We start from the raw sequence: 60,948 nt of genomic DNA on the forward strand, positions 1-60,948 counted from the left end.
CCTGGGGCTGGAGCGATAGCACAGATAGCACAGCGGGTAGGGCGTTTGCCTTGCACGCGGCCGACCCGGGTTCGATTCCCAGCATCCCATATGGTCACCTGAGCACCACCAGGAGTAATTCCTGAGTGCAGAGCCAGGAGTAACCCCTGTGCACCGCCGGGTGTGACCCAAAAAGCAAAATCGCTTCCTAACACTCTAGAGTGGGCACTGTGTCCCCAGGACCTGATTGGGTGAACATCTGCCTGCTGAATATGGAGAAAGACCCCCTCAGACATCAGGGGCTGGGCCCTGTCCCCAACCAGGATATTAAGCCCTACAATGGTGGTGGTGAGGTCACTGGGTCCCTCTGGCTGCTTGGTGCCAAGTTCCACCCGAACAGGTGTTGCTCCCCACTGTCCTTTTGCTCCTTTTGGCTACCTTTGCTTCCGCCAAGACCATTACTGCTTCTTTCTCTTTTCCTTCAGAGCCGCTTTCCTTCTCTACCCACCTCAGCCCATAGCTGACCCACGTCCTCCCTCTTCACAGCGGTCAGCCTTGGAGTGGACGCGGGAGATCACCAGACCCACAGGCCTTTCCCGAGGGGTCTCCTCATCCGTGAGCAGGACCGTTCTTGCCACCACTCCTCCCTCTTCTCTTACCTCTTTTTTTTGGGGGGGGGTCACACCCGGCTATGCACAGGGGTTACTCCTGGCTCATGCACTCAGGAATTACTCCTGGCGGTGCTCAGGTGACCATATGGGATGCTGGGAATCGAACCCGGGTCGGCCGCGTGCAAGGCAAACGCCCTACCCACTGTGCTATTGCTCCAGCCCCCTCTTCTCTTACCTCTTTCACTGCTTCTTCCCAGTCTTCTTCCGGAAGTCTTTTCTCATTCTGCTTGACTCTTAGCAGAGCATGTTCACCGAAGTTTCATCCCTTGCTGTCTTCCTGGAAGACTTTATCTGCCCCCTGGGCTTCACCAGCAGGTGCTATTTCCTTCTGAATCTGAATGTTAGGCCAAACTGCCCAATTGCCCTCTGGACCCGTTTTTCTTATTTTCAACTTGTCAAAAAATGGATTATATACTTTGCACCATTTTTCTTAGGGGGAGGGGGGGTCACATCTGATGGTGCTCAGGGCTTCCTCCTGGCACTGCACTTAGGGATCACCTCTGGTGGTGCTGGGTACTATATGTGGTGCCAGGGGCCGAATTCAGGTCAGTCGTGTGTAGGCAAGAGCCCAACCTGCCCAACACTGCTTCACCTTTTTTTTTCTTTCTTTTTGGGTCACACCTGGCAATGCACAGGGGTTACTCCTGGCTCATGAACTCAGGAATTACTCCTGGCAGTGCTCAGGGGACCATATGGGATGCTGGGAATCAAACCTGGGTCAGCCGAGTGCAAGGCAATAACCCTACCCGCTGTGCTATTGCTCCAGCCCCTGCTTCACTTTTTTTTTTTATAGCACATATCTCTGAGGCCAGAGAGAAACTACAGAAGGTGATGGGCAGGGGTGGGATATATCCACTGGTGCTCAGGAACTACTCCTATGCTTTGGGATCACTCTTGTCAGTGCTTGGGGGGCCATATGTGATCAAACTGGGGTCAGTAGCATGCTTAGTACTATCTTTCTGGCCCCTAGATTATAAGTCGTTTTTATGTTTTGGGGACACACTGAGTGTTGCTCAAGGGCTACTTTTGGCTCAATGCTCGGGGGCCATGTGATGTTGAGGAACAAACTGGGGTCAGCCGCATGCAAGATAAGTGCCTCAAGTCCTGTACTTCCTCTCCAGCCTCACAACCCCAGTTTAATCCCTGGCATCAGATGGTCCCCTGAGTACTGCTGGGAAGGACAACTGAGCCCTAACCTCCTATCTCTATAAAAAAATAAAAATGAAAAAAATGTTTCCATTCCAGCTTAAAACAGCTTCCACAGCATGGGCGGTTCAGTGTTAATTTCTCATCTCAATATTGACAGACCAGCAGACAGGTGATCTTTTACAGTTTTGTTTTGGGGTCAGACCAAACTGCTCAGGGCTTATTCCTGGCTTTGTACTCAGGATTCACTCATCACAGTGCTCAGGAGACTATCTGGGGTGCCAGGGATTCGAATCTGAGTTGGCTGCATATACAGCAAATGCCCTATCCACTACTATACTGTCTCTCTGGTCCCTACGTATCTATTTGGAGGGGGTCACACCAACTGTGCTCAGGATATTCTCCTGGCTGTGTGCTCAGGGGTCACTCCTGGCAGGGCTAGAGAACTTGTAGGTAGTCCTGGGATCTGAACTTGCATCAGCCACTTGCAAGGCAAGTGCCCTACCTGCTGTACTATCTCTCCAGCCCCATCGTCTTTACCTTTGATACAAAAAATACTAGTGACGCTTCCACACTCCAGCCTCCAGCATCTCCCAGGTTTTTTCCTGCGTGGTCTCACCTGAAGTGCTGGGTCGTCCCACTTCACACCATCAGCCCCAACTCAGCCTGCTCCAACTATCACTATGTCAAATGACTTTTCCCCGCTAATCTGTGGGGAACATTGAAGACTTAATGGGTGGTAACTCCACTCTTACATGACGAGGTCTAGGATAGGGTGTCCACAGTCATGGTCAGTTCAGCTGGAGAGGGGAAGAGGGGCTGAGACTGCCCTTGGTCCCCAGGCACAGGTCCTAATGTCATGGAGAATGAGAGCCGCAGCAAGGATATAATGGACTGCTCATTCACCGGCGCTTCTCCAGTGTTAAGCTTCCGGATATATTCTCAGGGCTGTTTCCAGAGTTTATGCAATTCTGGATCTATTCTGTGTGACTTTCAGAATTTTTCTGAGACAGCTCCAACTTGCTTAGAATGTCTGTAGAGGCCCGCTGGGAGTCACATCCTGCCAGATCTGGCAAGCCTTTTGCTTCCATCTGTGCTCAGCCAGAACAATTCCAGCCCCTCAGCTTCTGCTGTCCTTGAGTTACTAGACGCCACCTTTCCTTTCCTCTTGACACCCCTCAATTCCCCAACTCCCGCTCTGCTCCTCTCCAGTATGTTCTGAAGCCTTCGAGTCTTTAGTCGGCCTCTTTCCTCCCGTCTCTGCCCTCACTTCTAGGTTACTTTCCTGAGCTTCCTTCTTCCCTTTTCCCCACCACAGCTTTCTCTCCCCCAGTTCCTGTGTTTCTCCAAATTAAATTGCTTTGCAGACTGTCTGGTCTCCCTGGTGGAGGTGGGGGCTAAGGGAGGTGATCCAGTCTGCCTCTCGTTGTGCGGGAGGAGCTCTCAGTTGTGCTCCTGCCTTGCTGAGTTACAGGCACAAAAAATGGTAAAAGGGACTGGATTTGGGGACTGGAGCAATAGTGAAGTGGGTAGGGTGCTTGCCTTGGGCTCGATCCCCGGCAACCTGTATCATCTTTCAGCCAGGCCAGGAGTGATCCTTGAGCAGTCAATGTCCTGAGCACTGCCCTGTGTGCCCCCATTAAATAATAATAATCACGAAATCCCCGTTAATCGTCGATTTCTCGAGCGGGCTCAGTAACCTCTCCATTCATCCTTTCCCTGAGATCTTAGAAGTCTCTCTTGACTCAGCCCTCCCAAGATGTCGCACTGGAGGCTCTTTCAGGGTCAGGGGAATGAGATCCAGCTTGTTACTGGATTTAGCATATGAATACACCATGGGAAGCTTGCAAGGCTGTCCCACGTGGGCAGGAAACTCTCAGAAGCTTGCCAGTTTCTCCCAGAGGGAGAAGTAGGCTACAGATATCGCTTCTGGGAGCTTGCTTTTAAGTCTCTCTCTGGATGTTGGCCGTTGATGGGATCACACACACCTGGGTTCCTCTACCGGTACCTTCATGCGTGAGGCCTGTTCGAATGTGGGGAGAGGGGCCTCGAGTATGGCTGTAGCTAGGTTCCAGTGGTCTTTGGCCGGCGGGAGCTCTGCTCGGGGTGGGGAGGGAAGCTGGAACCCATCCTCTCCGAGGGGCCCTGGGGAAGACAGCCAGACGTGTGGGCAAGAGACTCTCTAATAATAATAATAATTAATAATAATAATAATAAATAAAGGAATTGGGAGCTTTCCTATGCAAAAGGCCAAAAGAACAGTAGACATCTTCAGATGCTATCAGCTCCATAGATGTGCGGAATTGGAGATGTGTGTGTGTGTGTGTGTGTGTGTGTTGGGGGGTATTCTGGGTGTGTGTGGAGTGACAGGGCTTCTCTATGAAAGGGAGAAGAAGGTTGGGACGAAGATTCTGTGGGGAAAATTACTAATCCTAGTGGAACCCAGGCCCGACAGAGTCAAGGAAAGGCAGACCCAGCAAGAAGGGGCCCAAGATAGTGCACAGGGCTGGAGCACTTGGTTTGCATGAAGGAGCCTCAGGTTCAATTCTCAGCACTGCATGGGTCCACCCAAGCAGCAAATTGGACGCAAGCTCCACTACAAGCTGGGAGTGGTCCCGGAGCACTGCTGCGAGTCCCTAAAACAACATTAAGGAGACCCATTGAAGGTAGATATGCTATTTATTCCTCGAGTGTACACGGTCTAGCAATCAACACGGATGGAAGCCTTCCACCAAAACACAGGCACAGAATGCTCACAGAAATGTGAACTGATATGCAAACGTTGTACAGGTAGGAGTATGTGCTGTGTGGTGCTGTCTATGCCAAACACACAAGGCAAAATTCGCCTAAGGGGCCAGGACAAATGCCTTACCTGTGCCCTACCTGCTTAGACGGCCAGCATCACACAGCCTCCTGAGCATAGCTGGGCGTAGCTCGGAGCCCACTGAGCACCACTGGGGTGGCCTGGTGGTCCCTGAGCAGCACTGTGTCCTCCGTGCCAGTTGACAAAGTGTTGTTGGAGTGGCTCTGGGATCCCCTGAGCTTGTGAGGCAGGGCCTCCCCCCAAATTCACCTCACTTGCTACAACTCAAGACAGCAGGAAACCTGGAAATTGTAAGTGCTTGGAAAGAGACATAAGGTAATTCTGAACGCTAAAGACTTTGGGGGCCACTCCAGTGTTACTCAGGGATCATCATTCCTGGTGGAACTTAGGGGCCCATATGCAGTGTTGGTGATCAAACCTGGGGTGCCCCAAAACAAGGCAAGTACTACTTACCTGCTGTTCTATCTCTCCAGCCCCTGAATTCTAAGGACTTTTATGGGAACTGGTAGTAACACAGGTGTGTCATTTATAAAATCCATCCTTGATTTTCTGGGGCCACAGCCAGCAACGGTCAGGACTTATTCCCAGCTCTGTTCGGAGTCACTCCTGGTGGTGCTCAAGGACCATGTGATAGTGGCAATCAAACCCAGGCCTCCTGCATGCAAAGCATGTGCTCTAGCCTGTTAAGCCATCTCTCTAACCCCTACAAACTCCTAACCTCTTCCCCACTCCCGCAATTCAGAAAATATTAAAGAGAACAGATTATAGGGGAAAAGGGCAGGAAGCTTCCCTTGGTGTGGAAGGAGGGTTTCCTAGGTAGGATTCCCTCCACAAAACCATCTTTGGCTACACACAGCTCTGCTCAGGGCTTACTCCTGGCTCTGCACTCAGGGATCATTCCTGGTGGGAGCTGGGGATTAAATCCAGGTCGGTTGCATGCAAAGCAAGCACCTTACCCACTGTACAACCTCTCTGGCCCTACAAAACCATCTTTGTGTGTGTGTGTGTGTCACACCTAGTGATGCTCGGGGGTTACTCCTGGGTCTGCACTCAGGACTTACTCCTGGCGGTGCTTGGGGGACCATATGGGATGCCGGGAATCGATCCCGGATTGGCTGCATGCAAGGTAAACGCCCTACCCGCTGTATCACTCCAGCCCCCCTACAAAATCATCTTATGTAAACTTATGTATGCTTCTCTTTTGCCAAAAAAAGGTTCAAATATAAATAGGCCCCACCTGCGTGTATGTTTCTAAGGAATGTGTCTCTTTTTGAGGTCTTACTCCCACCCACTTGCACTCTCTCCCATCCTCTCAGTCCTGCTGGGCACTCTACTTGACAGGCGGTCAGTGAGCAGTGAGACTGAGAGAAACCAACCGACCCAGGTGGCGGGGAGCTGGGATGAGGATTCCCAGTCACAAAGGTGCACAACTTTGCAGAAAAATGTTTTCAGAATTCTCACACCAGGTTGAGTCAGACAGGAATAGGACCCATGAGTTCTAGAGTCGAACAACAGGTCTGTTATACAGTAGTGTGGCTGGAACATACTGAACGTCTGGGAACATCGTCAGGATTCCTCTTTGCTGGTGTGCTTGCAACTTTTTTTTTCTTTTTGGGTCACACCCAGCGATGTTCAGGGGTTACTTCTTGCTCTGCACTCAGGAATTACTCCTGGCAGTGCTCGGGGGACCATATGGGATGCTGGGAATCCCGGGTTGGCCGTGTGCAAGGCAAACGCCCTACCCGTTGTGCTATTGCTCCAGCCCCACTTGCAACTTTTTGAATCATTAAAAGGAAAGGTCCAATCACTGCAGCCCACCAGTATACTCTCTGAGCTGCCCTCCTTTACCTAGGGTCCAAATAAAACTGAGGACAGGATGAACCCAGGGCTGTCAGTCCCAGGCGACCGTAAGATGCAGACCTCTGCAGTGGTTTGCTCCTAGTTTCTTCCTGGCTGTTATCTTTGGGTCACTTAACTTTCTAGGATTTGTGAAGTCTGGGAGTTCCAGCCCTCATGTGTTGATCTCTAGCTGGGCACAGGGTTGGCCAGGATTCTCCAAGGAGCAAGTGGAGTGGGCAGGGCTTTGCAATCCTGTTCGAATCCCACACCCTGACACCTGCCCACCGCTGACTCCAACGTGACACAGACTTGGTCCAGTCTGTTTATTCTAGCTGGAAATCAGGGAATGTGAAAGGGAGCACAAGATTCTTTTCCTGAGCATGATGAAAGCAGAGGGCCTTGGTGATGTGAAATAGGGCTCAGGAAGTGAAACAGGGTCACCAGGTTGTCAGGGAATCGGCACAGGCATGGACCTCTGTCCATCTAATTCCAAGTCCTGTCTAGCACCATGTCTTAGAGACGGGCCAGATCTGAATGAAGGCAACAAGTGACCAGATTGAGAGGGGGTTGGGGGAGGGGAAAAGCTGAAAAACCACTGGGTCTTTCCCAGTGCAGCCTGGGCAGACTATACTTGAGCTTCTTTTCTAGGAGGGAGAGCAATGCCCACTGGTTTGTGGGGAGGAAATTAAGTCAAAACCTGGACTGGAAGTACAAAGAAAACCTAAGAACTCAGAGATCCAAGAAATGAGAGCATGTGAATAGGACAGTGAGAGAAGATAGTGCGGGATGCTGGAACATTAAGAGGGGGAATGCTGGAGACTAGAATCTGGAAAGGAGAGTCAGGATCCACAGGGTTGGAGAGCTAGTATAATGGCTAGGGCGCTTACCTTGCATGCAACCAACCCGGGTTTAATCCCGGGCATCCCATATGGTCCCCTGAGCACTACTAGGAATAATTCCTGAGTGCAGAGCCAGAAGAGATTCAAGTATCACCAGGTATGCCCCCAAAACATCAAAAAGTCAGAATCAGGGACTGCAGAGATAGCACAGTGGGTAGGGAACTTGCCCTGTACACGGGTGACCCAGTGTTTGGTCCCCGAAATCCCATATGATCCCTCTGAGCACTGCAAGGAGTAAGCCCTACGCATCATGGGATGTGGCCCCAAAACAAAACAAAGTAAGGAGGCAGCCCGGGAAAGAACCAAAAGTTATGAAAACAAGTACCTGCAGAGGCAGGAAGATGAGGGGCTCGAGATCTCCAAGTTCCTACCCTAGCATGGAGCTGGGTCAGGGTAGAGAGGCAAGAAACTGTCGGGGAGCTCAGGCAGGGAGCTCTGGAGCTGGGAGCCGATCCAGGAGCTGCCGTGATCAGATGACTGCACTGGGCCTGCTACCAGGACCGAGATTAGAGTGCTGCATTGCTCTGTCCTTGACTGTTAAGATTAGTATTGTCCAGTTCTGGACCCAAGAAGCCAACTTTGGTATCTGGAGAAGGGACAACCACTAATCTCTGCTACTGCTCATGGCAAACTAGATATGCACCCCCCCCCCCCCCACACACACACCAACTCTCCACCCTTCCCCAGGCCCAAGTTCTGTACTAGATTCCTTCAGTCCACAAGAATGAACTCAGCCGGTTTCTCACAATCCCAGATCCCTCCTCCCCTTCCTTCCTATATCCCAGGCCCTAAGCAGCCTCATCTATGAGAGGCAGCAACCACGCTGCCCCACCAGCAGCTGCTTCCTGGCCCCTGACTCACAAGATGGTGATCACCATGTATGGGGATGTGGTGCTAACTAACAGTGGCCTCTGAGCCTGTCATGCAGCCTAAAAGGGGGTCTTCTCTAGACAGGTGGCACATCCGAACCTCAGGAACACAAGCTGAGAAGTTAGAAGATAGGAGGAACGGAGGCTGAGCCTGCATACCCATGGGTCCAGTCCGCCACCCGACCCCCTCCCACCCTCCCCAAGCCCTTCCCCTTCCCCATACCACGACCAGCACTTACAAGAACATAGGCCTTCATCGTGGAATTCTGGGAGGAGTCCCTAACAGGTGTCCAAATCCCACCTTCCTCTGACCTGGCTCCTCGGCCTGAACTACAGGGGTCTCTGAGTCTGAATCGAAGTTCCTACAGAAGAGAGCTCTCGCCCTGCCTGGGCAGGATCCTGGCTAGGGAAAGAAGTTTTACTTGCAGGAGGAACATCTTATTCTCACCCATGAGGTTGGCTCCTGAACATGGGCGTGGTGGTCCAGACAGGAGTAATATGTGGGCCTTTATCCAGCTGTCTACCTGGGTCCAGCATATCCCACCAAGGTCTGTTCTCAGGCTTCCAGGGGCCAAAGATTAACATGTGTATCTGGCACCATCTGCTATTCTCTCACACACAAAAGGGTCAGTCCCCACTGTGCAGAGAAAAAAAATATCAGGTCCTGAAGGGGGTATTCCCATCCTGCAGAGATGTCTCACTCTCCCCAGCAGGGGGCGCACACATGCTACTGAGTAGTAATTCCAGCCCTTGTCCCTCTTGGTTACACCCATTAAACCAGTTTCTGCTTTAAACCAGTTTCCCTGTAAAATCAAAGCAGAAAGTGTTACTGATTATATTCCTTATAGTATAAAGACAGCAAGAGGTGGCCTAAAAAGAACAAATGTTTTAGTATTTGAAATTTTTATTTTCTCTAGGTCTTTATCCAGGTAGCCCTGCACATCCCCACAGGAGTTCTCTCTGTGCTCCACTGACATCATCACCATATCCAACAGGCACAAATCTGTGCGGAGTTTTCACTTGGGAAGGTGGCTGGGCCGTGACAGTCCTTGGGATCCAGCACACCACTTGCCCGCCCGTCCCCAACCCCAAGCACCAGCAGACTAGCTCATTGCCTTTTCTTCCACTTTATTTCATTATTCCCACCACAATAATGACTCCTTTAATTTAAACTAAAAACCATAGAGGGCTCCTGAAAGGGTGGCAGCGAAGAAACAGAGGTGTCAAAGACCAAGGGAACGGTAGGGTAGGGAATCAGCGAATCGTCTTGACTGGACTCTTGAAGTTGCTGGCTGCTTGGAGCTGCAGCTGGTAGGCCATTGGATGGATCTTGAAACCGTAGAGCCTGGGGCCAGGGCAGAGGTCAGAGAGGCAAGCAGGGTGAGCCCCTTCTGGGCCCTACCGGAGCCTGCATTCCTCCCCACCCCCACCCAGCACCTCCATGGGCCTGCTCAGTGCTCAAGGGCAACGGTTCCCAATCTCCTTCCCTCAACAGTATTTGGAAGCGAATCTTCTATACCCGCTAAATCTCCAACTCCAAAATATATCATGTGCATGTATACAGATGTGTGTGGATTAGTACTTGGTTCAATAGGAAGCTCAACTTTTCTCCCCCACACCAGGGTAAAGATGACGCTTCAGGAAGATTAATCACACTTGCACTATGGCTCTGAGACTTCCTGGCCAAGTCTGAGTACCCGAGAGGGTGACAACAGCTATTGTTGAAAGGACACTTTCACATACCGACCTGTACGCTAAGCACCTCACATATTAAAAAAGCTTCAGGCAGAAACCATCACCCCCAGTTTATAGACAAGCAAACCAAGATACAGGCAATCAAAGAGCTTTCCCAAGGTCCCTAAGCAGGGCAAGGCCTGGCTTTGGGAGCAGCCGGGCCCAGGAAAGGGTCAGACCCTGTCCTCCCTTCGCTCTGGGGGTCCCGGGCATTTCCTTTGACCTTTGGTGACTCTGTCTCTGCTCCCCACCTGGGCACAAACTGGTTGGCGGGCCGCTTGGGCCGGTACTCAGGGTGCACCATGAAGAGCATGTGAGGGAAACCGGTGCCGAAGTAGGCGCCGTCCGTGTGGTGGTGCCTCGATGACTTGGGTGTGTACACGTCCATGCACTTGGGGCAGTAGAGCTTCACCATGGCCTCACCTGGGATGTCCGAAAGGCCTGGGAGACAGCCAGACTCAGCAGGCCAGGCTCCCCCAACCCTGCCCCACCTCCCGCCCGGACTCAGGGCCCGATCTGCTGAGCCCCAACTCCTTCCCAGAGGACCTGCCGTACGTGGCCCGTCCGTCCCTTCTCGGACACTCACCGATAGGAAGCATTGGCTGGTTCTCACAGTACACCCGGGGACAGTAGCCAAAGTCTCCCTGCTGGTACTTTTCCAACTGAGGTGAATAAGAAGGAAGGGGCTGGTGGGTGGACGTGCTGAGAAGAGGCAATAATCCCCTCTTCAGTCCAACCCGCACCACGGTCCCCGACTCCTCCCGCCTCTGTCCAGAGGCTCCTTCTCTGGTCCAGATGGGCTCTTAGGTGACTCCATTTAGGCAGGCTGCAGATGACCAGGACCATTCACTGCTTGTTCCCTGAGGAAGAGGCAGTCTAGGGCAACTTCCTGTCCCCGGTCACGTATCCCTCCCTGAACAACATCCCATTCCACGCAATCTCTAATCGCGATTTCACTCCCAGGCCTAGATTCGGGTGTTCTCTCCCTCAGATTACTTGATAGCGAAACACATGGCTTCGTTTTTGAAAGAACCTTTGTTTCCCTGACTACCTCAGAAGGAATCAAGTGGGAGCAGAGGCGCCTCACCATCTGGGCGATGCCACGGTTGGTGAGGATATAGCGGGCGTGGATCAATCCATAAAGCATCTCAGCCGCCTGCTCGATCAGGTCGCTCTGGTTGGGGTTGTCCTCCAGCTCTTCATCTGAAACATGGCCCCAGCTGAATGCAACACTTGTCTTACAGCTTTCTTGGGTGCCCAGCCTACCCCCGGGGCTGCTGGTTACTAAGTCTTTTCCCAACATCTTTGAGCCTCACCACACCCATCACTTGGATATCTGACCCAGAAACTTGGGTCTCTGACCCTCCCACCAACCCAAGGTCGTTCTCCCTTTTTGTCACAGCTCTGCAGTTTTCTTCTCTCCCTCTCAACTCCCTCCATAACATATAAGGGCAAAGACGGTGCAACTTTAGACCTGAAGGTACAAGTTAGAAGAGAGGGGCGAAAAATGAAACCCACAGGGAAACTGAGGTTATAGAATATGGCTGAATTATAGGTTAAAAATGAAAGAAGAAGCCCAAATTAGTAACTAGGCAAGGGTCGGATAGAGAATCCAGAACAAAGTTGGGAAGTCTGGAAACAAACCAAAAAGAAAATTCAAACAGAAGCAGGTGAACATGGATTTGGAAAATATAAATAAAAAGCATAAACACATAAAATGACCCTGAGGATGTCTTACCAGGTTCCAAGTCCAAGATCATGTCTAAAGCTTGTCGATAGTGAGGCACCTGCTCATTGAGTCCAGTGAGGTTGAATTTGTCCTGAATGTAGTCTTCATCCACCTGCAAGGATGCGGACGTCAAAAGGGAAGTCAGAGCAGAAGCCACGGCTCTTACCTACCTAAGTTGCTCCGACACATGTCTTATCCTCAACACAATTTCTTCCATTCCCCTTGTTCCCCACTTCCAACTCCGTAAGAAGTATTTGAGTTCATCTCCCCAATTGACAAGACACTTTCTTCCTCCAAAATTCTGGCTCTGGCGGAATCCTAGCACTGAAATACAGAGTCAGGTGAGGTCCCTGAGTACTGTCGGGTATGGATTCCTCCCCATCTCCTCAATTAAAAAATTACCAAGAGAGGGGCCGGAGCGATAGCACAGCGGGTAGGGCATTTGCCTTGCACGCGGCCGACCTGGGTTCGATCCCCGGCATCCCATATGGTCCCCCAAGCACTGCCAGGAGTAATTCCTGAGTGCAAAGCCAGGAGTAACCCCTGAGCATTGCTGGGTGTAACCCAAAAAGAAAAAAAAAATTACCAAGAGAATTTTGGCAGGAGAAAACATACAGAGGTTAGTTAAAGTGCTTGCCCTTTATGTGGCCAACCTTGGTTCAATCCTCAGCACATCATTACATATGGTCCCCAGGGCACTGCCAAGAGTGACCACTGAGCACAGAGTCAGAAGTAAGCTTGGCATACTACCAGGTATGGCTCCAAAATAAAAACCAACCAACCAAACAAAATCATTCTGGTTTGGGGTTAGAAAGATGGTTCAACAGGCCGAAGCACATGCTTTGCATGCGGAAGGCTTGGTGTAGTCCCCAGAATCGCATGTCCTCTTGAGAAACCCTGGAATGAGCCTTGAGCACTGTTGAATACGCTCATTCCCCAAAACCAACTGGCTTTTCTTTCCTAGGGACAAGCAAGGGATCACAGTCAATCATTCCAAGAACCGCATTCCGACCCCTGGACACCATATCAATGAACCAGTTGTTGGGCGCTCGCAGGAAGGTGGAGGCCAAGCAGCTTGTGCTCTGAAAGCAAAGACAATCCCTGACGTTACCACACACCCTGGCACATTACAAAATTTTTGGTGTTTGGGCCACACCCGGCAATACTCAAGGGCTACTCTTCTACTAGAGAGGTGCTGATGGTCCTACGGGTAGTGCTGGGGGACGATGCTGTGCTGGGAATTGAACTCAGGCCTGCTAGGTTCAATTAGAGCACGCACTTAAGCCCCTCTGAGCTTTCTCCCCAGATCCCGCAAAATATTCTATTTTTTTTTGAGTGGGGAGGTCTCACCCGGTGATGCACAGGGGTTACTCCTGGCTCATGCGCTCAGGAACCACTCCTGGCGGTGCTCGGGGGACCATATGGGATGCTGGGAATCGAACCCGGGTTGGCCGCGTGGAAGGCAAACACCCTCCCCGCTGTGCTATTGCTCCAGCCCCAAAATATTCTATTTTAAATTAATTTATTTTTGGTTTTTGGGTCACACCTAGCGATGCACAGGGGTCACTCCTGGCTCATGCACTCAGGAACCACTCCTGGCAGTGCTTGGGGGGGGGGGGGGACCATATGGGATGCTGGGAATCGAACCTGGGTCCTCCATGTGCAAGGCAAATGCCCTATCCGCTGCGCTATCGCTCTAGCCCCCCGCAAAATATTCTAACAAGCAATACTCTGCGTCTTCTGTTACTGAAAATAGTTACTTGCAGTACCTCTCTTATCTGGGGTGGGGAGGGGGGAAACAACCAAAAACCCAAACAGAGAGCGACTTGTCCGAGGTTATGCCGTGGCAAGGTGGTATGGGACATGGGCCTCAGTCTGATCAACTCACCACAGGGTAAGTGGGAGGCTACGTTACTGAGGGGCCTCTTCCTTGGCGGGAAAGCTTCTACGCAAGCCTGTGAAGGATGCGGGCTACGTGGGAGAAGAGCAGGCCCCAGAGCGTGTGAGTAGGCTTTGAGGGAGAGAACTCACTTCACAGAAGAATTCATTGCCACGGAGCCCACAGAACCAGGAAATCCAGGACACCTCCTCAGAGCTGCTCATCTTCACGTCAGCTGGAGAAACGGGAGCGTCAGCAGAGCCCAAGCCCGCCCGCCCTCGGGCTCCCCCCCTCCCCACGCCCCCCGCAGCGGCCACCCTGCCTACAGGGTCCCTGCGCTGCCCCGCTCCTCTCCTCTCCCCCCGACCGCCATCCCCGCCTTCTGCGGCGCCTCTCGCGACACCCACAGACGTCTGCACCTCAGCAGCGCCGGAGCCGGCCCTGGCGCCCCCCAACGCTCCGCTCATCTGCTAAGTCGGCTCGGGCCGGGCCGTGGGATCGGGCCCCCGACCCCCGCCGGGTGCTGAAGGTGCCCGCGCCTTCCCCAGGAGGCCCGGAGCTCGTCGTTTGGGAGCAAGAGCGGAGCGCCCCCCCCGCCCCCCGCCCTGGGCCCGGGGGCGGCCGTCTGGTCCGTTTCAGGGAGTCCCCGCCACATCCCGCCTCCTCCCTCTTTCGGTGCCAGACCCGGTCACTTCCTTCCCCGCCCCCACATCGGGGAGAGCAGAACCCCCCCATGTGCCGCACCCAGGGGGGGAGGACTCGCTGCGGCGGCGACCGCCAACTCACCGACGGAGGGCCGGGTCTAGGGTGGGGGAGGGGAGCTGCTACTTCCCAGGAACGGCGGCGACGCTTCAGCGCAGGCCGCGGACCGAACCGCGGCAGGCGAGGTGGGATGGGGGGGAGTGGAGATTGGGGAGGGTGACGAAAAGGGCAACGCGCAGGCGCCAAGGTCCGGGAGCCCCACGGCACGCCGGGAGGTGGAGTCTCCCGTCCAGGGAAACTGGCCGAACGAGGCAAAGGCGAACTACAAATCCCAGGATGACTCGCGCACGACCCTGGTGTCGCGAGGCCCCTGCGGCAGCTGCTTGGGGGCGGCACCTCCGAGGCCCCACCGGAAGCGGAAACTCGATACGGCTTGCGGGGCCCCGGGAGCTTGGGAAATCAAGTCGTGTGATTCCGAGACGCAGGGAGCGGGAGCGGGGCGGGGGATGGAGCGAGCCTAGCTTGTTTCTCGTTGCTCAACACAAAAAGTTCAGCTCGGATGTGCCCCTGCTTCCCAGGGCCTGGCCACATCCCCGGCCAACCCATTGGGACTTTACAAGCGCTGAACCCCTCGCCCCCCGTCAGGACCCCCCCCCACTGGAGGTCCCTGAGGGGGCCCTCGTTTCATCCCGGGCTCCGGCCTTTTGAGAAGGGAGGTGAGAGGCCTGGGTGGTGCTGCGGGAGCTGGGTGGGGGTCTGCTGAACAGAGCAATGTTGAGAACCGAAACGGCCCAACTCGCTAACCTGAAGAGGCGCCAGCTATTCGGCTGCTACTCGTCCCCTTGCACTTCTCCATTTCCTGAGAGCTTGCGTTAGACCGTCTGCTGCAGGCACTAAGTATGACCTTCGAGCCCTGATCAGAGTAATGGTGAAGGGCAGCGTGACGTTATTTCATTTCACAGCACTTGGGCATTCCACAGGTTTCTCTTATCCTTCTCAGGGGATTTCCTAGTGTAGAGAATGGTTTTCCGACTCCAAAAAAATGAGCGCGGAGCGGGGGCCACGTTGAGAGAGGCAAAAGGCATTATGGGGGCGTTATGTAAAAGCAGAACCCCAAACGACCGTTCCTCCTTGATCCTCGCGCTCTTTACGCACGCGGCACTTAGCGCTTATGCTATTGGAAAGCTTCCAGGGCGGGAAACTGACCCGTCGCTCTGAGCACGCCTGCGCCCTTCAGTAACTTTTTTTTTTCAAGTCACGCATGCGTATTGACGTCGTGTACTTATTGTATCGATTAGAGTAGCGCCATCTTGCCGTACGGAAGCTGCAGAGCCCAGCCGGACGGAGTCGCGCACCGAAATCAAAATCCACTTCCTGCTTCCGGAGAAGTGTCAAGTCTGCTTTTGTGGGGAAAGGATGCTGTGAAAGAGCTGGGAGGACGACTTAAAGAGCCGGGCCGATTGTTTTTCTTAACTGGTATGTCTTGCGGGATGGTAAAGTGTTTCGGAGAAGCTTCTTTGTTATTGAGAACGGGTAGGGGGTGGAGCGTAGGTCCTTTGTCTCTTGGAGTCTTCTTGTTAATCTTTGCTAAGATAAGGCTCCTTGCGGGAGTCAGTTTCTCCACGTGCCTAATGGTCCGTAGGTCCTGCAGAGTTCTAGGCTGTGGGATCACTTGGGGGCAGGAGGGGGTTACTCACTCCAGTCTGGTCTCATTTCTTGGTTCTTACATAAGCCATGTCCAAGCCCTCCCTCATCACCTTCACCCCGGCCTCCGATACCAGCGACCTGTGGAAAGATGGAAAACAGCAGCCACAGCCTGAAGAGCTGGAGCCAACTCTGGATGGCTCTGCGGTCCGCGCTTTCTATGAGGCCTTGATAGGGGGTGAAAGCAGCTCCTCTGAGCCCCAGAGATCTCAACATGAGCCTGCCAGGGAGAGAAAGAGGAAGAGAAGAAGGACAACGAGGGAGGCTACAACAGAAACAGCAGCAGTGGCAGCATCAGGGGGACCTGAACAATGGCAGTCCCTTGAGGCTGAAGAAAAAATGACCCAGTGGATACTAAGGGCAGCCCAGGAGGGAAACTTGGCAGAACTTAAAAGGCTGTTGGAGCCCCGCGAAGCCGGGGGAGCCGGGGGGAATATCAACGCCCGGGATGCCTTCTGGTGGACCCCTCTGATGTGTGCTGCCCGAGCAGGCCAGGGGGCAGCCGTGCGCTACCTCCTGGGCCGCGGGGCTGCCTGGGTGGGGGTCTGTGAGCTGGGAGGCAGAGATGCTGCTCAGCTAGCTGAAGACGCAGGCTTCCCGGAGGTGGCCCGCATGGTCAGAGAGAGCCGAGGAGAGACGAGGAGCCCAGAGAACCGGTGAGAGGAAACCACGGGGTCATCTTTTCTTGTGTTCCATTCTTCTTGGTCTTTCCACACCAGAATAGAGTTGAAGGGTTCTTTCCTCATCCCCTGGAGTCAACAAAGATAGTATAATAGAGAGCTGGAGAGAAAGTGCACCTGCTAGGGCACTTGCCTCGCATACCTGGGTTCGATTCCTAGCACCACAAGGAGTAATCTCTGAAAACCATTAGGATTTTAGCCCGTCCCCACCCCAACCCCCCAAAAAAGTATAATAGTTTGAACATAAGCTCCCTGGGTTTAAAATTCTGATTCTTGGGGGTTGGAGCGATAGCACAGCGGGTAGGGCGTTTGCCCTGCACGCGGCCGACCCGGGTTCAAATCCCAGCATCCCATATGGTCCCCTGAGCACCGCCAGGAGTAATTCTTGAGTGTAGAACCAGGAGTAACCCCTGTGCATCGCCGGGTGTGACCCAAAAAAAAGCAAAAAAAAAAAAGAAATAAAATAAAATTCTGATTCTAGGACTGGAGTGATAGCACAGTGGGTAGGGCGTGTGCCTTGCACGTGGCCGACCCAGGTTCGATTCCTAGCATCCTATATGGTCCCCTGAGCACCGCCAGGGGTAATTCCTGATTGCAGAGCCAGAAATAACCCTTGTGCATCGCCGGGTGTGACCCAAAAAGCAAAAAAAAAAAAAATTCTGATTCTACTGGGGCAAGCAGTTTAATATCTGTGTGCCTCAGTTTCCTCATCTATGAATGGGGCTAATAAGAGCATCTTTTCTGTAGGGTTGGTTTTAAGATTAAATGGCTTGATGTGGGGCTTAGGATGTACTAGATGGTAGAGTATTTGTATTACATGTGTGAGATCTTCAATCCTTGGCACCATGCACACCAAAAAAACAGAATAAGGGCTATATAGATATTGCAACAGGTATGGTGTTTGTCTAGGTTTGATACCCAGCATCCCATATGGAACCCTAAGCCCCACCAGGAGTGAACCCTGAGCACTGCCAGGTATAGCCCCAAAACAAAATAATAGCAAAAAATAATACTAATAAATGCATAATGTGTGCAAATTGTTATGATGATAGTACTTGCCACATACTAAGTACAATTACTATATAAATAATAGCCGGAATCACTGTTATTATTTCTGAGAGGATTACAATGACTATCATTTCTTCTCCCAATTTTTTCTTTTTTTTTAATTTCTTTTTTATTTCTTAATGAATCACCATGAGGTAGTTACAGACTTACAAACTTTTCGTGCTTATGTTTCAGTCATATGATGATCAAGTACCCATCATCCCTCCACCAGTGCCCATTCTCCCAGTATCCCTCCCACCACCCTCTCCCATTTTTTTCTCCTTGTTAAAGAAGGGGAGAGGGAGAAGGAAACTTGTCTTTAGTATAAAGGTTAGAAGGACAGGGGCCAGAGCGATAATGTAGTAGGTAGGGCGCCGGCCTTGCATGCCACTGACCTGGGTTTAATCCCTGGCTTCCTTATGGTCCTCCAAGCACTGCCAGGAGTGATCCCTGAGCCCAGAGCCAGGAGTAAGCCCCCCCACCCCAAAAAAGAAAAAACAAAAAACTTCCTCAAAGACTTCCCTTCCTCACCCATCCTCAACCCTTCCTCTTCTTCTCTGCAGGTTGCCCACCCCCGCCCCCCAGTACTGTGAGACCTGTGATGCCCACTTCCAGGACTCCAACCATCGCACATCCACCGCTCACCTGCTGTCGCTATCCCGGAGTTCCCAGCCCCCAAATCTGCCCTTGGGAGTGCCCACGTCCAGCCCAGGCTTCAGGCTGCTACTGCAGGGGGGCTGGGAGCCTGGAATGGGGCTGGGACCCCGGGGTGATGGCCGTGCCAACCCCATCCCCACTGTCCTCAAGAGGGACCAGGAAGGATTAGGCTACAGATCATCGCTCCAGCCTCGAGTCACACACTTCCCAGCTTGGGATACCCGTGCTGTGGCCGGGAGGGAGAGAGCCCCTCGGGTGGCCACCCTGAGTCGCAGGGAGGAAAGGAGGAAGGAGGAGAAAGGTAGGGCCTGGGAGCGGAATTTAAGGACATACATGAACCTCGAGTTTTGACTTCAGCGGTACCTGATACTGATCTCCTGTTGAAATCTGAATTTGGACCTCTGACGTTGGCACTTTGATTTCTGCTTCCGGAAGTCGGCCTAGCTCCCAAGCCCTCAGGTCTTGGTGAGTGGACTCACCAAGAGGAGCTGAGAGTTGAGAAATAAAATCAACGTTTTCTCGTGTTTTATTCACTTTGCAGAGAAGCCAGACAAGTCTGGGGGTAAATCCTGAGTCAGAAAGGGTAGCCGCTCTAGGTGGTAAGACAACATCCTCTCCCTGCCAATTTGGGTCACCTCTGGGTCCTAGTTCATCTCTAGTGTGTTTTGCCTGTTCTTGCAATTTTCTTTTAATTTTGGTTTTTGGGCTACACCCTGTGAAGCTTAGAGTCAATCCTGGCTGGGGAATCACTCCTGGTAGTGCTTGGGAAACAATATGGGATGCTGGGGATCGAACTTGGGTATGCAGTATGCAAGGCAAGCACCTTACCCACTATACTATCTCTCTGGCCCCAATTCTTTTTTTTTTTTTTTTGCTTTTTTTTTTTTTTGCTTTTTGGGTCACACCCGGCGGTGCACAGGGGTCACTCCTGGCTCTGCACTCAGGAATTACCCCTGGTGCTGCTCAGGGGACCATATGGGATGCTGGGAATCGAACCCGGGTCGGCCAAGTGCAAGGCAAACGCCCTACTCGCTGTGCTATCACTCCAGCCCCTCTGGCCCCAATTCTCTCAGACTTGAACCAGACCAGAGAGACAGCATAGAGGGTAGAGTGCTTGCCTTGTACGCAATTAACTGTGTTCAATTCCTTTTGACCCATAGGGTCCCCGGAACATCACTGGGTATAGTCCAAAACACAAAACAAATAAAGACAAGCTTGTTTTGAGTGATGCTCAAGGGTTACTCCTGGTGCTGTATTCAGGAGTTACTCCTGGCAGTGCTCAGGGGACCATATGGGATGCTGGGGAGCGAACCCAAGTTGACTGCATGCAAGGCAAAGGCCCTACCTGCTGTACTGCTGCTCCAATCCTCAAAAAACAAACTTTATTTTTGGTTTTGGGACTATACCTAGCAGTGCTCAGGGTAATGGTAATTCCTGGCTCTACACTCAGGAATAATTAATTCCCAGCGGGTTTGGGGGACCATATAGGATGGGGTGCGGGGATTGAACCTGGGTCATCTGTGTACAGGCATCGCCCTACCTGCCCTACCGCCCTATTGTTCTGACCCCTAGACAAAACTTTTTTTTTTTTTTGCATTTTGGGTCACACCTGGCGATGCACAGGGGTCAACTCCTGGCTCATGCACTCAGGAATCTCCCCTGGCGGCGCTCAGGGGACCATATGGGATGCTGGGATTCGAACTAGGGTTGGCCGCGTGCAAGGCAAACGCCCTACCCCCTGTGCTATCGCTCCAGCCCCCTAAAGACAAAACTTCTGAACTAAGAATTCCCCAGCTTTTCACAGGCCTCACTTGATTTAGGAAGTGTCCCCTGCCGTACTTTCAAACCATATTTTATGTGTTAAGAATGGGAAGAAGACATTTTCAACCTTCATGTTCCACATAGCTGAAGGAAGAAACATTTGTGTAACTAATCAGTACACGATGCTAGAGGAAGGGAGAGAAGGCTCCTGTGGCTGAGGACAGTAGCTAGAATCTTGCAGGAAGAAACCATCGTGGTAGGAGGGCCTAAAAATCATCCAGCATGCAGTCAGCTGAACTGCCAACAACGGCTTCCCATGTCAAAACTATTTTTATTTTTCTTTTTCTTGCTGTGTGCTGATTATCACACACTTGTTTGCTCCACATGCATGCCTGTATGACACCATACAAGTATCACACCAGTAAAACTTATCCTTGTTAAGGATCGTACCAGCTAAACGGAATTGCATGCTACAGTTACCTGGGGGCGGTGCCTAGGACCAAACTCCTATACTTGAGCCCTACCACTGGTCAGGTCTCCCATCTTCCAAATCTAAACTTTAAACCGGTGTTTCTCAATGAGGATCATGTAGACTTTATCCCTGTGGGCTCCCAGAATATTCCAAGAGGGCCATAGATGAAAGTCATATGGGATGCTATAGCATGAGACTAAGGGGACAAGGAAAAACACGGTCAGAGAAAGATTTAGAAACACTGCTTTAGGGGCTGGAGCGATAGTACAGCGGGTAGGGCATTTGCCTTGCACATGGCTGACCTGGGTTCGATTCCCAGCATCCCATATGGTACCCTGAGCACTGCCAGGCATAATTCCTGAGTGCAGAGCCAGGAGTAACCCCTGTGCATTGCCAGGTGTGACCCAAAAAGCAAAAAAAAAAAAAAAGAAACACTGCTTTAAACCAGTATTATTCACTGCCCAGTAGGTTCTGAGATCAGAAAGCACGATCCACCCTAACTTAAACCAGGCATGGAGAATACTGTATTAGGCCAGAGGGATGCTACAGAGGATAGGGCGCCTGCCTTGCACGCGGCTGACTGGGGTTGGATCTCCGACACTCCGTATGGCCCGTCCACCCCCATCCTTCGCCCAGCAATGCCAGGAATGATGCCCGAGTACCGTCCCCCAGTTGGGTGTGGCCCCCAAACAAGTTCACCATGGTCAAGCCCAGATGTAAAATGTGAGGAGGGCCTGGGGTCACCCTTTCTGTGGGAGGGAGGATGTGGGGAGAGATTCTCCGCACCACTCCTGGAAGGAAGTTAGTCTGTGTCGGCTCATTGCTGGGGCTGGCCCGGTGGACAACGGGAGGCTGTACTGGACGCGGCAGGAAGAAGTGATCAAGATTCCTCGCATAGTTTTGTTTTCCGCAAAAAGCATGCCAAGTTCTGGACCGAAGCGAAGGAATCCAAGGGCAGCGGGCGAAAGAGGGCAACCAAGTTGGGGGGAGCACTGGAGTCCGGGGTCTCCCGGCGGTTGGCTGTGTCGGCGCCGGGCCCCCCTGCGGCTCCCGGCTGTACGCGGGGGCGCGGGAGGCGGCCGATCGGAGGGTCCGCCCCGGGTCCGCCCCGCGAGGTGCGGGCTCCGCCTCCACGGCCTGCCGGTCGGGGAGTCCCGGAGCAGCTGCTTCCGGGCTCGGCGGCTGCCGGCGGCGCTGAGAGGCCGCGGGCCCGACGCGGGGCCCGGGAGGGGCCGCGGCGCAGACTGCCCCGACCCCGGTCCCCCCCACGCAAACGACCTGCTCGCTTTGCTTCGCCCCGGGATCTCCGCGGACATCTACGGCCTGACCTTGTGGGGTCCGCGTCTCCGCTGCGTTTTGAGGAACGGTCGGGACGTTTTGTAGAATCCGTGGCCCCCTCAACCAGGGGACAGCGCTGCTGGCCAGGGCTCACAAGACACCCAAACGAAGAATTCTTATTCCAGAGCCCCCCCGGGACAGCGGATCTGCACCCCCCTGTTCTGGAGTGCCCGCGCCCCGGGGCCTCCCTCCTCCTGCCTGCCTTCTTGAATGGAGCACCGCCTCCTGAGTGTCTGGGGCACCTTGGGAAGTGGCCTTGGTGAGTGAGACTTGGGGTGCTGCCTGCTGGGACGAAACCCGGAAGGACACTGTGGGGTGACCCAGGCCTTGTCAGATCCCCAGACACTTGGAATCTCGCGTGTGGGAGAGGTGGGGGTGGGTGAATACATCTGGCTGGGGATCCGGGTCTTTCCCGCGGAACTGAAAGGGAAACGGCTGCCGGCCACTGCAGGACCATCGCTGTGGGAAGACACTTCGGAACCCAGGAGTCACCGGGCAGACACCTGTTTTGTGCTGAACAGACTCTGGCTTTGCTGGAGACTCCTTCAGGATCCCGGAGTCTAAGCTGTACCAGGAAGGGTCCCAGAGTCGGGGGGCTCTTAGCACTCCAAATATGTTCCTGCGCCGGCTTGGTGGCTGGATTCCTCGGCCCTGGGGTCGCCGGAAGCCAGCAAGACCTGAGCTGCTTACCCCCGATCCCGGCCGGGTGGACAGCTCTCCCGAGAATTCCGGGAGTGAATGGGACAGTGCCCCAGAAAGCCTGGGAGATGTGGGGCTTCCCAAGCCCAAGGACTCCGGGGCCCGGAGGCGCGCAGGGGTGGCTTCAGAACCAAGGAGGGAATCCCAAGTTGAGCAGCTGGGGAGCAGAAGAATGGACTCCCGGCAGCGGGACAAGACTGTCTCCAGCACTCAAGAGCCTGGGAGACTGGAAGAGAAGGGAACCTCCAAACTGGGATGGGATCCCGTGGATGCTGGTGACGTCAGGAGGCCTGGAGGGTCCCCTGAAGGGGGATCGAGCGGCCCTGAGCCTGAAGCCCCAGTGGAGAAGCCTGGCCGCCGGCAGAAGCTGCTGGGCTGGCTGCGGGTGGGATCTGGCGGCGGAGCGGCGGCGGCCTCGCAGTACCTGGGGAGCCGAGAGGAGAGCTTGCAGATCTCCACCAACCTGACCCTGCACCTGCTGGAACTGCTGGGAGCAGCCCTGCTGGCACTGTGCTCCCGGCCCCTGCGGGTGATCCTGGATGCACTGGGCCTGCGAGGACCCCTGGGTCTCTGGTTGCACGGGCTGCTCTCCTTCCTGGCCGCCCTGCATGGGCTCCATGCCGTGCTCAGCCTCCTTACGGCGCACCCCCTGCACTTTGCGTGCCTCTTCGGTCTTCTCCAGGCCCTGGTGCTGGCTGTCAGCCTCCGGGAGCCCAGTGTGGATGAAGAAGCCTCTGACTGGGAGGGTGAGAAGTTGGAGAGGGAGGGTGAGGAGCAGCTGGGGGACTCAGGGAAGGAGCTGTGATCTGGGTTGGTGGGACGTGTATCCCATGGTCCCTCCATCATGAAGTAGGGGCAAGGGTGAAGACTGTGGCCTTTAGGACAAGAGTGGGGGGCGTGACCCAGACTGTAAGCACAGAGACCTCAGGGATCAGGACGAAACCCCAGTATGGGGCCACCAGCCCCTGCTCCCCACATAGGAGAGCACTGTTTAAGGTGTTGGTGGGGTGGGGAATCACCCTTCAGTTCACCAGCTGTTAGTATTTTTGCTTTTACCTTTCTCCCACCTTTAGATTTTTTTCCCCCCCATTTCCAGTTTTTCGGGGGTGGGGGTTGGGGCCACACCCAGCGGTGCCCGGGGAGCTACTCCAGCTCTGTGCTCCCAGCGCCAGGGGACGATGTCATGCTGGGGATTGAAATGGGGTCGGCTGCATGCAAGGCAAGCACCTTAACCTCTGTATTATTTCTGGCTCTTCAACTTCACTTTTTAAAACCAAAAAAAAAAAAAAAAGTGTGGTGATGGAGGATACAGACTAAAGCGTCCTCTCTTTTCCAAACTCCCCAGTGGGGGTGGAGGGGGGAGGCTGGAGGGGAGCAGCCTCTGGCTGGGTAACCCCAGGGTTCCTCCGAGCCATCCTGGGAAAGATGGGGCTAGTAGGCTGGTGGATGGGGCCCATAGGTAGCGTGTTGCTGGGAGCCCGAGGGAGTGGGGATGGCCGCTGGGAATCAGTGCGGAGAGATGCTCGGGCTTACAGAGCTTAGGGGTCTGCTTATTCAGCAACAAATCGCTCCCACAGCAAATCCTGAATATACCACTGCAGAGTGAGAGTGTCTGCTATTCAAGGTCTTCCAGCTGGAGGGTCCGGCGTGGGGGGTGGTGGTACTGAAATGGGGGTCGGGGTGAGTGGGGTTGCTGTTTGGAGACAAACCTCCAAATGAAGTCAAGATTGAAAAGCCATCTTTATTCCCCTTGAAAGGGCTCTAGCGTCTCCCCTAGCACATTCTCTGCTCCCGCCGTCTCCGTCGAGGGCACAAAGGAAGCCACAGGTCAGTGACCGGTCAGGCTGCAGGCCTCTGCGATGGGAGGAGGGAGACAGAGAGAAAGGGTGGGGGGAGTTCAGGAAAGAAGAAAATCCAGAGAGAGAAGCACACTTGTTGGTTATGGGTTGGGGGAAAATAGATTCCCGAGGACAACAAAGGGGGTTCTGAGGACCGCCCCCTCCATAATGGCCCCTCTCCCCGCTGTCTTCACTGCAAACTGCAGGAACTTCTCTTTCAAGTAGCTCAGAGCCCATCCTGGCTCCATAGGTGACATCGCAGCTCTTGGCCACTCCCTCTGGTGCCCTTGCAGCCATGAAGGAGGGATCAACGCTTTGCCAATGTCAGCCTTCGGGCCAGGCCCTCTGGTGACATCACTGGAGTCCCAGTGAGACAGCACTCCCCGAAGATGTGAGTCTTAGTCATCGCCTGTGGGACTTTACCCCCTCACCTTGATTTCTGGGAGTCAGTAAGAAGGCCTTGGCGGCCAGGCAGGAGGTCAGGGACTGGAATTCCTCCACGCATTTCTCCGGAGGGTGTGGTGATCGATCTGGAAAGGCAGGGAGAGCCGGACCCTCAAAACTCTTGCTCTTCAGGGGCTGGAGCAATAGCACGGCGGGTAGGGCATTTGCCTTGCACGTGGCTGACCCAGGTTCGATTCCCAGCATCCCATATGGTTCCCTGAGCACCGCCAGGAGTGATTCCTGAGTGCAAAGCCAGGAGGAACCCCTGAGCATCACCGGGTGTGACCTCCCCCCCCAAAAAAAAATACAAAACTCTTGTGCCTCAGCACAACCCTTGGTGAGGACCTCGCTTGGAGCACCTGTCCCTTCATGGGATGATGCCACAGGGCCCAGAGGGAGGGTCTCCTGCCTTCTTGGGTTCCCTGGCTTTCTGCCAAGCATCCCCACTCACTGTAGAGGAGGAAGCGCTGGTAGCCCTGACCCGTCTCCTTCAGCATGATTCCATCTGGGCATGAGCTGGAGAAAAGCTTGGTCATCATGTCAGGGCGGCCTGTCAGAGCGAATGGGGGAAGCACGAGGACAGGGGAATAAGCAAGTGAGTCTAAGGGACGTGAGGCGAAGGAGAAAGGACTTGAAAGAACCAACCTTCAGTTCTGAGATCTGTGCTCCCCTCAGTCAGGTGGTAGATCCATTTTCTGGGTACACAGATTCCATTTTTCCTGACCAGGAGAGAAGATTGAGACGCTCCCAACCACAGACCCAGTCACTAGGTTTCACCCCAGTAATGAACAGTTAGCCCTCTCTCTCTCCAGAGAGGAACGAACAGAAAGGTTGAACTGGATTATTCTGCTGCCAGGCACCAGCCCAGGAGCTCAGCTCTGTATCAGGTGAGCGATCACACACCTGGGGCTGAGACCACACTGGCTGGTGCCGCCGCCTGTTGACCACTTACATGCGGATGGTAGCGCGAAGCTGGAGCTGCATGGGAGCAGAGCCTGCAGCCATGTCGAAGACAATGTTATCCACTGGGTCGAAAGTTGCCAATTCTTCCTTGGTGGGAGCTGCCCCTGCGATAAAGTACCACTGGCCCAGGTGGGGCTCTGGGAACTGGAGAAACAGGGGAGGGAGCAGAAGAGGGTGGGTCCCATTAGAGGATCCATCCAACCTCTCCATCAGTCAGAACAACCGAGTCCAGGAGCATTCTCACTCTTTCCAGCTAAGGACTGGAAAGGACGCATGAAACTACTTCCTCTGAGCCATAGCACAGCGGGTGGGGCGTTTGCCTTGCACTCGGCCAACCCGGGTTTGAATCCCAGCATCCATATGGTCCCCTGAGCACCGCCAGAAGTAATTCCTGAGTGCAGAGCCAGGAGTAACCCCTGTGCATTGCCAGGTGTGACCCAAAAAGCCAAAAAAAAAAAAAACACTACTTCCTCTTTGCCAATCAACACAAGTGGCTACCCCACCCATTTCTGCCATGGTATTCCCATTGATGGCCTTTTGGCTTTGTTTTGTCTAGCTTTCCCCATCAACATACTCAGTTTCTTATCCTACTTCTCCCTTTTCCACCAAGTTCCTGAGAGCCCACACCCCCATCCCACCTCCCCCACAACCCCCAATCCTCCTTTTTCAGTCCATACCTCTTTCCCATCTACTTCTTGAGTTGTCAGTTGATGGTACTCAGGACATTGGTAGATGGAGTTAAGGAGAATGCCATAAAGGTAGAATAGAGCTGCCCAGATCTGGTGTAACATCTCTAAGGCAGGAAGGGACTGGTGCTTTTCCTGGAGTGGCTGATGCCTTAACTGATCTCTCCCCTGCAGGCTGCGTGGTCGGTCCACATGGCTTCCAGCCCCCTTGCCTTGATCCTTGACCCTTTCCCCTGCTAATGAGTAACTTCAAGCTTGTTTTCCAGCACAAGCCTGGGTTACTTAGTGTTTGGCCTTCCTCCCCCTCTTCTGGTTGCGTCCACTCCATAATACACTGCTATGTCCAGGGGGTCTCTAAGGAATTATGAAAAAGTTGAAGCCTGTGCCTTTTGAACTAATGGAGCTGGATGGTGTATGTGCAGCATTGGAAAAAGGTGGACTCATTTCTTGCATTCACTTAGTAAGTTGATTGGAGTCCCAGTTGTTTATTAGGAACTGGTTAAGCCTTGAGGATATCTAAATGAATGACAGAGTCTCTGGCCTTGAAAAGTCAGTCCAAGAAAGCTTACTGAGTAAACCTTTCAATACTACCTGATTAAGAGCTTTAGAGCAGGAATAAACCAGGTAGGTGCTAGGACATGGTGGGTGGGAGGCTTCCTCTCTGACGCTTACAATTGGGGGGAAACATTCTCAGAAAACTTTATTGATAAATAAGTGAATTCATTTTTTCAACATTATTACAGAATTTAAATGTTTCCTCAAGTAGGCAATACTGTCCCCCAGGGGGCATGGGGGTGAGGGGGTAGTAGTAGCTTTGGATGCAGTTGGTGAACACCTTCTGTTTTAAGAATTTTGTGTGTGTTTGCCAGAGAGGGGTAGTACAGCGGGTAGGGCACTTGTCTTGCACTAGGCCAACCTGGGTTCATCCCTGGTACCCACATGTCCTCCGAGTCCTGCCAGGAGTGATTCCTGAGTTGCAGAGCCAGCAGCAATTCCTGAGCATGGCTGGGTGTGCCCCAAACCCCCTCCAAATTATTTATTAGGTATAGTGGGTTGAAGTTCTAAGTCTACTAATTATTAGATCTTTGATGCTCCACCCAAGGGCACCCCAACTCCAGTGCCTCACATATCTTGTGCTTTACCACCAAGCCTCATCCTAGGCCCTATTCCTGTTTTTTTTTGTTTTGTATTTGAGTCACTCCTGGTGTGCTCAGGAGTTACTTCTGAGTCTCAGAGAACCATATGGGATGCCAGGGATGGAACCTGGGTTGGCCGTATGTAAGGGAAGTGCCCTACCCTCTGTACTATTGCTCTGGCCCCTATTCTACTTTTTCAGCTGTAAATGAGCAAACCAGTTTCATAGGATTGATCATAATTGATAACGCACATAAAGCTCCTGGCAGAGGCCTACCATAAATATATAATAGCAATGTTTGTAAAGAACTTATTAATTTCCGGTGGTTAATAAGTTCTCAAATAGTAAAAGGTAAGGATTGTAAAGAGGCTATAATTGAATAGTGCCAAGTAACAGAGCAAATGACACAAGGAAAATTGGGTCTTCTTTCTTTATATTCCACACACTGCCTTTGCCCTCAAGGTTTGTTGTTGTTGTTGTTGTTAAGTCTTGTAATTTAAAACAGTAAAATTTGAGGACTCAAGATGGTTCACAGGGCTGGAGTACATGCTTCATATGGAGGAGGCCGGGGCCAGGTACTGCAGGAAATAGTCCCCTATAGTGCCATTGGTGAGGTCCCCCAAAATAAAAAAAAAACATTTGACCAAGGTTGTAGGTTAGTGGTAGAGCAGAGAACATGAACTTGATTTTCTAATGTAAGAGAAACAAAAGTGTGGGATAGAAGCTGTAGCTGTAACCAGGGATTCAATCTCAGGCAGCAGATATGTATGGTCCACCCATCAGCAGCCAGAGCCAGATGTGGCCTGAGCACAACTGGGTATGAGGGGCAAAAAAGTCTAACGGTTATAGAAGGGTTTATACTATTTTAGGGCAGTAGGCATTTTGTTGCTGTAAAAAAATGAAAAAATCGGGAGTTGGAGTGATAGTACAAGGGGTAGAGCTTTGCACGCGGCAGACTCCAGTTCAATCCCGGCATCCCATATGGTCCCCTGAGCACTGACAGGAGTTAACTCCTGAGTGCAGAGCCAGGAGTAACCCTTGGGCATTGCTGGTTGTGACCCAAAAGGAAAAAAAAAAGGGAAAAATGTATTGGGGCAGTAAGATAAAAAGTGTGTGAGGGACTGGGACAATAGTACAGTGAGTAGGGAACTTGTCTTACACGCAGCCAACCTAGGATGGGTCCCTGACCGACCAAATGGTTCCTTGAGCCCCGCCAGGTGTAATCCCTGAGCACAGAGCCAGTATAATAGTCCTGAGCACCACGGGGGTGTGGTACAAAAAACAAAAATAAATACACTTGACCCAGAGTCCTGCAGAACCTGATTTATTAGTTCTACTTAAAACTGTCCAGGTGTAGTAATACCTACAAAATGAAGGAACTATCCATTAAATTTCAACAACTATCGAGAGACTGAAAGGCATTAAATAGATTTTAAAAAATCCGAATATCACCAGTAGTGATCTTAAGCACAGAGCCGGGCTCAGCTCTAAGCAAAGCTGGGTGTGGCCCCCAAACAAAAAATCTCAAACGACAAATATGACAAAAATCCCTTAGCTGGCACCAGTCAAGTGCTCCCTAAAGTTGCTTATTAGCACTTTAAACTAAGGCACTAGTGGTTGAGTGTGAACTGCGACTCCCAAACAAGCTGGACACCAGGGGCAGACAGATCGGGCCAGAGCAAACGGCAGGGCAGGGGCGTGTGGCTTCAGCTGCCCCCAACTCCCAAGCCCGGCGGTACACTTTTATGCTCCCGAATAAAAGCGAATCCTTAGTCCCCCCCGCCCCCAAAGCCTAGCGTGTCCCTCGGCCCCGATCGCTGGTGAGGAATATGGCGCTCGAGCTCCGCAGAACGCCCACCCGGACCGAGGTCAGACCCAACGACGACGCGACTGTACGTAAGCCACTTCGAGAGCCACCTCCAACTGCCTTTGGAAGGGTGACTTCCGGAGGCGCAGAGGAACGGGCGTGCGAGGGCGCTGGTGAGGAAGCTAACATTTCAGGTGGCATCCCAGAGGAGCCTAAAAAATCGCGGCCTGCCAGGACCTTACTTCAGACGAACGACTGAAAGCTACTCTCTGTTAATATTTAACAGAGGTCACCCCTGCAGTCCCTGAACTGTCCCACTCAGACAGCTGTTCGGTAGCTCAAGGCGGTCGCAGCCGCCCACTTGACAATTTTTTTTTCAGGCATTCGCCTTGGCCACCTCAACCTCCTAGCGCTCAGGCGCGCGCTCGGGCGGAATGGAACGAACCCGCGGGCGTGGGGCGGTGCTTAAGGGTGTACGCATGCGTAGTGCGACGAACGCAGGCGCAGTACGGTCCCCCGGGCGACGGCGGCGGCGGCGGCGGCGGCTCCTCGGGGTGCTCGGCTCCCTCCCATCTAGGCCGGCCCCGGCCCGTCTTGCCGCCAGGAACTCACTGTTTGGGGCCGCGAACTTTCTCGTCGTGCCCCACGAAAGTAAACCTTGGGGACCTGGGGGAGCCGGAAGTACCGCCTCGGGATCCCCAAATACTATCGGGGAAACGGAAGTGGCCATTGGTGGCAGGTTGGGGGAGACCGGAAGTGACGGTACTTTGGGGAAGACGGGGGCGGAGCCGCGGGTGGTGGTCAAGAGAGAGTGTGTGTGTGTCTGTATGTGTGCCACTCGGGTATTTTGTTCGTTGCCTGGGTTGTGCCGCTTTGCTGGAGACGTAAGGGACAGCGGACGATGGGGGCAGTTAGCCAGTCTGGCCCCCAGTGAGTGTCGTGATCTCGGTCAGCCGTGACTTGGGCCGGGTCGATGGGCGTGGCGGGTCGCGCGTGCGGGGAAACCACTTTCTCCGCAGTCCGGCGCGATCCGCACCCGCCCTCGCGTTGTCCCGGGGGCTTGCCGACCTCGGGGGCCCTGGCCCCGTCGCGATCAGTGATGACACTGGTCTCGTGCTTCCTCCTCCTGCTGCTTCCTAGCCGGCTGGCCCTCCCTTCCTGTGATTGGCGCCGTGGGGCCCCTCCCTCCGCCCGTCCGCCGCTCCTGTGCCGTCGTTCTCCTGCCCTTTGTGTTTCTCTGCCCGTGCCCCGGAATCAGAAGGGGGATGGGGGCGGGCGTGAGAGTGTGTGTTTGTGTGGGAAAAACTCTTTAGGTATTGGGGAGGAGACTGGGGCCGGGAAGGCTTCCGGGTACAGAAAATCTGCACCGGACGCCAGCGGCCTCCCTCCATTCTTCTTAGAGAGCTCTCGGCCATGGAACCGAGTGATAGTTCCAGCACCGCCATGGAGGAGCCTGACAGTTTGGAAGTGTTGGTGAAGACCCTGGACTCGCAGACTCGCACCTTTATCGTGGGGGCTCAGGTGAGACCCCCGTAACTGCGGGAGGCCTTAAACCCAGGCTCGGTTTTCTGATCCTTTTCTGTTTCGTGTGTGTGTGTGTGTGTGTGTGTGTGTGTTCGTTCTGATCCTTTTCTGTTTCGTGTGTGTGTGTGTTTTCTGATCCTTTTCTGTTTCGTGTGTGTGTGTGTGTGTGTGCGTGCGTGTGCGCGTGCACGCACGCGCAGGGGGGCAGGCTCATAGAATATTTCTGGGGTTCTTCCAGTTGAGTGAAGCAGATTTTGTTCTCTTTCACCCACCTCCGAGAAAGAACTCAATCCGAAGCAGATAGGAAGTAGGAATCTGTGTGCCATCACTGCCAGTGAATCCCAGCTCAATGGGCCAGACGAGTCTCCAGCCTTTGGAAAGGGAAAAAACAGACCCCAATTGCAAGTGCCCTTTAAAGAGTGATCAAGTCTGTCGAGTTGTTTTAAAAGACTATAAATTAGAACCCATGATGCAAATGGGGAGTCTGTAGACTGAGCCTGCAAATATTTGTGGCTTAATTTGATTCTTTTGCACTTAATGGTTTCAGCACAACTCTGACATTATTTCTGGTAAGACAGATTTTAAGTTGATCATTCTCTGTCCCAGGGTCACCTCAAGGGGTTGCCTCCTTTAGGGTTTGAATTTTTTTTTTTTTTAATTCTCTCTTCTGGAGAAATCAACATTCTCCTTAGACTTCAATAAAACTGCTTATCTAGTTATTTTACTTTTTTTCATAATTATTTTACTTAGAACCAAAAAAAGCTATATATATTTTGTAACTAGATACGTGTTTGCAATCTAATACTTTTTGTAAATCGGCTAATCAAGACTAACATTTTTACTTTTTTGTTGTCTTGGTTGAATGTGTTTTCCTTAATCTGATTCTCTGCCCCATCTTTGTCATTGTTTCAAATTTTGAGTTGTATCATTTTGTGTGGGAAGATGTCTCTGATATCTTTTTAAGCATAGTTCTTTGGGGGGCCAGCCAGCAAAGATGGGATTATTGACTTTCCTATCAGGTGATTTTTTATTTCTATGCTTATAACCTGAATGGCATTTATTTTGTTCTTTAGTTTTTTGCTTTGGTTAGGTTTTGGGGCCATTCCTGGCAGTGTTTGGGGGACCATACAGTGCCAGTGCTCAAACCCATGTTCCATCATGCACAACATGTGCTCTAGGCCTTTAAATTGTCTCCCCAGCCCTACATTGTATTTATTGCCTATATTTTGGGAGATATTATCTTCATTCAAGGCTCTGCACAGTAATTACTTCAGAGTTATAACAAATGGGTAGGTATTTTTTAATTTTTTGGATTTTGGACCACATCGGCGATGCTCAGGGTTTATTCCTGGCTCTGCATTCGGGAATTATCCCTGACGGTACTTGCAGAGTCCCTATGGGATGCCAGGGATTGAACTGGAGCAACGCAAGCATCTTTCCCACTATGCTATCACTCCTGTCCCTGGGTAGTGACTTTATGATGGACTAGTTGGTACTCCCTCACCCCATCATCACTGTCTTTTTGCCCTTTCTTCCATTTTTTGACTCCTAATCCTTCCTTGCAGATGAATGTCAAAGAGTTTAAAGAGCACATTGCTGCCTCTGTCAGCATTCCCTCTGAAAAACAACGGCTCATCTACCAGGGTCGAGTTCTGCAGGATGATAAGAAGCTCCAGGAATACAGTAAGGGTGTGGGGGAGGCATTCAGCAGTGAAGCTGCTGTTCAGAGGGATGAGCTGACTGGGCTTATCTCATGTAATGTTTTGATATATATCTTTTTTTGTTTGTTTTTTCCTGCAGATGTTGGGGGAAAGGTTATCCACCTGGTGGAACGCGCTCCTCCTCAAACTCAGCTCCCTTCTGGAGCATCTTCTGGGACAGGGCCTGCCTCAGCTACCCATGGTGGGGGACCCCTGCCTGGTACCCGGGGGCCTGGGGCCTCTGTGCATGACCGGAATGCCAACAGCTATGTCATGGTTGGAACCTTCAATCTCCCTGTAAGTTTGTGTTCGGCGTGCTTGGGCTGGTGGGGGGGAAGGCCTTGGTTGTGGTAGCAGCTGAGAGCTCCTGAGATAGGGGTGGCCGTCCTTAGGTGGGGTCTGGAGAGCCTGTGGATTGGTAGAGATTCAGTCTTAATTGGAGGGCCGAGCATGAGTTGGAAGTAGGGGGGCCTTAGTACTTGACTTCTCCCAGAGCAACTTCCCTTACCCTTTTCCCAGAGTGACGGCTCTGCTGTGGATGTTCACATCAACATGGAACAGGCCCCGATTCAGGTATCACAGGGCCTGGGAGGGTCAGGGAAGGGGATCTGGGAGAAGGAGGCCATGAGTGAGCTGGGGGTGGACCTGACTAAGGAGGCAACTGGTGCAGTAGGTGGGGGAGCTGGCAGTTGCATCTCAGACCCACCGATCTTCCCTTTCTCGTTGTAGAGTGAGCCCCGTGTCCGACTGGTGATGGCTCAGCACATGATCAGGGATATACAGACCTTATTATCCCGAATGGAAGTAAGTGGACAAGGCTAGCTAGGCTGCTTTCTGTCTCTCCTTCTTCACTCCATCTTTTTTACCTCAGCCCGGGCGAGGGCATGGCTGGTTATAGCTACTGGATTCTGCCTTTCTAATCTAGAATGTTTTTGAAATACTGACTCTTCCCTTTTTGGGAGTCGGGGCCACAGCTGGCGGTGCTCAGGGTTTACTCCTGGCTCTGAGCCCAAGGACCACTCCTGGTGGGCTCGAGGACCATATATGGTGCTGACAATTGAGCTCAGGTCAGCTGAGTGCATGGCAAGCACTTTACCAACTGTGCTATCGCTCTGGCCCCGAAATACTGACTCTTTTGATAGAAAAAGTATCTTTGTAAAACTACTTTGTCCCAGTGATGCCTGATATCTGGGGAGTTGTTTCAACTGAGTGAGATAATGCTACTGCTGTGTGTGTGTGGGGGGGGAGGGTGCTCTGTGTGTGTGTGTGTGTGTGTGTGTGTGTGTGTGTGTGTGTGTGTGTGTGTTACCAGAGATCAAACCCAAGGCCTCACACATTGTGTTGCATACGCTCTAACATTGTGTCTGTCTCATCCTCAGCCCCCATGGCATGCTTTTGTTTTTCTTTTTTGTGTCACACTGTGCAGTGTCAGGGCTTACTCCTGGCTCTGCACTCAGTGATCACTCCAGATGGGCCTTGGGATACCGTATGGGATGCTGGAGACTGGGCCCAGGTCACACTTACCCTGTGTACTATCTCTTGGACCCCTCCATGGCTTACTTTTTTTTTTTTTTTTTTTTTTTTTTACTTTTGCATCACACCCGGCAATGCTCAGGGGTTGCTCCTGACTCTGCACTCAGGGATGACTCCTGGCAATACTCAGGGGACTAGGATGCCAGGGATCAAACCGGGTTGACTGTGTGCAAGGCAGACACCCTCTCCACTGTGCTATCGCTCTAGTCCCTCCATGGCATGCTTTTTAATTGCTTAATTATATTTGGTAGTGTGCTACCCTAACTTCATTAATTGATGCTGTGGCTGGAGCTGAATCCTTTTTCTTCCTTCATGTGGAAATTAGGAAACCACGATCTCTATTTTTGGCTTACTTATATCAGTGTGACAAATACATGCTTAGCCATCTAATGTATGTTAGCCTTACACTGATTGCCAGGGAGTCAAGTGTGCAGATGCAAAGCTTGTCTTCCAGGAGCCGAGTTTAGCACTTTCTTCACGCAGACTCCTTTGGCCTCCATAATCCTCTGTGCAGCAATCTTATCCTGCCTTTGGTCTCTCCTCTCTTCAGTGTCGAGGGGGGACCCAAGCACAGCCCAGTCAGCCGCCCCTGCAGACGCCAACTGTGGCCCCAGAGCCCGTAGCGTCAAGCTCTCAAGCACCAGAACCTGTCGAAAGTGAAGTTCCTCGTCGGGAGCCCATGGAGGCAGATGCCGTGGAGGAGCGCCCCCCGGCCCCGAGCGCAGAGCCCACGCCTCCTGGCCCAGCCCCTGCGGCGCCCACCTCTGCCCCAGAGACAAATGCACCCAAGTGAGAGACACAAGGAATCGTGGGGCGGGACTTGGGGACCTGTAGTGGACAACGGAGGCCAGGCAAGAATTGCAGGCTGAAGAGGAATGGCTGGGAGCGGGGATCTTTGTGAGGGCGGGTTGCGGGGTGGCTGCGGGCTGCCAGCCGAGCCCAGTGCTGCTGCGCTGCGGCGGCGCGTGGGGCCCAGTTTGGATTCTCTCCCACGGTCACATGGGCCCTGACTCTTCAGGGTGCTTTCTCGACACTATATTGTGGAGGACGGAAAGAGTCTTTTCTCCCTTCCTTGGTTAGGGGTCAGGCCCGGGACTCTAGGAGACCAGGGGAAACAAGGGCTAGGGAAACTGAGGGAAAGCTCGGCTCACTGCCTTTCGGGGTTGCCCACAGCCATCCTTCTCCTGCGGAATACGTGGAGGTGCTCCAGGAGCTCCAGCGGCTTGAGAGCCGCCTCCAGCCCTTCCTGCAGCGTTACTATGAGGTTCTGGGCGCCGCGGCCACCACGGACTACAACAACAATGTGAGCCCCCGGCCCGCCCCGTAGGCGCTCCCCTGCACGCGGGTAGTCCCCACACAGCAGTTTCCTTTCCTCTCAGGGCTCACTACTACTGCACCCCGCAGCCCCCTAAATGAGTTTATTTCAAAACATACGAAGTTAGGGGCTGGAGTGATAGCACAGCAGGTAGGGTGTTTGCCTTGCACGCAGCCAACCCGGGTTCGAATCCCAGCATCCCATATGGTCCCCTGAGCACCACTAGGAGTAATTCCTGAGTGCAGAGCCAGGAGTGACCCCTGTGCATCGCCAGGTGTGACCCAAAAAGCAAAAAAACAAAAACAAACAAAAAAACATACGAAGTTAGGGGAGATAAATGATTGGCATACTGACTCACCATGGGGCCTGTCGAAGTGTAGTTAGTAAACAATATAAAATCAACTTTGTTTACAAAGATCTGTCTGCAGAAGCCCCCTGGGATGCCCCTACAGGATTAGAGGAAGAACGGCTCCCAGGAGGCATTACTTTCTGAGTGGGGGGTGCCAGCCTTCTGATGCCACTTTCTGCTTTGGTCGGGGCGCAGCAGGAGAGCCGTGAGGAGGACCAGCGGCTGATGAACCTGGTGGGGGAGAGCCTGCGGCTGCTGGGCAACACCTTTGTGGCGCTCTCCGACCTGCGCTGCAACCTGGCGTGCACGCCGCCGCGACACCTGCATGTGGTTCGGCCCATGTCGCACTACACCACCCCCATGGTGCTCCAGCAGGCGGCCATTCCCATCCAGGTAGGTGGGGCGAGCGGGCGTCCGTGGGCGCTTCGAAGGGTGGACACTCTGGCAGCAGTGATGAAGGATAGGGGAAGTCTGAGAAGTATATCATGAGGTGCTCTGGGCTAAGCGCTCATGTTTTTCTCACTTCTGCCTCGTCTATCTCCTTCAGATCAATGTGGGGACCACTGTGACCATGACAGGGAATGGGACTCGCCCCCCCCCAACTTCCAATGTTGAGGCACCTCCCCCTGGTTCTGGGCAGGCCTCGTCCCTGACTCCCTCCTCCAACACGGTGGAGTCTTCCAACGAGGGGGCTCCCCCGCCAGGGCCAGCTCCTCCCCCAACCGCCAGCCACCCGAGGGTCATCCGAATTTCCCACCAGAGTGTGGAGCCCGTGGTCATGATGCACATGAACATCCAAGGTGAGTTGGCAGAGAAGAGCCGCGCGTGAGGAGGGCCGGTACTGAGTGTGTTGGAGCACGGGTGGGGACGGAGGCGTGGCTGATGCAGCAGCGGAGAGCGGACCGCAAGCTTCACAGGGCCACACTGCACAGGGCTTCAGGCGCTGGCCTTGCATGTGGCCAACCCCAGTTCATTCCCTGCACCATATGGTCCCCGAGCCCTGTCAGGAGTGCCTCCCCGAGCACAGAGCTGGGAGTAGCCCCCCAAGCACCTCTGTTCCCCAGGAATGAAACACTTGGCACGTGTGGGGCTGGGCAAGCGGGACTGCTTTGTCTTTGGAGCTTTGTGTTGGTATCTGTGTGGAGGGAGCGCATTGTCCCTGTCCACGGAGGGAAAGCCTGCCTGCGGCTGGGGGAGTGGACGCCGAACTCAGAAGGACACAGTCAGGCCTTGCCCTGCCTGTCTCAGGGCCACTCTCTCTGTTTCCCTGCCCAGATTCTGGCACACAGCCTGGTGGAGTTCCGAGTGCTCCCACTGGCCCCCTAGGACCCCCTGGTCATGGCCAGACCCTGGGTAAGAGTGAGGGCATCAGAACAGGCTGAGCTCTGGGTAGCAAACAAGGGGTAGGGCCAAGTGGGTGGGTTGAAGGGGGTCCAGGTTCAAGGTTACATCAGACCCACCCCCCAGGCTCCACCCTCATCCAGCTGCCCTCCCTGCCCCCTGAGTTCATGCACGCCGTCGCCCACCAGATCACTCATCAGGCCATGGTGGCCGCTGTTGCCTCCGCGGCCGCAGGTAATGACCTGGAAGGGGCGGCCTGGGCGGTGGGTCACGCTCCAGGTGGCGGGTGCTGTCTGCCGGCAGCCGGAGGCCCTGCCCTCAGCTCTCTTGGGTCTTTCCCTCTGCCATTCACAGGACAACAGGTGCCAGGCTTCCCAACGGCTCCGACCCGGGTGGTGATTGCCCGACCCACCCCGCCACAGGCTCGGCCTTCTCATCCTGGGGGCCCCCCAGTCCCCGGGACTCTGGTGAGTAAGGGCGGAGGTGCACTGCAGTGGGGATGAGTTTGGAGAGAGAATTCTTTTTCATTTGGGGGCCACACCCAGCAGTGCTCAGGCGCTGTTCCTGCCTGCCTGTGTCCTTGATGGTTGCTCTAGTAGGCAGAGCTTGGGGACCATTTCAGTGCCGTGGGTCAGACCCCGGCCTTCTGCATGCATGCAAAGCATGTGCTCCAGGGCTCGGAGTAATAGCATGTAGGGTGCTTGCCTTGCACGCAGCCAACCAGGGTTTGATCCCTGGCATCCCAGTATGGTCCCCTGAGCATTGCTGGGTGTGATCCATAAAAGGAAAAAGAAAAAAGAAAACCACAAAAAGACATATATTCCACTCCCTTGCGTCCTCCCTGGTTCTGGAGAAGGAATTCTCTGGTGGGGCACAGCAAGGACAGAGCTGAAAGCCTCCCCCTTCTTCCTTCAGCAGGGTGCCGGGCTGGGTACCAATGCCTCTTTGGCCCAGATGGTGAGCGGCCTTGTGGGGCAGCTTCTCATGCAGCCTGTCCTTGTGGGTGAGTTCTTGTTCCCTGTCTCAGACCCAAAAGATGATCATGGCTGGACAGCCCTGTGCTCCCTTTTTCTCACTGATCCTTCCTACTTCTCTCCTGTTTCCTCTGTTCTTGGTTTCCTGCAGGGAGACCGGAACGGAGATGCTGTGGTATCTTGTTTGGCTTCTCATTTCAACTTACCTCCTTTGGCTTCCCACAGCTCAGGGGACTCCAGGAATGGCTCCACCTCCAGCTCCTGCCACTGCTTCTGCCAGTGCTGGCACCACCAACACCGCTACCACAGCTGGCCCTGCCCCCGGAGGGCCTGCCCAGCCTCCACCCCCTCAGCCCTCCACCACTGATCTTCAGTTTTCACAGCTCCTGGGGAATCTGCTGGGGCCTGCAGGGCCCGGGACCGGAGGGCCTGGCATGGTTTCCCCCACCATCACTGTAGCGATGCCTGGTGTCCCTGCCTTTCTCCAGGGTATGACTGACTTCTTACAGGTGAGTCGTCGGCTCTCACCCTGCTCTTTCCTTTCTCCTCGAGCCCAGCCAGGCCTGGAGGCCTTATTGCCGTTGCATCATCACTGGGCTAGTGCCTGGTGCTGTGCCAATAAAAGGAACCTGGGAATTCAGTGACCGTGAACCACTCCCACCTGCTCAGTCTTGAGATAAAGGGAGGCTTAAAGTAATCCTGTCATTGCTTTTTGACAGAGTAGCTCTGCTGTTGAGCAAGGTACCCAGGATAGCGGACTTTGCTTTAAGAAGCAAGATCAGAATAGAGAGGCATTCCTGCTTTCCAGCTCCCTGTAGCTATATGTCTTCCTTATCCCGATTCTCACCTTACCTCCTGTTCTTCCTTTCACTTTCCAGGCAACACAGACGACCCCTCCTCCGCCTCCACCACCTCCGCCTCCTCCCCCAGGCCCAGAGCAGCAGACCACGCCTGCCCCAGGGTCCCCCGCTGGTGGTGCCAGCAGCCCCGGAGGCCTGGGTCCTGAGAGCCTGCCGCTGGAGTTCTACACCTCCGTGGTGCAGGGGGTGCTGAGCTCCCTACTGGGATCTCTGGGGGCTCGGGCTGGCAGCAGTGAGAGTATCGCTGCCTTCATACAGCGCCTCAGCGGATCCAGCAACATCTTTGAACCTGGGGCTGATGGGGCCCTCGGTGAGCCAATCGGGGTAGGGTGGAGGATGGACCTTGACCTTGTCTAGTAAAGGGCAGCCAGGGGATAGAGGAACTGTGTTGAATTGTTTACAAGGTTGCTGGCCGGGTAGCAGCCGGTGGTAAAGGACACTGCTCACTTCTCCCCTGTCCCTAGGATTCTTTGGAGCCCTGCTCTCCCTTCTGTGCCAGAATTTTTCCATGGTGGATGTGGTGATGCTTCTCCATGGGCATTTCCAGCCACTGCAGCGGCTCCAGCCTCAGCTTCGCTCCTTCTTCCACCAACACTACCTGGGCGGCCAGGAGCCCACACCGGGTAACATCCGGGTAAATGAAGACCCTGGGCCCCAGAGCCGGACTCTCCTCCTGCCACTTCCTGTCTTTCTAACGCTAGTTACCCACCATGTAAAGCTGCCGCTGTCTCAGCCTAAGCCCCGGACTCGGTGGGGGTAGAGGGGAGGATGGTTGCGGGCTGGGCTGGCATCTGAACATGTGCTGCTTCCCCCCTGTAGACGGCAACCCACACACTGATCACCGGGCTAGAAGAGTACGTGCGGGAGAGCTTTGTGAGTAACCTCGCTCCCTCCGCTCCGGGTCCGGAGAGCTTGTTCGACGCTTGTCCTGGATGCCCGGGCTTGGGTCTTGCTCTTGAGGTCTTTGTCTTGTCGCAGTCTTTGGTGCAGGTGCAGCCAGGTGTGGACATCATTCGGACAAACTTGGACTTTCTTCAGGAGCAGTTTAACAGCATTGCTGCTCATGTGCTTCACTGCACAGGTCAGGGGCCAGTGGGGCTGGAGGAAGTGGGCTGTGGTGGGCGTGCGAGGCTGTCGGGTCTCTGTATTCTGCTCCCGTTTGCCCACACAGACAGTGGATTTGGGTCCCGTTTGCTGGAGTTGTGTAACCAGGGCCTGTTTGAATGCTTGGCTCTGAACCTTCACTGCTTGGGGGGACAGCAGATGGAGCTTGCTGCTGTCATCAATGGCCGAATTGTAAGTGCCACCCAGCCCGTCTCCCTAACCGTTTGTTGCCTTTTCCATTCTCAGTGTGGTAACCTGTAGTTTTCATTTTTCTTCCTCAAACCACCTTCTCTTACCCAAGATTCCTTTCCAAAGCTGCTTTAAGGTTTTGTTTTCCAAGTTTGCTTTCTGTCCCTCAGCGTCGCATGTCTCGTGGGGTAAACCCGTCCTTGGTGAGCTGGCTGACCACTATGATGGGACTGAGGCTGCAGGTGGTCCTGGAGCATATGCCGGTAGGCCCTGATGCCATCCTCAGATACGTCCGCAGAGTTGGTGATCCCCCCCAGGTGAGGACTCTTGACAAGCTGTGGCATCAGGCATTTGAGGGAACTGGACAGGTCTGACAGAGCCTTTTGTTGTTCTCCTCCTCTTTCCCACTTTCATAGCCACTTCCTGAAGAGCCAATGGAAGTTCAGGGATCAGAGAGAACTTCCCCTGAGCCTCAGGTACCAGTAAGAGGTTGAGGGACCAGTGGATATATGTAGAGAGAGGTGGGGACCATTTGGCATGTTAAGGGTTGGAGGCTGAGACATCTGAAACCCAGATCTTCCTCTGAATCCCAGCGAGAGAACGCTTCCCCAGCCCCTGGAACAACAGCAGAAGAGGCCATGTCTCGAGGCCCACCTCCGGCTCCTGAAGGGGGCTCCCGAGAGGAACAGGACGGAGCGTCAGCTGAGACAGAGCCTTGGGCAGCTGCGGTCCCCCCAGTAAGTGTCAGGAGGTATCCGGTAGACCAAAACAGCTGAAATTGGTGGGGATTACTACTTTCTGATCTTTCCTTTCCCAGGAGTGGGTCCCTATTATCCAGCAGGACATTCAGAGCCAGCGAAAGGTGAAGCCACAGCCTCCCCTGAGTGATGCCTACCTCAGTGGTATGCCTGCCAAGAGACGCAAGGTTGGTGTGCCCCTGCCCTGAGGATCTGTCCCTCTCCAGGTTCCCCTGTAGTGTTCCAGGGAGTTAAGTAGAGCTGGAAGAAGTTCTTACTTTAGTTCTTCCATTTAATTGGTGAGGAAATCTGGCACTCAGAGGGGCTCAGGGCTGTCACCACCACACCTTCACATTGGGCTGATTCCCCACAGTGTCTCGCCCCTCAGTTTAGGCTTCCTCATGTGATTAAGCCCCTTCTCCTTAGGGCGGGTTTCCTCTTGCGGACTAGTTAGCTCTGAATCCCAGGTGGCGTGAGCCACACTGCCCCTCTCACACTGAAGACCAAGCTCTGTGTGTTCTTTTGCCAGAGCCAGAGACATTAGGGAGGTGTTTCTGCTGTCAAAACCACATGTGGACTATTTCCCTTCTCTCCGTTAGCATGGAGACTCAGTGGTTGACTCATGGAAAGGGTGAGCTGGGTGGTGGCATGGATCTGACGTTGATCCTCTTTTCCCTCCCAACCCCCTATCCCCCAGACGATGCAGGGTGAGGGCCCCCAGCTGCTTCTCTCAGAGGCCGTGAGCCGGGCAGCTAAGGCAGCCGGAGCTCGGCCCCTGACGAGCCCCGAGAGCCTGAGCCGGGACCTGGAGGCACCAGAGGTTCAGGAGAGCTACAGGCAGCAGGTGCCCCGACCTTGAAGCAGAATAGGGATGGTTTAGTGGGAGGGGTTGGGCTAGGGCCCCTCTTCCTCGGATCTCTTCAGAGACAAAACGGTCAGTCTTGGCCTACCACTTGATGGTTTTAAATTTTTCTTTAGTGGCATTGGCATCTGGGAAGGCTCATAATGCCACCTTAATGGGCTTTTGACAGTTTGTGGCTGGTGGGGAAAGTTAGCTCCTGAGGGATGGTCTTGTTGCTGGGAACCTAGGAAGTTGGCCAGTGCCTCTCCAACCAGCTTGCTCTCTCTCTAGCTCCGGGCTGATATTCAAAAGCGACTGCAGGAAGATCCCAACTACAGCCCCCAGCGCTTCCCTAATGCCCACCGGGCCTTTGCTGATGACCCCTAGCTCTATGACCCTCCCATGTCAGGGGACCATTTCCCCTTCTCTTCCTTCACAGTATTTAAGAAATAAAAAGTCAGATTTTCCTGGCTCTTTCGTCTCTAAAATTGTCTTCTTTGAGTCCCTTGTCCCTCTGTGGGTTGGGGGCTTTGGGACCACACCTGACTATGCTCAGGACTTGCTCCAGGGATTTGACAGAGGTTCTGCTACAGGAGAGAAAAGTGTTTTACTGCCTGTACTCTCCATACTGGATAGTGCTACGGATGCAACACAGGACAGAGCATCACCTTTGCTGTATTCCCAGCCCTTTGATACATTCCCTACAGACTAGACCCATATGAATCCAGGCGCACGGTACACCAGACAGCTTCTAACATTTCCCAGCAAGCAGACACATGCTTCAGCAATGCCAAGTACAGAAACATTTGGGTGGTTGACTCTTTAATCTGAGAGATGGGGCAAGGGACAGTTTGGGACACACCCGGAGGTACCTGAAACCCTGGCCTTGCTACTTGCAAAGCCTGCGCTCAACCCTTTCAGTTCCTGCTGGACTGGCCCGGCCCCTGTATTTTCAAGGAACATTTTCTTGCAAAGGCAGCTTGCTTACACATTTAAGAGGCCTGTTTTGAGATGGAAGAAAATCCCAAATGTCAGATAGAGCGAGCCCTCAATTTAGTAAACACTGAGTTTCAAAACAGCGAACCTGTCTCTACTTGCAGTGGTACCTAGTGTAATTCAACTATAGAACCCAGTTTACACGTACTTTTCAACTTGACTGCCACTCACTTGACCAGTGGGGACCTGATAGCTCTGAATCCATTTCCTTTGTCATTGGATCAAGGTGACACGGATATAATTCTTAATCTCATAAGGATAGCACCTGGCAAGACTCAGGTGACTTCCCTAGACTCTGCTCACTCCCGGTGTAGAGCCAGGCTTGAAACCTAAATTGTTTTTCGGCCACACCCAACAATGTTCAAGACTTACTCCTGGCTTACGCCAGACCCATGGCCCCAAATGTTTTAAATCCAGGTCGTAAAGCTTAAGACCTCTTAGAACCTGGTTCAGGGACCTCAAAGACGCTAGATCTTCCTGTATAAGTCATCCAAAGTCACTGATAATCCATGATGGCCTACTTTACGGGATCCAACATGTTTCAAGGGTTTGAGGGGGTGAGGGTGTGTTTGTTTTTTACATTTTTTCTTCTGTATTTTGGTCTTTGGATCATATGCAGTGGTGCTGCGGGCTTACTTCTGGCTCAATGCTCACGCAAGGTTGCTCCCGACAGGCTTGGGAAACCATAAGGAATGCTGGGGAATGAACACGGGCAGCCACATGCAATCTTTTCTTACAACTTAAAAGATCTGCGAGCCAGAGATAGTGCTTTGCATGCTGATGTTGTAAGTGGATGACCGAATAACAGATTAATGGATTAAAATGGAGGTAACAAATTGAACGAAGTAATGCACTACAAGAGACTGCAAACAAACCATCCCCCAAATCATTTTGGAAATATTTTTTTAATCCTTTTATTATTCTTTTTTAACAAACGGCCCCAGGGATAGGGGATCAGGGGAAGGGGGAGGAGGGGAAGCGAGGCCCCAGCCCCACAACCCCTCCCCACCCACCCCTTTTCCCCCTTATATATTTATAATCTATATACAAGCCCCGGGGAGTGGGGGAGAGGGCGCAAAGGGAACTCCCTTCAGCGAGGTGGGGGCAACCCAGGCTCCTTGTCCCCTCGGGACCCAGGCTCCTCTGCCCGCCGGGAAGGCCCTTCTCGAGGAGGAGGCCCAGTCCGCTCCCACGGCTTTGGCATCCAGCGCAGGGCATCTGGCGGGGAGGCCTGGAGACAGTATTGGGGAGAAGTCAGACTGGGAGGTCAGGAATGGAAGGACGGGAACCGCCGGCTAACTTCCAAACACTCAGAGTTAGGGTGGCAGGGGTTTCTCCTTCACCTGCTGGTAGAGGTCAATGCGCTGGGTGCGGAAGACTCCGCTGTAGGTGGAAGGCGGGGCCTTGAGACGTGAACTGAGGCCAGAGAAAGACCTAAAAAAGAAAAACAAGCTTAAGACTTGTCACCCACACCTGAAAGACCCAGGAAATGGGCAGTCTGCACCCCTGTTCCCTTCTTGCCTTCCAGCTGGGGGAGCACGCGATGACCCAGGTCCCCCAAGGCTGCTGCTCAATTTGCGATAATCCTGGAACGGCTTTAGTTCCACTGGGTGCAGCTGAAGGGAAAACAGTCCGTGAGTCTCTTGCCCCTCAACCCCCCCTTTTTTTGGGGGGGTCACACCCGGCGATGTTCGGGGGCCCATATGGGATGCTGGGAATCAACCCAGGTTGGCAGCGTGAAGGTAAACGCCCTACCCGCTGTGCTTCGCTCCAGCCCCTCAACCCCCTTTTGAGACCCCGAAAGCCTGCAGTCTAAGTCATGGGAGGTTCTTAGCGCTTCCATTTCTGTACCTTACCTCTGCTCGCCCCAAGCTAGTGGGGAAGGGCCTGGCAGGTGAAGGCAGCACCCGAGTAGCAGGAGCAGGTGGAGGCCGCACAGCCAGATTGGGAGGCTGCAAAGCTGGGCCCACAGGTAACAGAGAGAGCGGGGGTGGGGCAGGAGGTGGCGCTGGTGGCAGGGAGCCAAAGTTCACCACAGGTAGCTGTGAGTCCACCATGGGCAAAAGCATCTGCAAAATAAGAAACAGGCATGTACGGGTCAGTGGTGGAAGACAGAAAAGCAGGGACAGCAAAAAGAAGTGGGGCAGAGAGTGAGAAAGAAGTACCACGATGGAAGCTACCTGCTGGGCAGGGGCTCCGGAAGGAAGGAAGCCACTTTGGCCACCAGGTTGTAGAGGAGCAGAATAAAAATCTGAGGGGGATGGCAGATCCTGGCGCACCTACCAAGAATAGGGACAGAGTGTGAGACCCCCACCCCTAAAGCGTCCTCCCCCACACAATCCTTAAGGCCAGCACCTGCCCCTACCTCTTACCTGAAGCAAGGGTGGGTCAGGTAAAGGGCTGGGGCAGAAAGCTGGAGAGTAGACGAAGGAAGGCGGAGGATAGAGAACTCCTCCAGCTGCCAACTTCCCCAGCTCTGTTGCTTGTAGTGCTGAGAAATCCAGAAACTGGCCCTTGACAGCCACCCCAGAGAGCAGTGCTGAGGGGGGTGCTGGGCCCGGGGGAAGGTACAAAGGCTGTGATCTGAAAAGGGGTGGGGATAGGGTGTCAGAAACTAATCATTTATTCATTTCATCTGAGAAGGGCCCTAAAGCCATGAGACTTTGGTGCTCTAGTCTACCTTGGGGCTGCAGTAATAGTTCAGCTGGTAGGGCACTTGCCTTGTACATGAGACCGATCCCTGACACCACACACGGTTCCCCCCGAAGCCCACCAGAAGTGATCCCTGAGCTTAGAGCCAGGGTTAAGCCCCGAGCACCACCAGGTGTGGCCCAAAAACCAAAAAGGAAAAATGGAGCTCTGCCAAACAGCTCCATTTCCTTCTGCGAGCCAGAGGCATCTGGTCTTACCTGTAAGGGTGCAGAGAGGGGGTTCCAGGGCGGAAGCCTCCATTGGTGGGATGTAACTGAGAGTCCATGGTTCCCCCAGAAACCTGAACGATGGCAAGGATGGATCAGCTCCAGATTTTTTGGTTAAGAAAACCTTAATTCCATAATTAAAAGAATATGGCAAAACTATCTGCAAACATTATACAAATTGGAGTTCTGATTTTAAGGCACACGAGCAAAAAACAAAACAAAAAAATAACGAGGGCAAGAGAGATGGCTCTGAAGGCCAGTCAGGCTTTGTACGCCTGAGTCACAGGTTTGGTGCTTGGCATCATCCTGCTTTCCCCAAGCACTGGCTGAGTGGCCAAAGGAAGAAAGAAAGAAAAAAAAAAAAATCACACGCCCAAGTGGTCATTGGCTAGGACCTACCTGAGAACTGGGAGGCCCAGGGCTGCCATAGAAGACCTCAGGGTACAAGCGCTGAGCTGAGGAGCTGGGCTCAGAGCCACAGTGCCCGGAACCCAGACTCTTGGGCTGTGGCTCAGTGGAGGCAGAAGCACTGGGAAGCAGCTCCCAATCTCGGGATGTGGGAATTGCCTGGGAGAGAGAAGCCTTGAAAAGGGGATGTGTCTAGGCAGCAGCCATCTTCTCCAGGAAATAAAGGCCTTTTCACCACCACCAAAGTCACTGTCCTATTTACCTCAGTGACTGATGCTGTTAACTCCTTCTCGGCTTTCAAACTCTCTTTTACCACTAGGTGCAAATCTGAGTCCTAGAATGAAATAGGGGAGATTGTCCCATGATTTAGACATACACATGTCCCCCCTGCAGTTCTCTCCACCCAAATCTAATAAGCCCAAAACAGTTCATACACACCTTGTCACTAGTGCCAAACTGGACAGGCGGGGGGCCAGGCCGGTGGGAGGGAGCCAGGCTCTGGGCCCGGAGGGAGCCAGGCTCTGGGCCTCGCTCTGTACGCTGTAATCGTTCTGTGCCAATGGGATCAGGGGGCAGAGGCTGCTCCCGGGGCAGCTCCTGGCGGGTGGGGGGAAGGACATCGTAAAGTGTGGCTAGGGAAGGAAAGGGAGCCCCGAATCAGGGGGAACCCGCAGGGGAAATTCCCAGAACACAAAGACAGACAAGTAAGACGAATGTACAGCCACGAACCCATTCTTCACCCTTTCTTGATTCTTTACCTTTCTGTCCCCATCATGGGGGGCAGGTGGCCGTCTCCTAGGAGGTTCAGAGGGTTCAGAGCCAGGTGGACCCTCACCAGGAACAGCATTCAGGGGTGAGGGGCCTCCAGGCCGCTTGGGGGGCCCCTCTGCTGCCCCCTTGAGTCCTCCATCAGGGGAACTTCGCTGGCTGCAGGGACCTGATGACACCTGAGAATCCCCACTCAGGTCCACCCCACTGTCAGACTGACTCATCTGAGAGGGAGTGGAGAAGGAGTTAGTTAATCAGGGTAGAGCACCCGCTACCTAACCGATGCACACACAGATGGACTGAAGGGAGGAGACAACTATGTGGAAGCCGAGTCCCAGATTCAACCCAGGAAAGGGGAAGTGCTCAATTCCCAAGCTCAAGCTCCGCACCCAAGCCTCACCTCTGTGCCAGCCACATCTTCAAAAGGACTCAGGGGTTCCATCCAAGGCTCCATGGACCCAGGCCTGTAACTCTTTCGACTAGTGGCTGAAAAGAGCAACAGTCAGGACAGAGTATGAGTCTTGAGGTTCATTCAGCGCATGCTGAGCCCCCTTCCAGAGTTTTCTTTTTTGGTCAGCTTTCCTCACCAGTATGTAAACGATTCCAGATATGAGGGGTCAGGGTTTCTGTTCCTGCATCTCTGGACTCCCCCTGAGGGCCTGAGCCCTCAGGCTTGGGGCCCAAGAATCCAGAGCTATGAGGAGGTGGCAAAGATTCCTACAGGTGAGAAAGACCAGAGGCAAAATAAACACGGGGGAAATATAAAAAGCTGCAACAGTGAATTGTGAGCAATGAGGGAAACACATGGAAGAAAAGCAGAAACACACAAGAAGAATTTGGTTAGGGACACAGTGACAAGAGTGAAGAAAACATACGCAAGACTTTTAGAGTTAAGAGTAGTGACGCACCATTCCCAGCCCCGCCCCTCACCTCCTGCAGCAGCTCTGGTTTTCTGGGAGGCCGTTCGCGACGCTTTGGGGGGAAGGAATTTACCCCGGCAGAATCCCGGGGAGTCCCGCTCACCCCCCTCACCATTGGCGCTGGCTCTTCAAAGTGGGGGTCTGGAGGAGAGGAGAAAAACCTGTTAGCATCTCATTTTCCCACGCCCCAGTCCGATCCCAGTTCTCCTTTCAGCCTTGCTCGGTGGAGACAGGCAGTGCCGCCCCCCGCAGATTCTCCCCCCAAAGCACCCGGCCTTCCCAGGGGATGAACAGTCCCACCCTAACCCTCCAGCTTACCGGAACTGACGCTGCTATTGCTGGCCCTCTGGGGGTCAAATCGGGTCGGGGGCCGAGGGGAAGGTACTTGAGGGGTTTGGGAAGGCCCAGGTTTGGGCCTTGGGTGGCCTCCTGGTACAGTTGTACTCCCCTGGCGGCTGCTGAGCTGGGCCAAAGCCTGTTGGATGCCAGCAGGGTTGCTATGGATAACTTGGTCCAGGCGGAAGACAGCGGAACTACTGGGAGGTGGTGGAGGCAGAGGAAGCCCCGGAGCGCGCTCCTCTGGGGGCCGGCTGCAGAGAGCAGGAGTTAGCTTATCAGCCATTTTCCTCAAATTTTTAAACCAATTTTATCTCCCAACCTGTCCTCTAACTTCTTAAAAATTTAAGTATCTTGAGAGATTTGGGAGCCGGAGTGGTAGTACAATGGGGAGGGCAATTGCCTTGCACAACGACCGGCCTGGGTTCGATCCTCAGCATCCCATATGGTCCCATGAGCACCGCCAGGAGTGATTCCTGAGTGCAGAGCCAGGAGTAACCCCTAAGCATCGCTGGGTGTGACCCAAAAGAGCAAAAAATAAGAGACTTGATGTGTACAGAACTACCGGATGGTAAGCAACAGTCCATAAGCACCCCAGCCTCAAGTGGCCTTTCCATGGTCTTCCCTGGATGCAGGGAGGCAGCTGAGTGCCTTTTTTAGTGCGCACACTCCCTCCACTGTCAATTCTGCAGACTTACATTTCCTTCCCTCCCCTTCCCCACTCACTCAGAAGGATTCTTTACCTTCGGTTCTTAGGAGAGGGCCAACTCCTCTTGTCCCCTCGCCCGGGGCCGGTCCGCCCTCCGGGACCCCCACCACCACCTCCACTGCTGCCGCCGCCAGCCTTGCCCCCTGGGCCCGGACGTCGGTTCTGCCTTTCCATGCCTGGCCGCTGACTCGAAAAGCTGCGCTTGCTCAGATCCTTGGCTCTCTGGCTCAGATCTCCACGTGTCATGGTTGAAATGCCGGGGCCCGCTCCACTTCCGCTGGCCCCGGGAGTTCCCACAGTTTTGGGGGTGAGCAGTGCTGGTGGAGGAGCCTCCTTATCCCCCCGACGCTCGCTGGCAAAGTCACTGCTCTCTGACGCCGTCTCCCACTCCTCATTGGCTTGGTCTGAGTTCTGGTTGGAAAGATCCGGAGACTTGGCCGCAGCCCGGCGAGGAGGCGGGGGCACCGCAACCGTGTTGAGTGGCTCCTCAGGCCCGGGAGTGGAGGCGGGCAGGGCCAGGGAGGCGGGCTTGCCCTCGGCCCCTCTGGCAGCATTCTCCCGTTCCTGTTTCAGCCTCCGGAAACGAGGTGGTTTGTCCTGCTGCTGGGCCCTTCCGTGTCGCCTCCTTCGGGGACGTTCCCCATCTTCCACGCCCAAGCCCACGTTGCTGCCTCCGCTGCTGCCTCCCCGAGCCACAGGAGAGAGAGGACCTGGGACCAGCTTCTCTTTCAAAGGCTCCTTACTTGGTGGCAAAGGACCTGTGGGTGGCTTCTTAGGAGCCAGGGATTTGACTGGAGGGCTCCAGCCCGGACACATGGGTGGAGGGGGCCGCCCACCCCCTCGGCCCCGGCGTGACGGCACCCCTCTGGGAGTGAAGACTCGTCCACCTCGGGCAGTGGAAAATCGAGCTGGGGCTGGTGACGGAGGGGTTCCTGATGGTGGGGGTGCAAGAGGGACCTGCGTGAGTGCCCCTTCCTTGGGCGGGGGGGCTTCCTTGTCTGAGGGAGCCAGATCACTCTCGTGGGTCTCACTGCCTGTTTCCGAGCCCCGCTGTCGGCGACGCTTGGGGATCTCCTCATACTCGGAACCCTCACTTCGCGTCTCACTGGCAGTTCTGCCTCGGGAGGCAGGAGGGTGGTTTGGTCCCCCTGCCCCGCCTCCCCGCCCGTCATCGCCCCGGAACTCTCGGTAACTACGGAACTCTCTGCTTCGGGCGCCGCGTCCCCGTCCCCCATAGGTCCCGCGAAAACCCCTTCCTCTGGCGAAGTACTCCCCTCGGCCCCGGCCGCGGCAGGAGGCAGGCCCTACTCTTTCATAGGAATAGTCCCTTCGCAGCCTTGGGGCAGGAGACAGATTCCCACTAGGTGGGGTCTCCTTGGAGCCCCCTATTTTCCCCTTGGCCATCTTGAGTGGGTCTGGCTTAGGGACCTTGGGAGTCTCATCCCCCTGCTCGAGGGGCTTGGGAGGCAGCTCTTCAGCTTTCGGCGGCGGCGGGGGCTTCTTGATAGGCCCAGCCCGGCGGGGAGGGGCTCCCGGGTCCTCTGGAGGGAGGCCGCGGCGACTGCTGCCCGGGCGCGGGCCCCAGCGGGTCTCAGTGCGACTCTCTCTGCGGGGTGGCGGGGGGCCTTGGCCTCCAACCCCACGCGACGGCTTCCGGCCTGCTTCCGGCCCTGGCAGCTGTGGAGCCTCCTCCTTGGGGGTTTCCTTCTTGGGTGGCGCCTGTGCCTTGGCTGCCTCGTCATTGCTTGGGGGCCAGGGGAGTGGGCGGGCCCCTGGGGGAGCGGGCTCCTCCAGAGGGAACCGAGGGATTGGGGGCCCAGGGGCTCCATTCTCCGGAAAACCTGGGTAACTGGCCAGGTAGGGCGGCGGAGGAGGTCCGGGAGGAGTCTCACTCCTGCAAAGGCAAAAAGGGAAACGAGGATCTCAGAATTGGAATGAGGTGGAAAGAAAATTACGACATGACTTAGAACACCAATTCATTCCTATCAGATCTCACTAAAAACCCAAAGGACCCCTTCCAGCCTAGGTACTCTCATCAGGAGTCAGGCCTGTCTGACGGCCAGACTCACCTCATTGACTTGTCATCCTCCTCAGCAGCCTGGCGCAAAGGTGAAGTCAGTGGACGAGGATCCGCGGGTGTGGTGAAGACATCGCCCACCCAGGCCAACTTGGGATCCACTGGTGGAGTGCCCCGGTCCCTCAAGATTGGGGGTGCATGGCGCTCAAACGGCTCCGAGTTGGAGCCCCCACTGTCTGAGCGTTCTCGAGGAACTAAACCTGAGGAAAGAAGTTAAAAACAAAAAACACTTTGATTTTTTTTTTTTTTTTTTTTTTTTGCTTTTTGGGTCACACCTGGCGATGCACAAGGGTCACTCCTGGCTCTGCACTCAGGAATTACCCCTGGCGGTGCTCAGGGGACCATATGGGATGCTGGGAATCGAACCCGGGTCGGCCGAGTGCAAGGCAAACGCCCTACCCGCTGTGCTATCACTCCAGCCCCCCAAAACACTTTGATTTATGTGATGAGACCTAGAGTCCCAGAGAGTTCCCCTGTCTATACCTCTCTTGCCAGTCAAGCTCTCCCATCTGTCTCTTAAGCCTTCCCTACTTTGTAACGCATCTGGGAGGCTGGAGTGATATGGGGTGTGTCTGTTGAGTCACACCCAGCAGTGCTCAGGAAAATGAAGTCTGCTGGGGCTCAAAGACCCAACCATAGTGCCAGGGATCAAACTAGGGTTGGCGACATGTAATGCAAGCACTTAATCTCGGTAATGTCTCTCGAGTCTTTCCCTGCTCTTTTTAATTTTCTATTTTGCTTTTTGGGTCATACCCAGTGATGTTCAGGGGTTACTCCTGACTCAGCACTCAGGAATCACTCCTAGAGGTGCTCAGGAAACCATATGGGATGGCTGGGGTAGAACTCAGGACAGCCGCGTGCAAAGCACATGCCTAGCCTGCTGTTCTATTGCTTTGGTCCCTCTTTCTCTGCTTTTTTATAATTTAATCACCCAGTTTCCCTAGAAATAAATCCTTGCCAGTGAAGAATCAGTTTATTTCCTTCCCAAGCCCATTCTGGCAATAGGTACCATTCACATGTATGTAAAATATACACACATGGCCTCCTTCCTTCACTGGTGTGGCCCCTCAGGCCCCTAAGACACTAATAGCTACTTGCCAAGAAGAGGAGCTCTTTATACCCCCACCCCTCAACCCCCATCCTGCAGACCCCTTACCAGAAGGATGCACACCAGGAGGATAGAAATCCAGAGGTGGGCGACCCTGGAGGAGCCTGGGATCCACATATGGAGGGATCATCATCCAGCGAGGATCAAAGTTCATTGGGGGCATGGGAGGGGGCCGGCCCAGAGCACCTGGGTACAGAGCCTTGGGGGGTGGAGGAGGGGCCTGTGGCGTTGGCACAGCTCCCATGGTCACAGGCTGTGGTGGTGATGGGGGTACTGGGGCAGGTGGGGCCGAGCCCTGTTGGTGTTGCTGCCACTGTTGCTGCTGCTGCTGTTTCAGGAGCTGCTCCTGGGGAAGGAAAGGGATGGATGAGGCAGCAGAGCCCCTCACGACCAGCCTTAACCCATGACCAATACCCCAACTACAGGCAACCGAGGGTGGTCTGGGTGAGAGAGATCAGACTGCTGATGGACATGATCAAGCTGAAAGGAGAGTGGAAAACAGAGAAAGGAACTCTGCCCTTAAAAAAGAAAATATCGCACCTGCTGCTGCCGCTGGAATCGAGGAGGCAATGACTTCTGATATTTGGGGTAACCCAAACCCTGGCTGGGGGGCTGCCGGGTGGGACCAACACCATCACTCTTGGGTTCCACCTTTGGGGCTGGAGGTGTGGCAGGAGAAGGAATCTCTTCTGGTGGTTCAGAATTCTCTTTTGAGGGCAGCTGAGGTTCCACTGTATTAAAGATAACACCAGGGTAGTGAAGTCCTGTAAGTATTTCACAAACGTGCCAATAATGTCACCTCTAATTTCCTCTCTAAAGACAGGCCCAGTCTACGGCCATACATCCCTGAACACGCCCCATGTCATCTAAAGAGAGGCCCTTTCCAGGGCTGAAGAGACAGTAAAAAGGTTCGGGCACTTGGCTTGCACATGGCCAACTCCAGTTGAATTGCCAGTACTGCCTATGGTCTCCGAGAACCACTAAGAGGGATTCCCAGCACAAAGCCAGGAGTAAGCTCTGAGCACTGTGGATGTGCCTCTCAAGATTGTCTCTTTCTCTCTAAAAACCATGAAACCATTTCATGGCTTCTCAAGAGTCAATGGTTGTGGTATTAATTTCCTATGAAATGAATACCGAATACATCCTCTAAAACCTTGCTCCACTCGAAGCCTATACAAGATTTTAGGAGACTACTGCTTCAGGAATTCAGTGCACACAATCTATGTAAGAGGAACTCCAAGCCCTCACCCCTATTTTTTTGGTTTTTTTTTTTGGTCACACCCGGAGAAGGCTTAGGAGTTACTCCCGGCTCTGCACTCATGGATCATTCCTATCTGAGGTCAGAGGACCATACATGATGTCAGGTTTTGAACTCCAGGTCAGTGGTGTGCAAGGCAAGCGCTCCACCTGTTATGTATCTCTCCGGTCTCTCTATAAAAGCCTTCTATATAAAAGCCTTTCACACCAACCATGAAGAGAAGAGTTCAATATACCCCAGACACTGGCTTTTACTCTCATTTCTACCACCTGCACCTTAGCCCAAGCAGAAAAGAGATCTAATACCTGGGAGGATCTATCCCCCATCTCCATACCTGGGCTGGCTTCGAAGCTGCCACTGCTGGTGCTACTGGTACTGCCACCACCACTCACCAGGGTGGGAGCTGGAGCCACACCTGGAGTGGGAGTGGTCTGGGCAGGAGGGGCCTGTGCTGGCTCTTCTGGTTCTTTCTCTGGTACCGGGGCTGGTACTGATGGAGCAGCTGGAGGTGCAGGGAGTTCTTTGGGGACTGCAGGTGCTGGAGCTGGAGCTGGAGCCGGGGGAGCAGGTGGGACAGCAGGGGGCGCAGCAGGCTCTGCCTTGAGTCGCTTGTCGGGTGCCCCAAACTTCTCATCAAGTCGCTTGAGCTTCTCAGCACAAGCAGCGCGGCGCTCCTCCTGCATGCGTCTCTCCTCCTCCTCTCTGCGGCGCCGGGCACGCTCCACCGCCAGGGATATTTCAGATGATGATTGTTTGCGCCGCTGCCGCCAGGCCTCATCCTCGTCTTCAGGAGCTGGGGGCTTGCAGGGAGGACCCCCACGATCCTGTAAATGAACAGCCCCAGCAGGGCCAGGGGTGTCAGTCGTTATGCCTCCCCTCCCCCCCTAGACTCAGCTGTCTGTAACTTCAGGTGTAGGATCAGGACTTGGAGTTAACAGCCCCTTTAGGTAGGGGCAAACTCATTACGTATTTGTTTTCTCTTCCATAGATCCAAACACTCCTGCTAGCACCCTAGCACTAGCTCCGCAATTTACCTTCAGTCCAATCTCCCTAACCCCAAGGATATTCCGAAACTTTAGAAAGACACTCATAGCTCTACACCTTTTTTGTTTTGGTTTTTGGGCCTGAGCAGTGCTCAGGGATTACTCCTTGCTCTGCATACAGAAATTACTCCTGTTGGGCGCAGGGGACCATACAGGGTGCTGGAGACTGAACCCAAGTCAGTCACATGAAAGGCAAACACCCTATCCACTGTACTATGCTACGGCCCCTTTACACTTTTTATTGCCCGTTTCTGCCCTCCCTCCAGCCCCTCTCATTACTGCCGCTTCAATTACTCATCTGGAACTAGTCTCCCACAACTGACCCTCTCAACCCTCATTATAGACACTCACTGGGTAATCCCCAGGGGGGCCCCAGTTCCCGGCGGGGCCCCGGTGAGGGGGGGGTGGGGGAGGCTTTGGGGCAGGAGGCCCCGGCTCTGTCTCTGGAGGCCGAGAGGTCTCTGCCCAGGCCGTCTTGGGAGGGGGCGGTTCGCTGCCGGGGGAGTTGCCCTTTTTGCCATCTGCTTCGGGGGGCCGGTCCTCACCAGCAGCTGACTGGGATTCCTTGCTGTAAGCAGATCAATGGCAGGATTAAAATCACTTGCAAGCCACTCCTTTGATAGTACACGACCAGGAGAGAAACCAGAAGGCAAGCCCTCTCCTCCCTCTGAGGGACCCAACTCACTGGCCCTCAGCTCCCTCCTCGTCTGAGTCTCGCCCGTCTTCCTCATCACTGAACTTGAGCTTTTCAGTGTAGTCAACCTCCTCGTGAGCCCCTGAAGGAAAAAGTTATAGTGGCAACTCAAGTATTCTGCTTTCCGGTCTGAGTATGTCTGACACATGCTCCAGGACAAAGTGACGGGACACCCTACCAATGCCAAGCCTTCTCCCTCTGAAACCTAGATCATGACTCTTGATCATTCTCCTTTCACTTCTTTGCTAGGGCTTAATCCCAGCATCTCTTCCGCACAAATCCACACTTTCTTTTCTCTTTTAAATTATTTTTTTTATCCAATCACTGTGAGATAATTACAAGCTTTCATGTTTGAATTTCAAACACCCATCCCTCCACCAGTGCACATTCTCCACCATCAGTGTTCCCAGTATACCCCCTTTCTAGCCCTCCCCAGCCTTCATGGCAGACAACTCCCCCCATACTCTCTCCCTACTTTTGGGCATTATGGACAAACCCGTATTTTCATTCTCACCAGAACACGTGATAAATCCTTAAATACCCACTCACCTGCCCAACCATCATCATTCTCCTGGTCCAACTGGTCAAATTCTTTGAGATTATCCTCTTTAAGAATAGAAGGCCGACCCACAGGCTCTACAAGGCGCATTGGTGGCCCTGAGCCCCGGGGGCCCGCCACACGTGGGAAACGGCTAAGCATGAAAAGACAGACGGGAGAAAGTGAGTCAAGGACGGCAAGGTGTAGAACCACATCCAAGACTTAGCCTCCTGGCTAAAAAACATCTCCCCCCAGCCCCCATAATTTCCCCTTGACCCTAACCACAAACCCAGACCTGTATTACTCACCTGGGCCCATCAGGAGTAGGGTATCGATAAGGCCCCTGGGGTCCATAGGGAGGAGGGAACGGGAGATATGGGGGGTACATCTGCAAAAGGGCCCAACAACAGCTGCTCAGAAGGAGAGTCAGATAGCCTGGCCAGCTCTCTACCATCCTCCCCACTCTCCTATCAAACTGTCTTCCCTCCAACAAGTAACCCCTACCTCTAAGCTACCCACTCCAAAACAAGGAATACAAACTCACGAAGGGCGGCATCATTCCGCGATAAGGAGGGAACTGGGGTGGGCCGGAAGGCTGCAGCGTACCCCGGGGATCATGGCCATGATGAAGTTTGGAGTCCGGGCCCTCCAGGTCATCAGGGCCACGCCCACCTCCGTCCCTCCAGGTTGTAGAATCTGTAATTTGGAAATGGCAGAGTGTGAACACAGCGAAAATGATGGGGAGGGCACTAAATAAGCCAGCACCTGACAAGGTGACATCCTGGCCAAAGGGTAAACCACTCACCCACTCACTCACTCACTTTGGGGGCGGAGGCTTGGTCCGGGCCCAGACGACTGTTCGGCAGACTCCCTTTCCTTGGCAGCCTTGTCCTGGTCGCCAGCCGCCTGCAGGGTCGGAAATTCCTCTCGAGAGAATCGTGACAGTAGGCTTGATGCCCTTCCACCTGTTGGATGAATAGAAGACGATACATTTTCTGATGCTAAGCCACTTAAGTGGAAGGCTGGCAGAGGTACCAGTCCACCATATCCTGCCTTCCAACTGAGCTCCTCTGCATAAGACACCCATTCCCCAAGGCACGCGTCAGTGCTGGTACACTTTCTCCTCACCCTGATGTGAGGAGATACCAACTTGCTCAAGCAAGATGAAATATGGGGCGCACTTCACCGCGAACAGTGCAGGGCCCCCATCTACCACGGTGCCTGAGCGAGCTCCCCGCACCGGCCAGCACTTACCATCTCCATGTGCTCCATGGGTGACGCTGGCTTGTGCCCAGGACTTTACCCCGCTTGGAACCGAAGGAGTGTTCTAGGAAACCAGTGACACTGTGAATGGGAGAGCTATAGGCCATTTTGTCCCCCACCCCCTGAAGGCTGCGTTCTCCGGATACCTCGGGGGCTGCTGGGGGTCGTTTCTGTTGGTTGGAGGCAGGCGTCTGTGAAGCCGGCAGTGGCTGCGATTCCAGCGGCTGAGCGGTTGAGGCATCGGAACTGAAGGGGTGGCAGGAAGAATAGGTTACTCCGACACTGAGTGCCGCCCCTACTCCCACTAGCAGAGAACTGGAAGTAACCCTACTCGTCTGTAAGTAGTAAGAAACCTACAACCGCACCAGGGGATGTATCTCAGTGGTACACAACAGTCTCCCGTACTTGAGGCCCTGGGTCTGATCCCCAGCATCACCATCCTTTCTCTCCCCCGTACCCTAATTGCATCATTCTACACAGGCTGTCATCTGTTCTCCCTGAAGTTCCATTCACCCGACAGAAAGCTTAAAATCCCATTCTTTAACCATCGAAAAAGGATTCCTGGAATGGAAAGCAGAGGGCTTCCCTCTCTGGCTCCTATACGGCTGGGCTAAGAATTCAAAGCTCAAACCTCGTTACTCCAAGCGCCTACCTCTTGGGGTCGGACTGCTCCTGTTTGCTTGCCCATCCTGTTCCGTCTTTCGGCACTAGTGAGACGTTGGGGTCATTGCCTTTGTTCTCGGCTTTTAGGCTTGGAAGATTGGCTGGGGGTGGCATACGCCGGGCAATGGCAACTTTCCCGAGACTCTGCAGGCCATGGCGAGGGGCAACTAGAAAAATGATGGGGAAAGGGTGAAAAATGCCTGACAAGGGAAACCCGACAGTCTCCTACTCTTAGGTTCCACTCACATATCCTCAGTGTCTTATTACCAACCCCCCCCTTAGAAACCATCTTCTCTTTGTCCTTGGTAATCTCTGAAATATTACCCAGGAGACTGAGCTGTGCTGTGTCCATGTGGGACTGCTGATCTTGGGCCAGCGAGGAGCAAGCTGGCCCTAAATTTCTTCAGGTCCACATTTCTTTACCTCCGGTTCTTACGTATCCAAAGACAGGGAACCATAGACACGCCTTTGTAGGAGGTAACTGGTGTTTACCCAAAGCCCAACATATTCTCCAGTCCCCAAAACGAAACTAGGACTTCCAGGCTAGCAATAGCTGTACTCTACTGCTGCCCTCCCCTCCCCCCAGCCCGGAGACACAGGCCCCTTCACATGCAGCCACCAACAATTAGGAGCACCTTTGCAGGACCCTCACCAGCGGGTTTCTGGATCTCTAAGGACTTGCCCTTATACGTATCAAACAGGTTGAGCGAGGAATACTTCTTTCCATCCTTCCCCTTGGCAGTCGGCCCCGAGCGATCGGACATTGCGCTGGAAGCTCATTGAGTACGTTGGGTCCTGCAGGCACCTCCCCCAAAACGTGCCGGAGCCTGTGGGCCAGACACCAAGTGTCTCAGTCTGCAGCTTTTACAGTCTCCAACAGAAGCCTAGCAACTCCCTTCCATTCTCATGAGGGGCCCAGGTTCTTGACCTTGTAGGGTCCTTTTCTCTAGCCTGGCCACAGTACCCTGTCCCTTTAAGCCACCAGGATCTATTTCTACTCAATTCTATTTCTTTGAGTACTTACTCAACACCCACGGAGCCCAAAAGCCATGTCCCCTCTCCCCTACCTCTCCTGCCAAAGAAATCTACATAAAAACCTAGTATTGCCCTGATTTATACTCTCCCTCTTTGCGACAGCGTAAAATGGGTGGCAGCCGCCTCTTCGTACCCACAAAGTAATAATCTCCTATCCCTCTATCTCAAGAGACCTACGATGAAACAGGGTAGGATCAAGTTCCAGAGAAACCCTGAGAGGGGGACACAACGCCACAGCAAGAAAAGGGGCTTTCACTACTCCTTAGACACTCCCAAACTGTGCCCCAGGGCCCTGCGCCCCGGGTTCCATTCTCAGCAGCCTCACACCCATCGGGGGAGGTTTACAGGAAGGTACGCTGGGAGTTTAAGGATTTTTATGAGCTTGCTCAGCCAGACTGGGGGCTGGTGCCAGAGAACTCCTCATGGAACCATCGGGGCTCTCCCTATACCCAAGCTAAGAACCCCAAGTATTTGGAATACCCCATCTCAGCTCCTGGAAAAAAAATCTTGTCTCCAGATGAAATACTTGGTGTGCTCTGGTTTACCCTATGTAGACGTGAGAAAAACAAAGCATTATGGAGCCACCCTGAGAACATACTGGAACACTGGGGCCAAGGCCAGAACCAACTTCATTTTCCTGCCCTTCAGTAAGAAGGTCCATCAGCAGTCGTTGGATCCCCATACCCCCGTGCTCCCCAAACAGGCCTTATGACCAGGCGCTCATGCACGGGGGGGGGGGGGGGGGGGGGAACGGAATGCAGAAGCGACGGGAAGTGCTGCTGGGAAACGGGGGGAGGACATGCATGCAGGACCTGGACGGAAACGTGGAGAACTTTAAGGCAGGTGGGGTTGAGAGGCTGGGGTCGCTCTATCCGTGTTTCAGGAAGCCACGATTTAAAACTACACCACGGGAGACAGGGGTGGAGTGAAAAGACTATGACTCGTAAGAGAAGCCGAAAGCAGGTGGAAATAATTCACATACGACGGGATGGCAGGTGGAGGGGAGTGTGCCAACGGCGCCGGAGAAGAAAAGGGGGAACGGGCGAAAAAAGAAGGGGACAGAGAAGGGGAAAAAAATGGAAGAAACAGGAGGAAGCTGGGGAATGGAGCAAGCCAAGAGGCAGGAGGAAAGCTGGATTCCAGAGTGGGGTGAGAGTCAATGGAAAGAACGTCCGGAAGGGGGGGACCCCCATGCGGCGCGGGGTGATGGGAGGGGGTTCAACATGGAGAAGACGACCCGAAAGGGCCGCCGGGCGCCGCGCGTCCCGGAGCGACGGAGGGGCAGAGGGCCCACAAAATACGGGGGAGCCCAGAGGAGCGGCGGGCGGGGAGTCTCGGGCCGAGGAAACGGGGTGGTCTTGAGACGGCCGGGAGGTGGGTGAGGAGGGCCAGGCTGCACCCTCGAAGCAGGGCAGGAGGTGCGGGTCCCGGGGAGGGGGACCGGAGGGGGAGGGGCAGGCAGGCCCCGGCGGCAGGAGGACAAAATGGCGGCGGCTAATGGCAGCCTCTCCTCCCCCCCGGCCCGCCGCCGCCGCCGCCGCCGCCGCCGCCGCCGCTCTCGCGCCGGAAAAGGGCGTTAGCGCTCAGCTCGCCCAGACTCACCTGGCCGGGTGCGCGGGGGTCCGGAACCGGGGCTTCGGGGCTCCCCGGGGTGGGATGGCGGCGGGGCGGGGGCGGATGGCGGCGGATGGCGCCGGGTTCGGCTCCTCCCGTCTCCCTCGCTCACTCCGCGGCTGGGCTCCGACTAACGGCCCATCCGGGCAACCGCCGCCCCCGGGAGCGCCCCCCCACCTCCCGCCTCCCTCCGCGCCTAGACACGCCCCTTATTTGCATAAAGGGCGGGGCCGCCCCTACCCTATCCCTCTTTACTTCCAGGGCTGTCCCTATTAAAAAAAGAAAAAAAGCAGGGCGCGAGGAGCAGGCGTAGGCCATTTGCATAAAGAGGAGGGACTTACAGGCGCTTGGACGCCGGTTGGCTGAAGCAGCGGGCCTGGCGTCAGCCGTTGAGACGTGTCGAGGGGGGCGGGAGTTCGGCGCCGGCCGGCCGGCTGGCCGGCTGGGCAGTTGGGACGCCGAATTTGCTCCACGGGTGAAGGGGAGAAAGAGGCGGAGCGTGCGACGTGCGTTAGTGGAAAGATGGGAGCGGAGAGACGTAGGGACGCTGAAAGTGGAAGGAAACGATGCAAGGTCCTGGTCGCTTTCAGCTGAGGATACCGAGCGCGGGGACCGGACGGAAGGGGTTTGC

The 60,948-nt window shown here is 54.1% G+C and overlaps 6 protein-coding genes and 1 non-coding gene across 30 annotated transcripts; 3 read left to right on the forward strand and 4 right to left on the reverse strand.

The window, feature by feature from the left end:
• Positions 1 to 9,338: 9,338 nt before the first annotated feature.
• On the reverse strand, positions 9,339 to 14,511 carry CSNK2B (casein kinase 2 beta). 2 transcript variants are annotated; one of them, XM_004621279.3, is made up of 7 exons: positions 14,356 to 14,511; positions 13,722 to 13,804; positions 11,700 to 11,802; positions 11,049 to 11,164; positions 10,548 to 10,623; positions 10,213 to 10,402; positions 9,339 to 9,572 (listed from the first exon to the last, which is right to left on the reverse strand). In XM_004621279.3, exons 2-7 carry the CDS (start codon positions 13,791 to 13,793, stop codon positions 9,482 to 9,484), a joined length of 648 nt encoding a protein of 215 aa, XP_004621336.1. In that variant the 5' UTR covers positions 13,794 to 13,804; positions 14,356 to 14,511; the 3' UTR covers positions 9,339 to 9,481. The 2 variants fall into 2 exon arrangements, with proteins under 2 accessions (XP_004621336.1, XP_054982999.1); XM_055127024.1 differs by lacking the exon at positions 14,356 to 14,511 and adding an exon at positions 13,989 to 14,131.
• A 215-nt stretch (positions 14,512 to 14,726) lies between these two features.
• Positions 14,727 to 18,883, forward strand: GPANK1 (G-patch domain and ankyrin repeats 1). The gene is made up of 3 exons (XM_055129705.1): positions 14,727 to 15,747; positions 16,004 to 16,631; positions 18,266 to 18,883. The coding sequence occupies exons 2-3, from the start codon at positions 16,006 to 16,008 to the stop codon at positions 18,708 to 18,710; spliced, it is 1,071 nt and encodes a 356-aa protein (XP_054985680.1). The 5' UTR covers positions 14,727 to 15,747; positions 16,004 to 16,005; the 3' UTR covers positions 18,711 to 18,883.
• Positions 18,884 to 22,293: 3,410 nt separating this feature from the next.
• On the forward strand, positions 22,294 to 23,934 carry C2H6orf47 (chromosome 2 C6orf47 homolog). Its single transcript, XM_004621319.2, has one exon. It carries the CDS (start codon positions 22,544 to 22,546, stop codon positions 23,432 to 23,434), a length of 891 nt encoding a protein of 296 aa, XP_004621376.1. The 5' UTR covers positions 22,294 to 22,543; the 3' UTR covers positions 23,435 to 23,934.
• A 155-nt stretch (positions 23,935 to 24,089) lies between these two features.
• Positions 24,090 to 29,209, reverse strand: APOM (apolipoprotein M). 4 transcript variants are annotated; one of them, XM_004621318.3, is made up of 6 exons: positions 26,552 to 29,209; positions 25,864 to 26,018; positions 25,557 to 25,630; positions 25,363 to 25,461; positions 24,899 to 24,997; positions 24,090 to 24,483 (listed from the first exon to the last, which is right to left on the reverse strand). In XM_004621318.3, the coding sequence occupies exons 1-6, from the start codon at positions 26,663 to 26,665 to the stop codon at positions 24,458 to 24,460; spliced, it is 567 nt and encodes a 188-aa protein (XP_004621375.1). In that variant the 5' UTR covers positions 26,666 to 29,209; the 3' UTR covers positions 24,090 to 24,457. The 4 variants fall into 4 exon arrangements, with proteins under 4 accessions (XP_004621375.1, XP_054985683.1, XP_054985681.1 ...); XM_055129708.1 differs by having other exon boundaries at positions 24,090 to 24,997; XM_055129706.1 differs by lacking the exon at positions 24,090 to 24,483 and having other exon boundaries at positions 24,865 to 25,461.
• A 793-nt stretch (positions 29,210 to 30,002) lies between these two features.
• BAG6 (BAG cochaperone 6) lies at positions 30,003 to 42,441 on the forward strand. 20 transcript variants are annotated; one of them, XM_055129688.1, is made up of 26 exons: positions 30,003 to 30,264; positions 30,903 to 31,023; positions 32,592 to 32,709; positions 32,827 to 33,023; positions 33,246 to 33,299; positions 33,456 to 33,530; positions 34,810 to 35,048; positions 35,433 to 35,562; positions 36,119 to 36,316; positions 36,471 to 36,723; positions 37,199 to 37,276; positions 37,391 to 37,498; positions 37,619 to 37,731; positions 38,180 to 38,267; positions 38,464 to 38,747; positions 39,117 to 39,408; positions 39,563 to 39,732; positions 39,918 to 39,971; positions 40,077 to 40,179; positions 40,270 to 40,394; positions 40,562 to 40,708; positions 40,808 to 40,867; positions 40,985 to 41,128; positions 41,209 to 41,316; positions 41,826 to 41,972; positions 42,261 to 42,441. In XM_055129688.1, exons 2-26 carry the CDS (start codon positions 30,916 to 30,918, stop codon positions 42,354 to 42,356), a joined length of 3,489 nt encoding a protein of 1,162 aa, XP_054985663.1. In that variant the 5' UTR covers positions 30,003 to 30,264; positions 30,903 to 30,915; the 3' UTR covers positions 42,357 to 42,441. The 20 variants fall into 20 exon arrangements, with proteins under 20 accessions (XP_054985663.1, XP_054985660.1, XP_054985661.1 ...); XM_055129685.1 differs by lacking the exon at positions 30,003 to 30,264 and adding an exon at positions 30,274 to 30,432; XM_055129686.1 differs by lacking the exon at positions 30,003 to 30,264 and adding an exon at positions 30,274 to 30,432 and having other exon boundaries at positions 38,183 to 38,267.
• A 1,520-nt stretch (positions 42,442 to 43,961) lies between these two features.
• Positions 43,962 to 60,488, reverse strand: PRRC2A (proline rich coiled-coil 2A). The gene is made up of 31 exons (XM_055125299.1): positions 60,306 to 60,488; positions 58,321 to 58,495; positions 57,658 to 57,835; positions 57,152 to 57,251; positions 56,997 to 57,069; positions 56,564 to 56,707; positions 56,287 to 56,438; positions 56,051 to 56,130; positions 55,754 to 55,896; positions 55,196 to 55,286; positions 54,862 to 55,078; positions 53,802 to 54,291; positions 52,750 to 52,940; positions 52,258 to 52,555; positions 51,094 to 51,301; positions 49,059 to 50,918; positions 48,298 to 48,569; positions 47,990 to 48,120; positions 47,647 to 47,776; positions 47,460 to 47,545; positions 47,050 to 47,283; positions 46,730 to 46,888; positions 46,554 to 46,625; positions 46,283 to 46,450; positions 45,875 to 45,957; positions 45,338 to 45,548; positions 45,146 to 45,244; positions 44,822 to 45,034; positions 44,487 to 44,581; positions 44,309 to 44,399; positions 43,962 to 44,196 (listed from the first exon to the last, which is right to left on the reverse strand). Exons 2-31 carry the CDS (start codon positions 58,430 to 58,432, stop codon positions 44,056 to 44,058), a joined length of 6,522 nt encoding a protein of 2,173 aa, XP_054981274.1. The 5' UTR covers positions 58,433 to 58,495; positions 60,306 to 60,488; the 3' UTR covers positions 43,962 to 44,055.
• LOC129403050 (small nucleolar RNA SNORA38) lies at positions 58,017 to 58,147 on the reverse strand. Its single transcript, XR_008629040.1, has one exon. It is a non-coding gene; the product is annotated as a small nucleolar RNA SNORA38 (small nucleolar RNA).
• Positions 60,489 to 60,948: the final 460 nt, after the last annotated feature.

Source organism: Sorex araneus, chromosome 2 (assembly GCF_027595985.1).
Source record: "Sorex araneus isolate mSorAra2 chromosome 2, mSorAra2.pri, whole genome shotgun sequence".
Taxonomy (NCBI): domain Eukaryota; kingdom Metazoa; phylum Chordata; class Mammalia; order Eulipotyphla; family Soricidae; genus Sorex; species Sorex araneus.

What these genes read in the sequence shown, in the direction of transcription:
- PRRC2A (XM_055125299.1), bottom strand. Translation starts at nt 58,432, where the DNA reads ATGTCCGATCGCTCGGGGCCGACTGCCAAGGGGAAGGATGGAAAGAAG. An exon ending in TCCTGGTGTGCATCCTTCTG is followed by an intron (nt 51,302 to 52,257) that starts GTAAGGGGTCTG and finishes TTCTTTCCTCAG; the next exon opens with GTTTAGTTCCTCGAGAACGC. An exon ending in CGTGCTCCCCCAGCTGGAAG is followed by an intron (nt 44,400 to 44,486) that starts GCAAGAAGGGAA and finishes TTTCTTTTTTAG; the next exon opens with GTCTTTCTCTGGCCTCAGTT.
- APOM (XM_055129706.1), bottom strand. Translation starts at nt 26,665, where the DNA reads ATGTTACACCAGATCTGGGCAGCTCTATTCTACCTTTATGGCATTCTC. An exon ending in AAGAAGTAGATGGGAAAGAG is followed by an intron (nt 26,019 to 26,551) that starts GTATGGACTGAA and finishes CTGTTTCTCCAG; the next exon opens with TTCCCAGAGCCCCACCTGGG. An exon ending in CACAGATCTCAGAACTGAAG is followed by an intron (nt 25,462 to 25,556) that starts GTTGGTTCTTTC and finishes TCGCTCTGACAG; the next exon opens with GCCGCCCTGACATGATGACC.
- C2H6orf47 (XM_004621319.2), top strand. Translation starts at nt 22,544, where the DNA reads ATGTTCCTGCGCCGGCTTGGTGGCTGGATTCCTCGGCCCTGGGGTCGC.
- CSNK2B (XM_004621279.3), bottom strand. Translation starts at nt 13,793, where the DNA reads ATGAGCAGCTCTGAGGAGGTGTCCTGGATTTCCTGGTTCTGTGGGCTC. An exon ending in GCAATGAATTCTTCTGTGAA is followed by an intron (nt 11,803 to 13,721) that starts GTGAGTTCTCTC and finishes GCATCCTTGCAG; the next exon opens with GTGGATGAAGACTACATTCA. An exon ending in GCCAACCAGTTTGTGCCCAG is followed by an intron (nt 9,573 to 10,212) that starts GTGGGGAGCAGA and finishes CCCTGGCCCCAG; the next exon opens with GCTCTACGGTTTCAAGATCC.
- GPANK1 (XM_055129705.1), top strand. Translation starts at nt 16,006, where the DNA reads ATGTCCAAGCCCTCCCTCATCACCTTCACCCCGGCCTCCGATACCAGC. An exon ending in ACGAGGAGCCCAGAGAACCG is followed by an intron (nt 16,632 to 18,265) that starts GTGAGAGGAAAC and finishes TCTTCTCTGCAG; the next exon opens with GTTGCCCACCCCCGCCCCCC.
- BAG6 (XM_055129685.1), top strand. Translation starts at nt 30,404, where the DNA reads ATGGGGGCAGTTAGCCAGTCTGGCCCCCA. An exon ending in GAGTTGGTGATCCCCCCCAG is followed by an intron (nt 40,709 to 40,807) that starts GTGAGGACTCTT and finishes CCACTTTCATAG; the next exon opens with CCACTTCCTGAAGAGCCAAT. An exon ending in GGGCAGCTGCGGTCCCCCCA is followed by an intron (nt 41,129 to 41,208) that starts GTAAGTGTCAGG and finishes TTCCTTTCCCAG; the next exon opens with GAGTGGGTCCCTATTATCCA.